Genomic DNA, 72089 nt, shown 5'->3' on the forward strand with positions numbered 1-72089 from the left:
TGACATACAGGGGAGAGAGCGACACAAAATATCCATTGTAAAAAGTTACCTAACCTGCCTGAGCTACCGCTTTCGCCCTCATAAATAAGTGGCTTGATGCTATATTCATGTTTGTGTTTACTATGTGTTGAGCTATTATATGCTGGGTATTAATCGAACTGTGGATATAAGGTTTACTTTAAGTACAGTCTCTGCTTTCACATGATTACATAAATACATATTTAAACAGAGAACTGTAATAACAGTTTAATGCCAACTCTATGCACAGGGTCACATAATATCACACCAAGAAAAGGCGGGGGTTATCTAAATAATTCTGGGAAGAATGGAAAGAGTTTCTAAAGGAAGTGATACCTACTTGAGTCTTCAACCATGGGGAGATTTAGCCAGGCAATTGGTAGTACAAGATTGGGGGTGGAGAGAATTCATAATTTCGGGAAGAAATAAAAGCTAGTACAAGAGAGCAGATACAGCATAGAGAAGAATACCAGCAGTTTTAAATCCTGGAGAATAAAACTCAAGGAAAGAAATGAGACAAGAGAGAGAGGCAGAGGCCAGAGCAACAAAGGCATCCTTTAGCCTGTTAAAAAGTTTAGACATCAGCCTCCTAGAAGAGGACATACTTAAGAGCCTGAAGTCCAGCTGCGGTGTGATCAAATTCGTGTTATGTCGAGTGGCTTTGAGAGGAGGGTAAAATACGAGCACAGAGGCCAGTTAGGAAACGTTCAATAGCTCTGGAATGAGACAGGGAAAAGCTAAATTAGGACCAATGCAAAAAAAAGGGAGTCAATCAGACACACTCTATTCCAGGCACTAAAACACCACCAGACCTGTAACTATGATTGAGCATCTTATATTTTCCAATCTACTTTTGGGAGTAGAAGTATATGCATTTAGAAGGAATTCTTTGATAAGACGACTGGAGTGGGAAAGAAAACTGTCCAACTCCCAAGGGGTCATACCTCATATAAAGAGTGTTGGTTCAGACAAGTATAGGGCTTTTATTTTGCTGGGGTGGACACAAAGCTTGGAGCAGGGCTGGATTCCTCTGGACAACAGAGGAGAGACTGATCCTACAGCCACCAGGAGTCCTGATCTCTGGCTAGATTAGTGAGAGCAGGAATAGAGGCAAAGAGATAGATTCTAGAAATAATGATAACATTGTCAGGATCTGATAGCAGGTTAATGTAGAAGGTGCCAAAAGCCAGAAATCAGAAGGAGTTATTAAAGTACATAGGCATAATCCTTTATCTGAAACCCATGTGGCCAGAAGGGCTAAAGGATATGGAAAGTTCCAATTTAATAAAAATAATATGGTGTCTATATCATGTTTTCCAGAACAAAAGCAGGAAGGTGTACACCAGTGCCACACTCCAACATGTTAATATTTTTTCAGTGAAGTATATGAATATTCATAACAAGTGAGACAAATTAAAAAATTGAAGTAACTTCATTTCAGTTCAGTCAGCTTTTAACTCAGATGAATTGAGGTAAGGTCAAGTTTCATTACCAAGTGGATAATGAAAACCTCTCTGTTTTCAGAGCTATTCCAATTTCAGCACCATGAAACCCACAATTGGCTGGGACAGAGATGAGAGTGCTGGGTTCTGGTGATTTAGGCAGGTTAACCCTCCATTGGCTTCTGTCTCCAAAGGTGGGGACCTTCTTTTCTATCACGAACTGAGGTGGGATTATGGATCGGGATTATGGGGCCCCAAGGGGCTCAATAGCTCTGTGAGAAAACACTTGACCTCAGCCATATTACCAGACCTTATGGATTTTGTTATGATTTGGGTGTGTCATCTAGGAGTCATTTTAGAGACTGAGAGAATGAAGTCTCTGAGAGACTATTACCGTGAGATAGTAAGAAATGCATGCAAATATGCCAGACTGAGTATACTGGGTACCTTGACTCAGAGACTGACACCAGGTAAAGAGTGAGTCTCTGCCTGACCATCTCACCAGCCAGACTCCCTCTCTTCCACCACCAGACAACTCCAACAACCATTAGGAATACCTCTCTCAATGAGGTGGTCATCCTGGCCAGAAAAGGAGAAGAACACAGGGGGTGAGTTGTTAGGGTGAGGTGGGGGGTTAGTAGCGATTCAGGGAGTGGTCCATGGAGATTAGAGATCTGAAGGAGGCCAAGGGTACAGAAGAGAAGTAGAAAAGGTTTAGGGATGAACAGCAGAATGTGAGGAATCCAGGGAGCAAAAGAGGGCTAAAGTGAGAGACAAGAGACCATGGGGTCTGCAGAGCTGTCAAGGAAGGACTGATCACAACACCCACCCCTTAGTAACTGAAAGGGAATCATGGCAAAAGCAGAGAACTAGGATAAATGACTTTCTTACTTAAGAAAATGGGGATAGTTTATACTTGGAGAATTACTATGCATCTCACTATATATTTGTACTCACTAGCAAGAGTCATGTGGAACACACTGTTTATAAATGACTCGAAGGTCTACAGCTAGGATAACTAATTGGATATTGGTGCTACCAAAGAAAATCTTTAAACAAAAAACCAAAATTTTGGAGGAAATAGGGTTACTCCAACTTAACATAATAAATGGGGTCACATTAAGCCAAGGTGCTCACGTATCATCAGGCAGGTGGAGCTATCTAGTAAGCTACTGGATGTATAATTCTCAAGTTGGTAGGAAACATCTGTGCTGGAGATAATGATTTTAAAGTGTAGTGTAAAATAAAACCACAAGAATGTTGAAATGACTCAAGGGGAAAAATCGGTGAGAATATACTCGTTGGTTGATGATGGAATCCTGAAGAATGACAACATTTAAAGAACAAGTAGTGGGGCAGAAACCAACAGAAGAAAAAAAACAAAACAGAGAAAGAGTAGTAAAAAACTAACAAGAAGAACTGCTTAGTACAAAGTCAGGGGAGAATGAAGATTGATAAGGATGTAATGGCTGTCAGGTGAGAGAAAGAGTAAAATGTATCCTTGGAATTTAGAAATGAGAAGGGCATGGAGATATAAAGGCAATAATTTCAATGCACTGGTCCAGGCTGACACCAGGTTGTAGTAAATGGGTGAGGAGTTAAGTGAAGACAGTAAGTACAGAATATTCTTTCAAGGACTGACAGAGATTAAATGAGGTAATTTTTTAGTAGAGTGTTTGGCAATTAATGGGGCTTCAAATCACATAGAGGCATAAAGCGTGATGTCAGGTCCTTTCCTGGGAATGGATTTGCCTAAATGAGAGGAGAAGATGGTTGTTGATGCCCTGTTTTACTCTCACTACCTCTCTGTGGGCATGCCCAACCCTCCAGGCACCTGGAAGGGGGAGCGGAACAGCCTGAACAGCGGGCTTAGTGCAGGTAAGATGCTGGCGGCGTAGGGACCAGAATGGTGGGGCCCCAAACTGCTTTAGAAACTTCACTTTGGTTCCCCACCCTACAAGAAAAGAGATGCACTATATTTACTTTGAAACCGTGCATTCATTGTCAAAACCCTAGACTTGTAACCAGCCCAGTGTATCACCTTGAAAGCATTTTCTTATGATATGATAGCTGACTTCAAAGTCAACCCAAGTACCATGCTTATTTGTCTAAAATCCCTGGTAATTATGCAGTTGGAGTATTATATTTTAATCTCCATATCTCAGAGATTCTTCCCATTTTCTCCTGAGGGCAGAGGACCTTGCAATATGCCAAGCGATTTTCCTGTCACTCTAGCCTATTAATCCTCTCCGACTTCCCTCACTACTCTAATCAAGGATGGGGGTGGTGGCTCAGAAACATGGCTGGCCAAAATTATTTCTCAGAGATTATGATCTTCAGGTAGGAAAATACCTTCCAGAACAGGTGGTTTTCACCCTCCCCACAGCACGCAGTTAATCATGTTGAAGTAGATGACTAAGCAGGTAGGTACGGGGTGACCATGACTTACTGACAGGGAGATCAAGCTCTCAAGTTTCACAGTCTCCATGTCCTCACAATCATTTCTCCTTTGGGGAATAGAAAAAAGCAGCAGAAGCCCTTCCTTTTTTCTAGATTCTTTGTGGAAATATCTAGCTCCCACTTCGAAGGAGATCGCTATAGATATCTTGCTTTTGCTTTCAGAGTGGGTGTGGAAGACAACTCTCAGCAATGATTTACTGGAGTTCTCCATCATTCTGTTTATCTGTCCATGGCCCAAATCTGCAGAGACTCCTTTATCCCCATCCCTGGGCACTGATTCCAAACCAATTTATTCCGGTCGTCAGAAAATTAGCTTTCACCTGTCTAAAGTTCTTTCCAGAGAGCAATGCTGGTGGGCACGCCACTATAGGACTTACGATTTAATTGTTTATGATTAAAACAGCGCAGACAAAGCAGGTCTGCAATAACTCAAAAGTGATCTCAGGTAAGCAGGCTTAAGTTAATCCTTTTGTCCCTATACAAATTATTCAGCTCATGAACCACCCCCAAACTCTTCCCTAGACCATTTCCAAAGGTGGAGCTATTTAGACCACATGTTGCTTTGTCTCTAATTACAATATATTTAATGAGCATGTAGGATTTTTTTCCCATTAGGCTGTCATTATCGTAAGGTTGGGAACCCTATTGACAGGGCAACCTGGATGGGAATATATACAAGTCAACCTCTATTAAAATCCTAACTCAGCTCGAATATAACTGTGTTCTGGGCTCCCCTGTCTAGAAAGTCAAAAGAATGCTAATTTTTCCAACTTGTCAGTCTCTCCAAAAACATACCAGTGACTTCTATATATGTTTCCTTGAATTTACTGACCTCAGTGTTTCCGCTCACCAGCCTTAATACACTTGCTTCCTCCCAGACCATCAATATTCCTATTGGATTTTCATTCTGGTCAATCCTGCCCCCTGAGAAAAGGGAGCACTACAAAAGTAGCAAAGGGGACAGAAAAGGAGTCTGTTCCACCCACTAGTACTTTAAATTCTAACTATATTTAAGGCTCAGCTCAAGTTATGTTCCCTCCATGAATTCCTCTTTAAGCCTCTCAGACCTTTGCCCCTTCGGAACCTCTAACCTTCTCATTCTATGAAACTCACTGGGCATTAGCCTGTATAATCGGAACTGTTAATTTAATACTTTGCATACTTTGACTTGCTCCACAATTAAATCATAATTTCTTTCTAACATAAATCCCTTTGACCACCATTAACTAAGCAATAACTGTGTTCTACACACTGAACTATGTGGTAAACTTGCAAAAGTAAGAAAAGAAAAACTTGTCTTCAAGAAGTGCAGTTAAAGAAGCACTGATTTGCATACGGCATTGTCTCCCCAGGACACAAATGTTAAACTATGAAAAGGATAATCACATCAATAGGATAAATAATAACTAAATTTGTCAAGTGGCAAAAGAATCCGGGAGAGGAACCAAGATGGCAGAGTAGGAGGACGTGCTCTCACTCCCTCTTGCGAGAACACCAGAATCACAACTAGCTGCTGGACAATCATCTACAGGAAGACACTGGAACTCACAAAAAATGATAACCCACATCCAAAGACAAAGGAGAAGCCACAATGAGATGGTAGGAGGGGCACAATCACAGTAAAATCAAATCCCATAACTGCTCGGTGGGTGACTCACAGACTGGAGAACACTTATACCACAGAAGTCCACCCACTGGAGTCAAGGTTCTGAGCCCCCCATCAGGCTTCCTAACCTGGGGGTCCAGCAACAGGAGGAGGAATTCCTAGAGAATCAGATTTGAAGCCTAGTGGTATTTGATTGCAGGACTTCGACAGGACTGGGGGAAACAGAGACTCCACTCTTGGAGGGTACACACAAAGTAGTGTGAGCATCAGGACCCAGGGGGAGGAGCTGTGATCCCAGGGGAGACTGAACCAGACCAACCTTCTAGTGTTGGAGGAGAAGAGGCTGATCCTACAGCCACCAGGAGTCCTGATCTCTGGCTAGATTAGTGAGAGCAGGAATAGAGGCAGAGAGAGAGATTCTAGAAATATTGATAAAATTGTCAGGATCTGATAGCTGGTTAATGTGGAAAGTGCCAAAAGCACTCCACCACTGCAGAGGCGGGGTAGGGGGGTGGCTGTGGCTCACCATGGGGACAAGGACACTGGTAGCAGAACTTCTGGGAAGTACTCCTTGGCCTGAGCCCTCCCAGAGTCTGTCATTAGCCCCACCAAAGAGCCCAGGTAGGCTCCAGTGTTGGGCTGCCTCAGGCCAAACAACCAACAGGGAGGGAACCCAGCCCCACCCATCAATAGTCAAGCATATTAACATTTTACTGAGCTCTGCCCACCAGAGCAAGAGTCAGCTCTACTTATGACCAGTTCCTCCCATCAGGAAACTTACACAAGCCTCTTAGATAGCCTCTTTCACCAGAGGGCAGAGAGCAGAAGCAAGAAGAACTGCAATCCTGCAGCCTGTGGAACAAAAACTACATTCACAGAAAGATAGACAAGATGAAAGGACAGAGGGCTATGTACCAGATGAAGGAACAAGATAAAACCCCAGAAAAACAACTAAATGGAGATAGGAAACCTTCCAGAAAAAGAATTCAGAATAATGATAGTGAAGATGATCCAGGACCTCAGAAAAAGAATGGAGGCAGAGATCGAGAAGATGCAAGAAATGTTTAACAAAAACCTAGAAGAATTAAAGAACAAACAAACAGAGATGAACAACACAATAACTGAAATGAAAACTACACTAGAAGGAAGCAACAGCAGAATAACTGAGGCAGAAGAGCGGATAAGTGACCTAGAAGACAGAATGGTAGAATTCACTGCTGCGGAACAGAAAAAAGAAAAAGGAATGAAAAGAAATGAAGACATCCTAAGAGACCTCTGGGACAACATTAAACACAACAACATTTGCATTATAGGGGTCCCAGAAGGAGAAGAGAGAGAGAAAGGACCTGAGAAAATATCTGAAGAGATTATAGTTGAAAACTTCCCTAACATGGGAAAGGAAATAGCCACCCAAGTCCAGGAAGCGCAGTGAGTTCCATACAGGATAAACCCAGGAGAAACATACCAAGACACTTAGTAATCAAATTGGCAAAAATTAAAGACAAAGAAAAATTATTGAAAGCAGCAAGGGAAAAATGACAAATAACATACAAGGGAACTCCCATAAGGTTAACGGCTGATTTATCAGCAGAAACTCTACAAGCCAGAAGGGAGTGGCATGATATACTTAAAGTGATGAAAGGGAAGAACCTACAACCAAGATTACCCTACCTGGCAAGGATCTCATTCAGATTCGATGGAGAAATCAAAAGCTTTACAGACAAGCAAAAGCTAAGGGAATTCAGCACCACCAAACCAGCTCAACAAATGCTAAACGAACTTCCCTAAGTGGGAAACACAAGAGAAGTAAAGGACCTACAAAAACAAACCGAAAACAATTAAGAAAATGGTCATAGTAACATACATATTGATAATTACCTTAAACGTGAATGGATTAAATGCTCCAACCAAAAGACACAGGCTTGCTGAATGGATACACGAACAACACCCATATATATGCTGTCTAGAAGAGACCCATTTCAGACCTAGGGACACATACAGACTGAAAGTAAGGGGATGGAAAACGATATTCCGTGCAAATGGAAATCAAAAGAAAGCTGGAGTAGCAATACTCATATCACATAAAATAGACTTTAAAATAAAGAATGTTACAAGAGAAAAGGAAGGACACTACATAATGATCAAGGGATCAATCCAACAAGAAGATACAACAGCTATAAATATATATGCACCCAACATAGGAGCACCTCAATACATAAGGCAAGTGCTAACAGCTATAAAAGAGAAAATCAACAGTAAAACAATAATAATGGGAGACTTCAACACCTCACTTACACCAATGGACAGATAATCCAAAATGAAAATAAATAAGGAAACAGAAGCTTTAAATGATACAATACACCAGATAAATTTAATTGATATTTATAGGACATTCCATCCAGAAACAGTAGATTACATTTTCTTCTCAAATGCACACGGAACATTCTCCAGGATAGATCACATCTTGGGTCACAAATCAAGCCTCAGTAAATTTAAGAAAATTTAAATCATATCAAGCATCTTTTCTGACCACAATGCTATGAGATTAGAAATGAATTACAGGGGAAAAAAACTTAAACAACACAAACACATGGAGGCTGAATAGTACGTTACTAAATAACCAAGAGATCACTGAAGAGATCAAAGAGGAAATCAAAAAATACCTACAGACAAATGACAATGAAAACACAATGATCCAAAACATATGGGATGCAGCAAAAGCAGTTCTAAGAGGGAGGTTTATAGCTATACAAGCCTACCTCAAAAAATAAGAAATATCTCAAATAAAAACTCTCACCTTACACCTAAAGGAACTGGAGAAAGAAGAACAAACAAAACCCAAAGTTAGCTGAAGGAAAGAAATCATAAAGATCAGAACAGAAATAAATGAAATAGAGACAAAGAAAACAATAGCAAAGATCAATAATACTAAAAGCTGGTTCTTTGAGAAGATAACCAAAGTTGATAAGCCATTAGCCAGACTCATCAGGAAAAAGAGGGAGAGGACTTGAATCAACAAAATTAGAAATGAAAAAGGAGAAGTTACAACAGACACCACATAAATACAAAGCATCCTAACAGACTACTACAACCAACTCTATGCCAATAAAATGGACAACCTGGAAGAAATGGACAAATTCTTAGAAAGGCAAAACCATCCAAGACTGAACCAGGAAGAAATAGAAAATATGAACAGACCAATCACAAGTAATGAAATTGAAACTGGGATTAAAAATCTTCCAACAAACAAAAGTCCAGGACCAGATGGCTTCAAAGGTGAATTCTATCAAACATTTAGAGAAGAGCTAACACCCATCCTTCTCAAACTCTTCCAAAAATTGCAGAGGAACAAACACTCCCAAACTCATTCTATGAGGACACCATCACCCTGATACCAAAACCTGACAAAGATACTACAAAAAAAGAAAATTACAGAACAATATCACTGATGAATATAGATGCAAAAATTCTCAACAAAATACTAGCAAACAGAATCCAAAAACACATTAAAAGGATCATACACCATGATCAAGTGGGGTTTATTCCAGGAATGCAAAGATTCTTCAATATACGCAAATCAATCAATATGATACACCTTATTAACAAACTGAAAAATAAAAACTATATGATCATCTCAATAGATGCAGAAAAAGCTTTTGACAACATTCAACACCCATTAATGATAAAAACTCTCCAGAAAGTGGGCATAGAGGGAACCTACCTCAACATAATAAAGGCCATATATGACAAACCCACAGCAAACATCATTCTTTTTTTTTTTTTTTTTTTTTTTTGGTGGTTCACGGGCCTCTCACTGTTGTGGCCTCTCCGGTTGCGGAGTACAGGCTTCGGACGCGCAGGCTCAGTGGCCATGGCTCACGGGCCCACCTGCTCCGCGGCATGTGGGATCTTCTTGGACTGGGGCACGAACCCATGTCCCCTGCATCAGCAGTGGACTCTCAACCACTGCGCCACCAGGGAAGCCCCAAACATCATTCTTAATGGTGAAAAACTGAAATCATTTCCTCTAAGATCAGGAAAAAAACAAGGATGTCCACTCTCACCACTATTATTCAACATAGTCTTGGAAGTTCTAGCCCCGGCAATCAGAGAAGAAAAAGATATAAAAGAAATACAAATTGGAAAAGAGGAAGTAAAACTGTCACTGTTTGCAGATGACATGATACTATACACAGAGAATCCTAAAAATGCCACCAGAAAACTACTAGAGCTAATCAATGAATTTGGTAAAGTTGCAGGATACAAAATTAATGCACAGAAATCTCTTGCATTGCTATACACTAATGATGAAAAATCTGAAAGAGAAATTAAGGAAACACTCCCATTTACCACTGCAACAAAAAGAATAAAATACCTCAGAAGAAACCTACCTAGGGAGACAGAAGACCTGTATACAGAAAACTATAAGCCACTGATGAAAGAAATTAAAGATGATACCAACAGATGGAGAGATATACCATGTTCTTGGATTGAAAGAATCAATATTGTGAAAATGACTATACTACCCAAAGCAATCTACAGAGTCAATGCAATCCCTATCAAATTACCAATGGCATTTTTTAAAGAACTAGAACAAATAATCTTAAAATTTGTATGGAGACACAAAGGAACCTGAATACCCAAAGCAGTCTTGAGGGCAAAAAACGGAGCTGGAGGCATCAGACTCCCTGAATTCAGACTATACTACAAAGCTACAGTAATCAAGACAACATGGTACTGACACAAAAACAGAAACATAGATCAATGGAACAAGATAGAAAGCCCAGAGGTAAACCCATGCACCTACAGTCAACTAATCTATGACAAAGGAGGCAAAGATATACAATGGAGAAAAGACAGTCTCTTCAAGAAGTGGTGCTCGGAAAACTGCAATGCTACATGTAAAAGAATGAAATTAGAACACTCCCTAACACCATACACAAAAAGAAACTCAAAATGGATTAGAGACCTCAATGTAAGACCGGACACTATAAAACTCATAGAGGAAAACATAGGAAGAACACTCTTTGACATAAATCACAGCAAGATCTTTTTTGATCCACCTCCTGGAGTACTGGAAATAAAAACAAAACTAAACAAATGGGACCTAATGAAACGTCAAAGCTTTTGCACAACAAAGGAAATGATAAACAAGACGAAAATACAACCCTCAGAATGGGAGAAAATATTTGCAAACCAATGAACGGACAAAGGATTACTCTCCAATATATATAAACAGCTCATGCAGCTCAATATTAAAGAAACAAACAACCCAATCCAAAAATGGGCAGAAGACCTAAATAGACATTTCTCCAAAGAAGACATACAGATGGCCAAGTAGCACATGAAGAGCTGCTCAACATCACTAATTATTAGAGACATGCAAATCAAAACTACAATGAGGTATCACCTGACACCAGTTAGAATGGGCATCATCCTAAAATCTACAAACAACAAATGCTGCAAAGGGTGTGGAGAAAAGGGAACCCTCTTGCACTGTTGGTGGGAAAGTAAATGGATACAGCCACTATGGAGAACAGTATGGAGGTTCTTTAAAAAACTAAAAATAGAATTACCATATGACCCAGCAATCCCACTACTGGCATATACCCAGAGAAAACCATAAATCAAAAAGACATATGCAACCCAATGTTCACTGCAGCACTATTTACAATAGCCAGGTCATGGAAGCAACCTAAATGCCCATCGACAGATGAATGGATAAAGAAGATGTGGTACATATATACAATGGAATATTAGTCAGCCATAAAAAGGAATGACATTGAGTCATTTGTTGAGACATGGATGGATCTAGAGACTGTCATACAGAGTGAAGTAAGTCAGAAAGAGAAAAACAAATATCGTATATTAACGCATGTATGTGGAACCTAGAAAAATGGTACAGATGAACTGGTTTGCAGGGCAGAAGTTGAGACACAGATGTAGAGAAGAAACATGGACACCAAGGGGGGAAAACTCCGGGAGCGTGGGGATGGTGGTGTGCTGAATTGGGTGATTGGGATTGACATGTATACACTAATGTGTATAAAATTGATGACTAATAAGAACCTGCTGTATAAAACAATTTTTTTTAATTTAAAAAAAGACTCCCATAATTCTTCATAAAATTGTCAGTCCGTTATTACCAACTTCCCTGAAAAATTCAAAGCAATGACTTCGAAGTCCTCTTCTTAAGATTCTGGAGGTCTCTTTTTGCCTTGGTATGCTGGGCAACCTCACTCATCTCTGCAAAACTGTCTTCACAAAGAAATAACTTGGTTTTTCCCTGTAGAAGCTCAGGAAAAGAAATACCTTCCATTCCCCTTCAACGTCCTTCACATCATTCTGAGAGTAATTTCCAGCCTCCTTGATGTCAGTGAGGCAGTTAAATGATGACCCTAGAAAACCTGATCAATTCTAGCTACTTCCTGAAGGGCTGATTCAATAAAGAATTAACAAAACACCCCTCCATGATCCAAGACATGTATCATAAAATATTGCTAGGTTCAGACAAATAGAGCTGATGATGCCAGGCAAGTCCTGTTTATTTGTGATTAGTAAACAGAGTAACAATTATGGGGATAATTTGGTTATTTACTCAAGACTCAAAAGAGTATTTGTGTACAAGCAGATTTTAACCATTGTTCCAAGTACCATGAAGCAAGAAGGACCCTGTGGCAAACTGTTATGATCCTTTTGGGATCATGAAAGCACTACTTCTGATATCCATAGACACTCCATCAAGACATTTGAGAGAAATTCATATAACTTTCCTATTCTTTACTGCACAAATCACAGAGGTATTCTGAACTTAAGTTCTGCCTGATTCTGAACAGTAAACGATTAACGAGTAACACTGAACTACTCCTACAAGGAGATGTTTAGTATCAGAAGAAGTGTCACTACCTCATTCGTTCTGCTCGGTGTGGTGTCAATATTATCCCTGTATTGCTATTAAAAAGACACTCTTTTCTCCAAATGGTGGGAAGGGTAAAACGTTGCTCCAATACAAACATCGCCAAGAATGATGTACTTAAAGGAGAAGAATGCACCACACATAATAGCATAGGTCAACCCTCTAGTTATTGCTATTAGTAGATATCTAGAAATATTACATCACCTAAATATTGCTGGGAACTCAATACTCTGGAAACCAAAAGAGGAAAAAGCATGCTATTAGTGATGCTCAGAACATCCTGTTACCTGAGACCATTTCTGTCTGTCTCACGCATATTCAGCCCTACCTGCATAGAGTGGAACAATGGTGAGAGTGCGAAAGATACACGTGACCTGGTGTCACTTTCTGTGACTTACAGCCTCGCTCATCACTGTCCCATGGAGGCATCTAGAAAATCTCGATTCTACTTTGTGTTTGCTAGAACTGCTTCTAGTAGAAACTGCTCCCATAATTCCACTTCTGTTTCATTTTAACCACTTTGGAAGCCCTGCTTATGTTTCTTATATCGGCCCCATACTCTTTCTCCTATACCTCTGAAAATCTGTTTTCTGACCGAGCAAAATTGGAGGATATCTTTGCATGATCCTTCCCCAGGATACCTGAGTCAACAACAGCTGAAGTGAAATTTCCACCGGCAGCCAGCAGGTGGGGGGGCCTTACAGAAAGACAACTAAATCAGGGCTCTCCTCAGATGGCTGTGAAATCACACCGTGTAGACAATGGCCAAACCCGCTTGTGAATGACTGGCCTGAAGTTAGGAATAGGATTCTAGGAAAATTATAGCTCCAACTGGCCCTGTTCCTTCCACTGTATTGGTACTCATTAAACGTTTCACAGCTTGGACACCCTAAAATCTCAACATTGTTTAAAGACTGAAGATGTTAGGAAATCAGGAATCCCTGCTAGCTAAAAGAGAGACAGAGGTTGCCAAATAGTTATATAAAAAAAACAGCTGAGCCTGAGCTCTGTCTGCTTAAAGGTCAAATTAAGCACATCCATACTGCTTCTGATTAACGGGACAAGGAAATACAAACCCTTGACTAAAGGAGATTTCACCAATACAAGCAGAGTGTCATTTATTCGGCTGCTTTCAGACAAATCTGCTCCAATTTACCTAATTACAGGATGCTCTCTGCCCAGAAGCTTCTTCAGCACAGCCCAGTGAAAAGAAGCATCAGTAATTGGTCAAAATGTGTCAGGTACACAGTCTTTCAAGTAGAGAAGTCTCTGCAAAGGCCATTTCACACAACAATGAATTTGTTGCTAAAAGTTCTTGATAGAAAACCAAGGAAATGTGATGCCAAGGGTTATCAAAGGAAACAATACGCTCTGCTCGATGCACGTATCCTTTCATTCAATCAGTGAGCATTTACGGGATTTACAATGAGGTTCCTGAAGCCAAAATGAGATTTTAGTGCTCCTACCAAAGGCACAAATATACAGAGACAGAAAAAGACAACTTTAGTGATGGGAACAGAGAGAGGGCTCAAATAAATCCTCAGCCATCTACACCTGCCCCTCTGATTTTCCCCTCTCACTCTGCGTGATGGTTTATGAACCTAAGTAATGATACACAAACCTAGACGCGACATGATTTGGAAGGTGGCAGAACCCGGCTAAAAGAACTTCATAGCCAACAGGAAGAGATAATACAGGAGAGATAGAAGGTACAGGAGAAGCACTCAGGGAACTGTAAAACAAGAATACACCATAAGAATGTAAACTGATACAGCCACTATGGAGAACAGTATAGAGACTCCTTAAAAAACTAAAAATAATGAGACCTTCAAGATGGCAGAGGAGTAAGACGTGGAGATCACCTTCCTCCCCACAAATACATCAGAAATACATCTACACGTGGAACAGCTCTTACAGAACACCTACTGAACGCTGGCAGAAGACCTCAGACTTCCCAAAAGGCAAGAAACTTCCCACGTACCTGGATAGGGCAAAGGAATAAGAAAAAACAGAGACAGAAGAATGGGGATAGGACCTGCACCTTGGGGAAGAAGCTGTGAAGGAGGAAAAGTTTCCACACACAAAGAAGGCCCTTCACTGGTGGAGATGGGGAGGGGGGAGGATGGCGGTGGGGGAAGCTTCGGAGGCGTGGAGGAGAGCGCAGCAACAGGGGTGCAGAGGGCAAAGCGGAGAGATTCCCGTACAGAGGATCAGTGCCGACCAGCACTCAGCAGCCTGCGAGGCTTGTCTGCTCACCCGCTGGGGCTGGCGGTGGCTGGGAGGTGAGGCTCCAGCTTTGGTCAGATCCCAGGGAGAGGACTGGGGTTAGCGGCGTGAACACAGCCTGAAGGGGTTAGTGCACCACGGCTAGCCGGGAGGGAGTCCAGGGAAAAGTCTGGACCTGCCGAAGAGGCAAGAGACTTTTTCTTCCCTCTTTGTTTCCTGGTGCGAGAGGAGAGGGGGTTAAGAACGCTGCTTAAAGGAGCTCCAGAGACGGGCGCGAGCCGCGGCTAAAAGCACGGACCCCAGAGACGGGCATGAGACGCTAAGGCTGCTGCTGCCGCCACCAAGAAGCCTGTGTGCGAGCACAGGTCACCATGCACACCTCCCTCCCGTGAGCCTGTGCAGCCCGCCACTGCCAGGGTCCCGGGATCCAGGGACAACTTCCCCGGGAGAACGCACGGCACGCCTCAGGCTGGTGCAACGTCACGCCGGCCTCTGCCCCACAGGCTCGCCCTCCTCCCTCCTCCCGGTCTGAGTGAGCCAGAGTCCCCGAATCAGCGGCTCCTTTAACACCGTCCTGTCTGAGCAAAGAACAGACGCCCTCCGGCGACCTACATGCAGAGGCGGGGCCACATCCAAAGCTGAACCCCGGGAGCTGTGCGAACAAAGAAGAGAAAGGGAAATCTCTCCCAGCAGCCTCAGGAGCAGCGGATTAAATCTCCACAATCAACCTGATGTACCCTGCATCTGTGGAATAGCTGAATAGACAACGAATCACCTCAAATTGAGGAGATGGACTTTAAGAGCAAGATTTATTATTCTTTCCCCTTTTCCTCTTTTTGTGAGTGTGTATGTGTATGCTTCTGTGTGAGATTTTGTCTGTATAGCTTCGCTTTCAGCATTTGTCCTAGGGTTCTAACCGTCTTTTTTTGTTTTTTTTTTTTAACTTTTTTAAAAAATTGTTTTCCTAATAATTATTTTAATAATTTTATTTTATCTTACTTTATTTTCTTTTCTTTTATCCTTTCTCCCTCCCTCCCTTCCTTCCTTCCTTCCTTTCTACTTTTTCTCCCTTTTATTCTGAGCCGTGTGGATGAAAGGCTCTTGGTGCTGCAGCGAGGAGTCAGTGCTGTGCCTCTGAGGTGGGAGAGCCAACTTCAGGACACTGGTCCACAAGAGACCTCCCAGCTCCACGTAATATCAAATGGCAAAAACCTCCGAGAGATCTCCATCTCAACACCAACACCCAGCTTCACTCAACAACCAGCAAGCTACAGTGCTGGACACCCCATGCCAAACAACTAGCAAGACAGGAACACAACCTCACCCAGTAGCAGAGAGGCTGCCTAAAATCATAATAAGTCCACAGACACCGCAAAACACACCACCAGACGTGGACTTGCCCACCAGATAAACAAGATCCAGCCTCATCCACCAGAACACAGGCACTAGTACCCTCCACCAGGAAGCCTAAACAACCCACTGAACCAACCTTAGCCACTGGGGACAGACACCAAAAACAACGGGACCTACGAACCTGCAGCCTGCAAAAAGGAGACCCCAAACACAGTACAATAAGCAAAATGAGAAGACAGAAAAACACACAGCAGATGAAAGAGGAAGATAAAAACCCACCAGACCTAACAAATGAAGAGGAAATAGGCAGTCTACCTGAAAAAGAATTCAGAATAATGATAGTAAAGATGATCCAAAATCTTGGAAATAGAATACAGAAAATGCAAGAAACATTTAACAAGGAGTTAGAAGAACTAAAGATGAAACAAGCAATGATGAACAATGCAATAAATGAAATTAAAAATACTCTAGAAGGGATCAATATCAGAATAAATGAGGCAGAAGAATGGATAAGTGACCTGGAAGATAAAATAATGGAAATAACTACTGCAGACCAGAATAAAGAAAAAAGAATGAAAAGAACTGAGGACCATCTCAGAGAATTCTGGGATAACATTAAACACACCAACATTCAAATTATAGGGGTCCCAGAAGAAGAAGAGAAAAAGAAAGGGACTGAGAAGATATTTGAAGAGATTATAGTTGAAAACTTCCCTAATATGGGAAAGGAAATAGTTAATCAAGTCCAGGAAGCACAGAGCATCCCATACAGAAAAAATCCAAGGAGAAACACGGCAAGACACATATAAATCAAAGTGTCAAAAATTAAATACAAAGAAAACATATTAAAAGCAGCAAGGGAAAAACAACAAAAGGCACATAAGGGAATCCACATAAGGTTAACAGCTGATGTTTCAGCAGAAATTCTGCAAGCCAGAAGGGACTGGCAGGACATAGTTAAAGGAATGAAGGAGAAAAACCTACAACCACGACTACTCTACCCAGCAAGGATCTCATTCAGATTTTATGGAGAAATTAAAACTTCAGAGACAAGCAAAAGCTGACAAAGTTCAGCACCACCAAACCATGCTAAAGGATCTTCTCTAGGCAAGAAACACAAGAGAAGGAAAAGACCTACAATAACAAACCGAAAACAATTAGAAAATGGGAACAGGAACATACATATCGATAATTACTTTAAATGTAAATGGATTAAATGCTCCCACCAAAAGACACAGACTGACTGAATGGATACAAAAACAAGACCCATATATATGCTGTCTACAAGAGACCCACTTCAGACCTAGAGACACATACAGACTGAAAGTGAGGGGATGGAAAAAGATATTCCATGCAAATGGAAACCAAAAGAAAGCTGGAGTAGCAATTCTCATATCAGACAAAATAGACTTTAAAATAAAGACTATGAGAAGAGACAAAGAAGGACACTACATAATGATCAAGGGATCGATCCAAGAAGAAGATATAACAATTGTAAATATTTATGCACCCAACATAGGAGCACCTCAATACATAAGGCAAATACTAACAGCCATAAAAATGGAAATCGACAGTAACACACCCCACTTTCACCAATGGACAGATCATCCAAAATGAAAATAAATAAGGAAACCCAAGCTTTAAATGATACATTAAACAAGATGGACTTAATTGATATTTATAGGACATTCCATCCAAAACCAAGAGAATACACATACTTCTCAAGTGCTCATGGAACATTCTCCAGGATAGATCATATCTTCGGTCACAAATCAAGCCTTGGTAAATTTAAGAAAACTGATATTGTATCAAGTACCTTTTCCGACCACAACACTATGAGACTAGATGACAATTACAGGAAAAGATCTGTAAAAAATACAAACACATGGAGGCTAAACAATACACTACTTAATAACGAAGTGATCATTGAAGAAATCAAAGAGGAAATCAAAAAATACCTAGAAACAAATGACAATGCAGACACGACGACCCAAAACCTATGGGATGCAGCAAAAGCAGTTCTAAGAGGGAAGTTTATAGCAATACAATCCTACCTTAAGAAACAGGAAATATCTCGAATAAGCAGCCTAACCTTTCACCTAAAACAATTAGAGAAAGAAGAACAAAAAAACCCCCAATGTTAGCAGAAGGAAAGAAAGCATAAAGAACAGATCAGAAATAAATGAAAAAGAAATGAAGGAAACAATAGCAAAAATCAATAAAACTAAAAGCTGGTTCTTTGACAAGATAAACGAAATTGATAACCCATTAGCCAGACTCATCAAAAAAAAAGGGAGAAGACTCAAATCAACAGAATTAGAAATGAAAAAGAAGTAACAACTGACACTGCAGAAATACAAAAGATCATGAGAGATTACTACAAGCAACTCTATGCCAATAAAATGGACTACCTGGAAGAAATGGACAAATTCTTAGAAAGGCACAACCTGCCAAAACTGATTCAGGAAGAAATAGAAAATATGAAGAGACCAATCACAAGCACTGAAATTGAAACTGTGATTAAAAATCTTCCAACAAACAAAAGCCCAGGACCAGATGGCTTCACAGGCGAATTCTATCAAACATTTAGAGAAGAGCTAACACCTATCCTTCTCAAACTCTTCCAAAATATAGCAGAGGGAGGAACACTCCCAAACTCATTCTACGAGGACACCATCACCCTGATACCAAAACCAGACAAGGATGTCACAAAGAAAGAAAACTACAGGCCAATATCACTGATGAACATAGATGCAAAAATCCTCAACAAAATACTAGCAAACAGAATCCAACAGCACATGAAAAGGATCATACACCCTGATCAAGTGGGGTTTATTCCAGAAATGCAAGGATTCTTCAGTATACACATATCAATCAATGTGATACACCATATTAACAAATTGAAGGAGAAAAACCATATGGTCATCTCAATAGATGCAGAGAAAGCTTTTCACAAAATTAAACACCGATTTATGATAAAAACCCTCCAGAAAGTAGGCATAGAGGGAACTTACCTCAACATAATAAAGGCCATATATGACAAACCCACAGCCAACATCGTCCTCAATGGTGAAAAACCGAAAGCATTTCCACTAAGATCAGAAACAAGACAAGGTTGCCCACTCTCACAACTCTTATTCAACATAGTTTTGGAAGTTTTAGCCACAGAAATCAGGGAATAAAAGGAAATAAAAGGAATCCAAATCAGAAAAGAAGAAGTAAAGCTATCACTGTTTGCAGATGACATGATACTATACATAGAGAATCCTAAAGATGCTACCAGAAAACTACTAGAGCTAAGCAATGAATTAGGTAAAGTAGCAGGATACAAAAGTAATGCACAGAAATCTCTGGCACTCCTATACACTATTGATGAAAAATTTGAAAGTGAAATCAAGAAAACACTCCCATTTACCACTGCAACAAAAAGAATAAAATATCTAGGAATAAACCTACCTAAGGAGACAAAAGACCTGTATGCAGAAAATTATAAGACACTGATGAAAGAAATTAAAGATGATACAAATAGATAGAGAGATATACCATGTTCTTGGATTGCAAGAATCAACATTGTGAAAATGACTCTACTACCCCAAGCAATCTACAGATTCAATGCAATTCCTATCTAATTACCACTGGCATTTTTCACAGAACTAGAAGAAAAAATTTCACAATTTGTATGGAAACACAAAAGACCCCGAATAGCCAAAGCAATCTTGAGAACGAAACACAGAGCTGGAGGAATCGGGCTCCCTGACTTCAGACTATACTACAAAGCTATAGTAATCAAGACAGTATGGTACTGGCACAAAAACAGAAATATAGATCAATGGAACAGGATAGAAAGCCCAGAGAGAAACCCACGCACATATGGTCACCTTATTTTTGATAAAGGAGGCAGGAATGTACAGTGGAGAAAGGACAGCCTCTTCAATAAATAGTGCTGGGAAAACTGGACAGCTACATGTAAAAGTATGAGATTAGAACACTGCCTAACACCGTACACAAAAATAAGCTCAAAATGGATTAAACACCTAAATGTAAGGACAGAAATTACCAATATCTTAGAGGAAAACATAGGCAGAACACTCTATGACATAAATCACAGCAAGATCCTTTTCGATCCACCTCCTAGAGAAATGGAAATAAAAACAAAAATAAACAAATGGGACCTAATGAAACTTCAAAGCTTTTGCACAGCAAAGGACACCATAAACAAGACCAAAAGACAATCCTCCGAATGGGAGAAAGTATTTGCAAATGAAGCAACTGACAAAGGATTAATCTCCAAAATTTACAAGCAGCTCATGCAGGTCAGTAACAAAAAAACAAACAACCCAATCCAAAAATGGACAGAAGACCTAAATAGACATTTCTCCAAAGGAGATATACAGACTGCCAGCAAACGCATGAAAGAATGCTCACCATCATTAATCATTAGAGAAATGCAAATCAAAACTACAATGAGATATCATCTCACACCGGTCAGAATGGCCATCATCAAAAAATCTAGAAACAATAAATGCTGGAGAAGGTGTGGAGAAAAGGGAACACTCTTGCACTGCTGGTGGGAATGTGAATTGGTACAGCCACTATGGAGAACAGTATGGAGGTTCCTTAAAAACCTACAAATAGAACTACCATAAGACCCAGCAATCCCACTACTGGGCATATACCCTGAGAAAACCGTAATTCAGAAAGAGTCATGTACCAAAATATTCATTGCAGCTCTATTTACAATAGCCAAGAGATGGAAACAACATAAGTGTCCATCATCGGATGAATGGATAAAGAAGATGTGACACATATACAATGGAATATTACTCAGCCATAAAAAGAAACGAAATTGAGTTATTTGTAGTGAGGTGGATGGACCTAGAGTCTGTCATACAGATTGAAGTAAGTCAAAAAGAGAAAGACAAATACCATATGCTAACACATATATATGGAATCTAAGAAAAAAAAATGTCAAGAAGAACCTAGGGGTAAGACAGGATTAAAGACACAGACCTAGTAGAGAATGAACTTGAGGATATGGGGGGGGGGAAGGGTAAGCTTTTACAAAGTGCTAGAGTAGCATGTACATACATACACTACCAAATGTAAAATAGGTAGCTAGTGGGAAGCAGCTGCATAGCACAGGGAGATCAGCTCAGTGCTTTGTGACCATCTAGAGGGGTGGGACGGGGAGGGCGGGAGGAAGGGAGACGCAAGAGGGAAGAGATATGGGAACATATGTATATGTATAACTGATTCACTTTGTTATAAAGCAGAAACTAACACACCATTGTAAAGCAATTATACTCCAATAAAGGTTTAAAAATATAAAATCTACAAACAATAAATGCTGGAGAGGGTGTGCAGAAAAGGGAACCCTCTCGCACTGTTGGTAGGAATGGAAATTGGTGCAGCCACTATGGAGAACAGTATGGAGGCTCCTTAAAAGACTAAAAATAGAACTACCATAAGACCCAGCAATCCCAGTACTGGGCATATACCCAGAGAAAACCATAATTCAAAAAGCGACATGCACCCCAATGTTCATTGCAGCACTATTTACAATAGCCAGGTCATGGAAGCAACCTGAATGCCCATGACAGATGAATGGATAAAGAAGATGTGGTACACATATACAGTGAAATCTTACTTAGCCATGAAAAGGAACAAAATTGGGTCATCTGTAGAGGTGTGGATGGACCTAGAGACTGTCATACGAAGTGAAGTAAGTCAGAAAGAGAAAAACAAATATCGTATATTAACGCATATATGTGGAATCTAGGAAAATGTTACAGATGAACCGGTTTGCAAGGCAGAAATAGAGACACAGATGTAGAGAGCAAACTATGGACACCAAGGGGAGAAACTGGGTAGGGGTGGTGGCGGGATGAATTGGGAGATTGAGATTGACATATATACACTAATATGTATAAAATACATAACTAATAAGAACCTGCTGTATAAAAAATTTTAAAAAAAGAATACACCATAACATAAAAAGAAAATTATGTCCTTTTATACCATATGTTCTTTTGCACAGTCTTCAGTTAGCCATCTGAAGCCAGGAAACAGTTTTAAATGAATTTCTCTCACTTCCAGTGATTCATGGACATAAAAGTGATACAGCACTTTTCATCTCAGGGACGGCAATATCATTAGAGGCCTTTTCATGTCATGAAGTGTGATAACAATAACTTTCAAATAAGCCCCTTAAAGCATTTAGCCACATGTCAGTAGATCGTCATTGAACACGTAGTGAGGTCCTCTACAAGCCAGATGCCCCTGCGCTAGGTGTGAGGGGGAACGTGAATGGTCAGTGAGAAGACAGATATAGTGCCGACCCCGTAGGAAATTCAGGACGAGTCAGGGTGAGGGGAGAGGGGACAGTGGAGGTAGGCCATGAACATGTGACTAAACCTGTTGGGCTAAAACTGAAAACAGAGTACTCATCTCCATCCAGGCATGGATCACTCCTACCCACCCACCATGGGTGGGTCCGAGATGTCATCTTCAAATGAAAAGGACCTCACCGACTGTGTCTCTGACTCACAGCTCCAGGGAAGCCAATTAGCTTGCAGGAAAGTTCAGACTAAAGGACTTTTATTTCTGTTTATTTTCTAATCCAAGTCAGTGCACCGATCCTTCGAATGCCTCCAGGTGACTGAATCACGAACACTCTTGTCAGTGGTACTTGACATTAACTAGACTGACTGCGCCAGAAGAGAAACCAGCTGATGATAAGCGATGGTGGCTTCCCTGAGCTGGAGAGGGTGGGGATCTTTCTGCCTTCCATCAAGACTTTCAAAGTCAGTAGGAGTAGAGGATGAAATTACTATATTTTAACGCAAAGAGACCTTATCATCCTCTTTTTCACTAGATCAACATTTAATGACTCACTTTATACCGTTTACTAAAAGCACATTCAAACTGACCAAACTGTATTTGAAATTAGATTTCATGTTTCATTACAATTATTCTTACAGAATGCATTATCACTTATATCAATTTATTATTTAAATTTTTATTCTGACAATATAAACTTACAGTATTTATTAAATATCTGCTTCACACTGAGAAACAAAGACTTAAAACATAGTATCTGATTTGAAGGATTTGAACATTTATTCAGAGACAGCAAGTAAATATGTATGAAATAATTTATAAACACGCAAGCACTATGGTATATGAAACAGTGTTAATTCATGAACAGTAAAAATGCAGTTATAAACACCTAGAGAATATGATACTAATTCATCACACTTCATAAGCTTCTAATTCTGTATGATAGAATGAAATTAAGAAGAGGATGATCAAGCAGGCTAAGATCTCATTTAAGAGAAGAAGGTTTCCTGAGAGAGATGAATTACAGAAGTTTGGATTACATATGTGCAGGCTGACTCGACGCTGTCTATAAGCAGAGACCGGGTCTCATAAATCTTGTATACCTCCTCCACCAGGGCCACCCCTAGGGTGTATGAGGCCACAGGCAAATAATTTTGTGGGGTTTCTATCTAAATGAGCAATTTGATTGAAGAGTGTCTTAAAAACGTGTGAACCTTTTTGATATGTAGTGATATACTGATGAAGATTTGGAGTAGTGGGAAGAGAAGAGGTTTAGTGCCCAATAGTAAATGAAAAGGTCCTTTATAGTTTCCAGACACCATCTCTTCTTCTTCAGATCCAGGAACTATTCCTTTGTGGGTTTTGTCAGGTGTGTCATTCTTGGCTGATTTCTCTCTCTCACCTCAATAATGAGGTAAAAAATGTTGCTATTCCTCAAAATCCTATGGCTCTTTGGAACCATTTGTATGGAAACACTATTGATCTTGCCTGGGTCAGCCCATAATAAGTTTTATATAATGCCGGTTGCATCATTACTCATGGTGCTGCATTATCTATGAATACTGGCTTCATACAACTCTCTCTCAGGTTATTACTGTGCTAGTTGATGAGAGACGCAAATTCAAGACATCCAAAATATGTAGGAAATGTGAATAATTCCTTGTCTAGTTATACTTAACTTACAGTTCAAAATTTTATAGTGTGCATGTAAAACAACCCATTTTCCACCATGTCTCTTTTTGAGCACTTTATACCATTTGCATTGCACTCTTAGAATGTAATCTCTTTCAAGTTTACTATAGCCCCAATCTTCCAAATATTGCCACTGGATCCATGAATGGAAGGAGAGAGTGGTTCCCATTCACATAGGAGTCTATTCCTGTCCAGCACAGTTTAGACTGAGCCAGGAAAGCTCGATGTTACCATATCAGTCAGAGGTAACTCTGAGAGGACATTTATCCAAAGAGCCTGTTGTTTGGGGGAAGCAATGATCTGGAAAGCCCTTGGAGAAGATAGTCCCCTGGAGGACTGCCTGACCTTGGCACAGAACTGGCAGAGGAGGTGAGTCACTGCCCTTAGTGCCAGTGCTAAGGACCCTCAGGATAAAGGATGGCTGCTGCCCCTCCCACCATCCTCAGATGCTATGGACTCAGGAGCCAAACTGCATGCACATAAACACACACACACACACACACACACACACACACAAGGCTCAAATACAAGGGTGAGTGAGAATCATCCCAAATCAGCACATCGGCACCATTCTGGTAGTCCAGTCTCATGTGATTCTATGAAAGGAATTCTGCACCGGCCAGAAGGAGCAATCATCTTGCCAAACTGTCCTCCTGCATCTGGGGCTCATGCATGGAGCCCTGGGAAGATCCCATCAAACCACGGGGTAGAGGATGGGAGTAAACCATAGAGAGGAAAAATGGAGACCAAAGGCCACATGGGTCCAGGGCCAGGCTCAGGAAAACCTACCCAGATGGTATTGCCAGTCCTGGTCAGACCCAGCCACCAGAAAGAGATTTACAAATTACTGAAGTAGGTGCTTCTGGAGACTGGAACCTATACATGACCAGGTCTGAACTTGGATCTTCCTGCCTGAATTGAAGTTCTGGCTGAAGCCCATTCCAGGTACTGGAAAGAGACTTAGCAAATTTTAAGAAAAGTTCTTCACTATGAAGGATCCCTGAGGCCCAGTGGTATGTAATTATATACATCCATTATCAAATAATTCTGGCAGAGAGAACTTCTGAATGGATGAGGTGTTGATAAGGAAACTTTTACACATCTGATGACTTCCAACTTCTTACATTTCAAGCTTTCTTTGTCTTCTACTATGCATACATTTCTAGTCGTACCATAATATGACCTCTGGTCCATCATTTTTTTGCCATGACACTGGTGGGATTGGCACAGTAGGAGAGAGTTTGTAGGAGTATTACTAGAAGCCATTCTTTCACTGGGACAGAAATAATTTAACTGGATGCGTGGAATTCTTGGCAAACTACATAAATATATCCCAGTGAATACAAACTAACTGTATTACCAGCACAAGTTCCTCTCAGCCTGATCTCAAAATACCTGTGGCCACCCAAAGCCATGTGATATAATGGTAAGTATTTATAATAAAGGGGAAGTTGGACTGGAAAGAAATCTGATCTTAATACATTGAAATTAAAATATCTTACTTTTGCAAACTTTACAAAACCATATACTCATGTAGTCACATTACTAGGTTCCTCCTTTGAGCCTTGGAATGGTCCCACAACTTTGAGGGTCTCTAGAGCTTAACTTCATGAGCTTCATGGGAAAAACCTCCTCTGCTACAGAGACAAGCAACCTTCTAGAACGACAGTGATATAAACATCTGAATTTCTAGATCCGTAAAATTCAACTGTTGTATGGGTTAAATGATTTGAATGGGATACATTTCTAACATTTATGATCATTCTTTTTTGATGACCTGCTTATTAACTTTAAATGAAAAGGGAGTAACTCATGCACCTCTGACTTGTCTTGTTGAATTTCTTTGAGAAGGTGGGCACAGATCTGGCGTGGTTTGATCTAGCCACCCTCTTGCTTTCAGCATAAATTTGACTTCAACATGGCATATTTTTTGGACTACTTCCTTTTAACATTGAAGGTAACCAAAAAACCACAGCTCTCTCTTACAGAACGTCTATTCTTCTGGAAATCCACAAATTAATTTTCCTCATGAAATCAGAAATCTGTGGGATCAAGAGAAACCAGCTTCTATTTACTCCTCCTATTCATTCAAAGCAGAATTCTAAGATTTTGCATATATAACTGCTTGCTTAATTATGTTTCTGGAAATGACACCATGATTATATATGTTTACACTGTTACTTATGTTATAATGGTCTTTCTATTCATCTGTTTGTGTTTCTGCAGTATTTTTACAGGTTTCTCAAAAGCCAACTTTGTTGGGATGGTTTTTAAAGAGTTAAATCCAACAGTGGGGACTACCTGGCTCTAAATTATCCCACGTGACTTCCAAAAACCATTCAGAGGGAAGAAGGGAAATGGAAATAATCATCATTTTCAATGGAACAAGTAGGCAGGGAAAACCCCAGACTCCAAATTATAGCAAGTGCTGCCAAAAGCAACTGACATGTTATGAGGAAGAAAGACTCCGAGAACGTGGCAACAGAAAACAGGGAGTTCAGGGTAGCTAGCTGTGGTTAGCCACAGAAATCACTAGTAAATATACAGGAGCAGAAGAAATAGAATGGGAGAGCTCAGAGAGCACCAGCACAAACATACCTCTAGAAGTGAAAGAATAACCTCAGGATGCCATATCTGTGTCCTTTGGTAGAGGGAGCCAGTAAAAGATACCAGTGAAATGGACTGGTGGTGAAAATCCTCCCAAAGTTAGGTTTGGAGAGGCCAAGAAGACATACCTAACCAACACACCATATATAAAAGAAATAGTCTATCATGGTAGCAAGAGCAGAGAGAACCTGTCATTTGAAAACTAGAAAGGCTACCCTCTCTGTCCCGTCCCTCTAGTATCACCATAGAAATCTCCTATAAACACTTGCCCAGGGAATTTCAACTCATTTGGATATGGGTAACAAAAATCTTATACACATAAACTCCATACTGAAAGAAAAATATGTGTAAATGACTATCCAACTTCTTATCGGTGATGAGAACTCACCAGAAAAAAACCAAATTGCCATGAAATAGAACAAAATTTTAATATGGTCTACCACAAACTTATTAAAAATTTAATGAAGCAACTATAGCTAAGAAGGAAGATCACATAGGACGTGACATCTAGACAACAGGAGGAAATGAAATAGGAATAAACAGACATCAGGAAAAGATAAAAGGAAAATCATTACAGATTTAAAGACAAAACTATAAAGTGAACAAGGGAGAAAACATGCTTGGAAGGCCCACTAAGAGAAATACAAGATGGAAATTAGAAAATTAACAAAATGAAACAGAAAGAATTTTAAGTGAAAATGATTAATGAGAAAATAATATAGTAGAAAATAAACAGAGTTCTAATATTGAACATATTTGGAGTTCCTGGAAGACAAAAACCAGCTGAATGCAACAGAACTCAAAGTTTTAAAGCACAAGAAAGTTTTCCTGGAATAAAAGAAGACTTTAATCTATAGATCAAAAGTGCATACCATGTATCAATGAAAACTGATGCATATCAGTCAATACAAAAATGTGCTAGTTCAAAGATGACACAAACAGATGGAGAGATATACCATGATCTTGGATTGGAATAATCAACATTGTGACAATGTCTACACTACCCAAAGCAATCTACAGATTCAATGCAATCCCTATCAAATTACCAGTGGCATTTTTTACAGAACTAGAACAAAAAATCTTAAAATTTGTACGGAGACACAAAAGACCCCGAATAGCCAAAGCAGTCTTGAGGGGAAAAAATGGAGCTGGAGGAATCAGACTCCCTGACTTCAGACTATACTACAAAGCTACAGTAATCAAGACAATATGGTACTGGCACAAAAACAGAAATATAGATCAATGGAACAGGATAGAAAGCCCAGAGATAAAACCACACAACTATGGTCAACTAATCTATGACAAAGAAGGCAAGGATATACAATGGAGAAAAGACACTCTCTTCAAGAAGTGGTGCTGGGGAAACTGGACAGCGACATGTAAAAGAATGAAATTAGAACACTCCCTAACACCATACACAAAAAGAAACTCAAAATGGATTAGAGACCTAAATGTAAGACCAGACACTATAAAACTCTTAGAGGAAAACATAGGAAGAACACTCTTTGACATAAATCACAGCAAGATCTTTTTTGACCCACCTCCTAGAGTAACGGAAATAAAAATAAAAATAAACAAATGGGACCTAATGAAACTTAAAACCTTTTGCAAAGCAAAAGAAACTACAAACAAGATGGAATGACAACCCTCAGAATGGGAGAAAATACTTGCAAACAAATGAATGGACAAAGGATTAATCTCCAAAATATATAAACAGCTCATGCAGCTCAATATTAAAAAAAAAAAAAAAAAACCCAGTCAAAAAACGGGCAGAAGACCTAAATAGACATTTCTCCAAAGAAGACATACAGATGGCCAAGAAGCACATGAAAAGCTGCTCAACATCACTAATTATTAGAGAAATGCAAATCAAAACTACAATGAGGTATCACCTCACACCAGTTAAAATGGGCATCATCAGAAAATCTACAAACAACAAATGCTGGAGAGGGTGTGGAGAAAAGGGAACCCTCTTGCACTGTTGGTGGGAATGTAAATTGATACAGCCACTATGGAGAACAGTATGGAGGTTCCTTAAAAAACTAGAAATAGAATTACCATATGACCCAGCAATCCCACTACTGGGCATATACCCAGAGAAAACCATAATTCAAAAAGACACATGCACCCCAATGTTCATTACAACACTATTTACAATAACCAGGTCATGGAAGCAACCTAAATGCCCATCGACAGATGAATGGATAAAGAAGATGTGGTACATATACACAATGGAATATTACTCAGCCATAAAAAGGAATAAAATTGGGTAATTTGTAGAGATGTGGATGGATCCAAAGATTGTCATACAGAGTGAAGTAAGTCAGAAAGAGAAAAACAAATATCGTATATTAACGCGTATATGTGGAACCTAGAAAAATGGTACAGATGAACCGGTTTGCAGGGCAGAAATAGAGACACAGATATAGAGAACAAACGTATGGACACCAAGCGGGGAACGTGGCGGGGGTGTGGGGTGGTGGTGGGATGAATTGGGAGATTGGGATTGACATATACACAGTAATATGTATAAAATAGATAACTAATAACCTGGGGTATAAAAAAATAAATAAAATAATTTTTTTTAAAAAACGTGCTAGTAAACATACTATCATAATAAAGGACTTCAACTATAAAGAAAACTTCTTTCATCAGTCATGCAAAGTGTTCAAGTTGCATGTATAAGAAAAAGAAAATTAAGCTGGCATCAGGCTTCTACCCAGAAAATTCAATACCACAAATCAAGGGAGGAAAACCTACAAGATACATGAGACAAGACAGCATGAGTAAAGGAATTTATATACAGCCAAGGGTTTTATATCCCTCAAAGTATGAGACAGTATTTCTCACTTCTAATTCATGAAGCATAAAGGCTGCTGAGAGTTTTGAACATGTAATGAAACAGGGACTACTGTTTCCTTGAATCCTTCTTGAGAAAACTACCACTAGAGAGAAAACCCCAGCCAGCCAAAATGGTGGGCAAAACTCTGGCAAAAGGCTTGGCACTTAAACTGAATATATTTAAGTGCAAAACTAAGACAAAAACAAAGGTGGGAAAGGGGGTCATAAATAATCTGACAAGGTAGGAATGTATGACTTCAAAAAAAAAAAAGAAAGAAAGGGGAAAGAGGAGAAGTAAAATAAGCTCACTGCTTGCCTCTTCTCCACCTAATGGCAGTCAGAGTATACCAGGCAAAAGTAAGAAATCAAGAATATGCATATTTCAAAATACAAAGATAAATGCTCAGCTTAGACCATCCTCTTGACTAAAACTGGGTAATATAGAAGAGAGTATGGCCAAAGAAAATTATGTAAGCCAGTAAAATCACTGCTCATAGTAGTGAACTTACTGAAACTGTTTAAAGAAAGAAGGAACTAAAGCCACTATGTTAAGGTATATTTATAAACAAATATGCATTTATATCTAGAACAAAAGAAAAATCTTAAACATCAGAAAAATTACAAGTTTCAAAAGCAAATAAAACAGACTACATAGTGTAAGACCTTTACATTATCTAAAAATAATAAGCACATATAATTCACACTGAATATATCTGCCGTATCAACAAATGTAATAAGCATAACTCATCTTTTAAGGGAAATAATTTTCAAATTAGATCACATTTGATAATTCAATTCTGTGCTGTATACAAGAGACACACCCAAAACAAGTCATTCAAAATGAAAAAGAAAAGATGGGGAAAAAGTGTTCCAGAAAATGTAAACAGAAAGAATCAGGAGTTACAATATTAATTCCATGCAAAATGAAATTCAGGTAAAACAAGCACAAAGATGCATGTTTTATAAGGATAATGGGTATAACCCACAATGACACTCACACAGTTCTGGATACACATACACAAAATTATATATAAGCAACTTCCCAAAACAAATTACAGGAGCTATAACAAGAAACAACAACTGGTAATTGGGAATTCTAATTCAGTGCTCTCAATCTGCAACAGATCATTATGTCCATTTCCCCTAAGTTAATTAATGAATTTAACACCATTCCTATATATATACACCATAAATTGTTTTCTGGAATTACATAAGCTGATGGATTATGAAATTCTTATAGAAAAATAAACAAAGAAGGATAGCCAAGGAAATTCTGCAAGAAGAAGAACAATGATGTGAGACTTGCCCCATCATATACTAAAATATGTAATGAAGTCCCCATAATTAAAATAGCGCAGTTCTGGTATATGACTAGACAAATCAGTGGCATAGATTAGAAAGTCCAGAAATAGTTACAAAAACATAAAGAATTAGTAAATATTAAGGTGGAACCTCAAATCAGTGGTGTTAATGTAGATTATTTAATTGAGGGTGTTGGGACAATGAAGTTGCCTTGGGAGAAGAATTAGGGGGACTGAGGAGGTACAAAGATAAACTGTAATAGATCAAAGATTTAAACGTAATCAGTAAAATCATAAAGACACTAGACAAAAAGCTGGGGCAATTTTATTTATAACACTGGAATAGAGGAGGCCTTTTAATCATGATTCAAAAACCTAGAAGCCACAAAAAATTTGATAAATGTAATGCTAAAAATAAAAATAACTCTCTATATTTTTTTAAAAAGCCAAGTGAAAGAAAGAAAGAAAAAAACCTGGGATAAAATATCATTAACTAACACACCCAGGACTAATATCCCTAATGGATAAAAAAACATCTCAAATCAAAAAGAAAATGACAACCCAACAGAAAAACAGGCAAATCACATAAACAGTTCACAGGAAGAGAAATACTTAAACCTACAAAAAGATGCTGAATTTCATTCAGAATAAGAGAAACGCCAAAAAAAATTATCTTGAGATTACATAATTTACCCATCATTTTGGCAAATATACCAAAGTTCAACAACACTCTGTGAGGCCACTCATTACTTTGTTATTAGCAGTGCAAAGTGGTACAATCACTATGGGGGAGAATGTGGCAATATCTCCCAAAATGACAGACTCCACAATCATATTGTGAAACTGTATCCTTCAGAGATTGCTGCATTTATGCAAAATGATGTGTGTACATGGTTTTCTATTGAAGCGTTCCAAGAGACTGGCAAAATCCTAAGTGTTTCTGATGAGGACAGCCTAAATAAATTATGGCAAATTCATAAAAATGGAATACTCTGCATCTGTTTAAAAAAAATGAGAAATTTCCCTACACCTTGATACGGAAAGATCTATAAGATATAAGAAATGGAAAGAAGGTTCAGAACAGTACCTATAGAATGCATCTGGTTGTTCTCCCTCTATCCCTAACCATCTGTTTGTTCTCCCTCTATCCCTAACTAGGTATAAATTCATACTCCATGCTTCTCAGCCTTGTTCTGGGCCTTGAAAGCCTGACGCCTGAGAACTGCATCAACAGGGCCCCTTTACTGTCTCATTTTGGGTGGGTTTGACCAGTGGAGTCACAGGGGTGAGAGAAGACCAAGAGTTCCTCCCCACTTCCTCTTCACTTGCCTACCAAATGTCTGTCAGCTCACCATGACTGTGACTCCTGCCTGGAAAGCAAGCCTCTGAGCTCCAGCTCTCCCTTGCTGGAGAGCTGGTAATCCTTTATCCCCTTGCTCCATCAGGTCTACGGCCAATAAATATTTCCCACTAGTCTCCAGGGGCATCAGCCTCCATTTTTACCCGTTAACACTATCAACATCTGTAAAAATTTGTCTGGTTAAATCTATTCAGTTGAACTATCTTAGTGGAACTTTGTTTCCTGCTAGGATTCTGATTTACATGGTATACGATCTTTTACTTAAGAATGAAAAAAAAGGGCTTCCCTGGTGGCACAGTGGTTGAGAGTCCGCCTGCCGATGCAGGGGACGCGGGTTCGTGCCCCGGTCCGGGAAGATCCCACATGCCGCGGAGCGGCTGGGCCCGTGAGCCACAGCTGCTGAGCCTGCGCGTCCGGAGCCTGTGCTCCGCAACGGGAGAGGCCACAACAGTGAGAGGCCCGAGTACCACAAAAACAAACAAATAAAAAGAATGAAAAAATAGTTGATTAGTGGTTGCTTGAATTTACATAAAGAAATATTGGAAGGATACACAAGAAAGCAATCTAAATGTGGACCTTCAAGAGGTGATGGAGAACAGAAGTAGGAGCAAGATTAATCACTAAAAACCTTTTGGTGGTCTCTTGCTAACCATGAGAATGTATTATCTTCTTCAAGAACAATTTAAAAGAAACAAAATGAGAAATATACAGAGGATTATATAGGATGATGAAATAAATCAAGCTGGGATGATTTTTTTTTTAATGACGCTACCTCTATATATTTATACAAAATAATCTCCCAAGATATAGTAAGGGGAAAAAAAAGGGTAGAAAATGTGTATTAAATGCTTCTGTTTGTGCGGCAGGAAGAAAGGAAGGGAGGGAGGAAGGAAACAGGGGTGAGCAAAAGAGGGAAGGAAGGGAGAAAAGGACTGAATATAAATGTATGTGTGCACAGAATACCTTGGATGGTACACAGAAGACTTGTAATGTGAATCAGGAGTCTGGTGGATAGGCGTGTGAGGAAGAATTATTTTTTACCTTATGTTCTTTTGTACCTTTTGATATTTTTTACCAAAAGTGCATAAGTAGCGTTTATTTGAGAAAAAGGAGAAAATATAGATAAATAAAATCACCAATATTCCTCACAATTTTTATTTTCCCTTTTTGCTCACCAAAATTTTTCCTTCTTTTGTAACGATAGTGAACAGGTTATGAATACAACCTTTGACAAGGCAATTTCACCTTTAGTAATTTATTGTAAGAAAAGAATTAAGGATGTGGGCAAAGACTTGTTTAAAAGATGTTCACAGCAGTATTTTTTATAATAGTGAAAAATTGATTTTAAAAAACCTACATGTCAAAACTAGGGTATTAGTTTTGATGAATTATGATTCATCCCAACAAAGGTATAGCCTAGCACTATTAAAAATAATGTTGCAGAAGATTAATGATAGCCCTGGAAATATGTCCATGCTCTACTATTTAATATAAAAGCAGGTTCACAAAATACAATCCAAGAATATTTGTTCATAAATTTTAAAAACTTAATTGAGTGTCTATTATTTGTTAGGCATCCTATCAGGTATTAGGGACACAACAGTCAATAATAAGACACAGTTTTTTTGCCCCTCCTGGGGCTTTAATTCTAGTCAAGGATGCAGGCAAGTAAATATTCAATAACTATATAGTGTGAGACTTGTTGAGGGGGCAGTAGAGATGTCAAGAAGTAAAACAAAACTAACTAAACCCATATTACACGGGACAGAGGGGACAGGGATTTAGAGGCTAGGGGGATGGGGACCGACACTTAAAGATGCTTCCCTTGAAGAAAGTGATTATATCAGTCACCTCTTGCTGTCTAATAAGCCATTACAAAATTCTGTGGCCTAAAATAACTGTGATTTATTATCCTCTGAGTTGGCAATCCTGTCAGTCTTTCTGCTGCTCTATCCTGGAATCACACACATGACTATGGTAATCCAACCTCCCTACTAGAATATCCAAGATGGCCTCACTGATGTGTCTGGAAAATTCTGTTGGCTATTGGCTGGGGTGGCCCAGTTCTGCACTTGGCCTCTCATCCTCCAGTAACTTAGACCAGGCTTCACAGCAAGGTAGCATCAGTATTCCAAGAAGTTGAAAGCAGAAGTTACAAAGCCTCCAACTCTTACGCTCTGGAGTTCACATAACGTCACTACCTGCCAGATTCTCCTGGTCAAAGCAAGCCATAGACCAGCCAAGATTCACAGGGTTGGAATTATGGATGCCACCTCTTGATGGGAGAAATTGCAGCATTCCACTGCAGAGGAGTATGGACACAGGCTTGATTCACCATTACTGTAATAATCTTCCATAGCAATGTCCATGATGAGAAATGAAAGGTAGGAGGAAAGAGTTCTAGGCAGAGAGACCAGCCATCAAAGGTGAGAGAAAGCACAACACATTCAAGGAACAATCAGTTCAGTGGGGATTAAGCCTAGAACTGATGAGAGGAAAGGAAATCAGAAAGAAAAAATTATAAAGGAAGTTATTTCAAAAATGAGACAAGTAGGATGAATACCAGTTATCTTGCTTAAAACAAATAGTTTTTTTAATTTGTTTAAATTTAAAAAAGAAGAGTTTGTTGTCAGTGACAATGAGAGGGACAACTCTGAAATTCAGAAGGAATCAGGAGAGGAATGGGGCATAGCGGTCAAGAATGTGTCACACTGTATCACACACTGCTGGGTGACCGAGATCAGGATAAGAATCCAAGGAGATGGTCTTTGGCTTCATCTATCAGATGGCCAGCTCAATAACCTGAACTATGTCTGACTTATATAACAAGAGTGGAAACCTCTGAGTAGTAGAATTATGGACTTTTTATCTTCGCAATTTACTTTCTTGTATTTTTAACTTTTTTCTACCTTTGAACAATCACTCGTAATATTGTCACTGATAGATAATCACTATTAAAAAGAAAGTCAGAGGGCTTCCCTGGTGGTGCAGTGGTTGAGAGTCCGCCTGCCGATGCAGGGGACACGGGTTCGTGCCCCGGTCCAGGAAGATCCCACTTGCTGCGGAGCGGCTAGGCCCATGAGCCATGGCTGCTGAGCCTGCGCGTCCTGAGCCTGTGCTCCACAACAGGAGAGGCCACAACAGTGAGAGGCCCGCGTACCGCAAAAAAAAAAGAAAGTCAGAAATATGTATATACATATTTTCATCATTAAGATTCTATAAAAATTTTATGTCATTGTAACTTAATTAGTGCTTAATCTTAGTGTTCAGGAGTAGCCTGGCTCTATCAAAGAGCATGCAAACCTTACTTTCAGAAAAGTTCAGCCAATTTATACTCTTACATACCTATTGTTCCTGTACTCCTTCAATACCGAAGCCTTAAAAAAAAGTCTTGGTTAACTTAATAGGCTAAAAATACATTACATTGTTTTAACATTTCTATGTTTTGACCCTAATGAAGTTGAAGTTTTTCCATGTTTTTTGGCCATCTGTATTGCTTTTTTGGAAAAATCCCTATTTGTAACTTTTGCCCATTTCACTTTAAAACAGTAGTGATATAAAGTAATAGTTTATATATTAGCCCTATTTCATGGGAATAATGTGGTTGTTGAAACAGAAATCTCTTCAATCTATTTCAGGAAGCAGGGAACTGATAGCTAGAGAAAAGGATAATCTCATAGAAGCCACAACCAGAAAGTAGAACAAGATCTCCCAAGAACTGGAAAGCTATCAGGCAGCTAGATATTCTCCCTCTCTCTGGGACTACTAGCCTCTTCTACTTCTCTCTACACAGCTCTTCCTTTCTGCTTTTCATAGACTAGTTCTCTTGATACGACTTCATTTATATATTCATGGGGTTATATATTCATGAGCCTTGAGGTTGTACAGCACCAACTCTGAGCCCTATTCTCCAAGGAATTAAAGCATGAATGTTCCCTTGAGTGTATTATAACCAGCTACATACCTGTGTCTCCACATTCAAATATGTGAGTCTGAGAACCTTACTCCTGGATTATCTTGCTTTGAGCTAGACGCACACTTCTTGTGAATTTAGACATGGCTGCGGAGTTTGGGGTGGGGGAGGGATGAAGGGCAGAAGAAGCTCAAATGGCCTGTGCTGATTTATTTCATTTTCAGAGAAGGAAATAGGGGCAGCCACACAAACAAACTGATAAACACCCTGTACACCCTATGGTTCTCCAACATGTTGCAAATATTTTTCCTAGTTCATTTGAATTCACATTCCAGTATTTTTGACAGTGGAAAACTTTAAGTTTTGATGTGGTCATGCCTACCAATCTTTTCTTTAGCAATCAAAATTCATTATTTTCACATATTTGGCTAGTTATACCATAACATTTGCGGGAAAATCCATCTGCTTCTCACTGATTTGAAGTGACAATTTTTTCATATGCAAATATTTGTATATATTTGCATCTTTATTCCATTTCATTTATTGATGCGACACTTCTATATTGAGCCATGCAAGTATTCCCAACTTATTATTCTTTGTCAATATTTTCTTAACTCTTCTCAACCATCTATTTTTCCAGATGAATTTCACATCACCACTACGAGCAAGATAACTGTTTCATCTGGAAGTAACAACTGTTTTGACCCTGAAGAAAAATCTGACCATAGCCTACATAAGCCATGGTTCCACTACTCGAAAAGTATGTGACTTTAAACTCTAGAATCCTAGTTATCAGGGAAGATGTTCATGCTTTAATAGGATTATAGTAAGTAAAACTGAGCAAAGAAACAACAGGCTCTGTCTCTCAACTTCAACTCACAGTGTGGATGAGAGAGAGAGCAGTATTCTACTCTTTATTCTCTCCCACTTTGCTGAGCACATAGAGCTGAATTCACATAACTTAAATACTTGTTTAATAAGACTCCTCTGTGTTGGTTATTCTTTCACCTCGCCTTATGGCACTTGCTAAAATTTTCAGAAAAACATTAAAGAACAGCACCTCTAGTGGGCATCCTTATAATATCGGTGGAGTATATATGTCCATGCCACTCTCCCACTTTGTCACAGTGGCATGGACATATATACACTACCAAACATAAAACAGATAGCTAGTGGGAAGCAGTCGCATGGCACAGGGAGATCAGCTCGGTGCTTTGTGACCACCTAGAGGGGTGGGATAGGGAGGGTGGGAGGGAGGGAGACGCAAGAGGGAAGAGATATGGGAACATATGTATAACTGATTCACTTTGTTATAAAGCAGAAACTAACACACCATTGTAAAGCAATTATACTCCAATAAAGATGTTAAATATATATATATCTGCAGAGACAACTTTGATGTGAATGAAATTATTTCTACATTTGCAAAGTGAACCGTAGAAGAGCAATAGAGAGAAACAGTGAACTTAGAAAGCCAAATTGGATTCAGGTCCTAATGTGTCACTAACAGTGTGATGTTTGGAAAGTCATTTTAACACTATGGATACTAGCCTCCATCGTGTCCCCCACCTGGGATGCTCTTCCCACCCACCAGTCTTTCTCATCACTGAAGACTTAACTGGGGAGTCCTCTCCTCCAGGAAGTCAACCTGGTCCCAACCGTATCAGGAGCTCCTCTCTTTGGTGCTCTACTGGCCTTCAAGGGTCAGTGACCTCAGCTCATGATTCTTTGTAGCCTAGAACCCAGCATATTACACTACTTTTTAAATATCATTTACTAATGCATTCATTTAACAAGAGAATTGTCCTTGATAACTTTTAAAGTCCCTTATGGTTCCCAAATTCCAAATCACAATATCATAGCAATAATTTAGGTTTTTGAACCAAAAATAGCCTGTCAAAACTTAGTGGTTTATTTTTGCTTTAAATACTCAGATAATTTCCTCAGTTTTGCACATAATCTTTTATTTAGGGATATTCCTTAATCATATGACGTGAGAGAGAGAGGATATTAGCCTGATCAAAAGACAAGGGTTCTGATCCAAATTCCACTATTTCCCAGCTATATGACATTGGACGAATCACTTAACTCACCCTGATCCTCAATTTCTGCATCTTTCAGTTAAGTATGATCCTGGTCCTTCCTGCCCTACGGGCTTGTTGTGAGTGACAATTGAGAGAATACAGTGAAAGAACTTTCGTAAGACTATAAAGTGCTCTTCAAATATAATGCAGTAAGCTTCAATTAAACTGTTACATTAGGGCTTCCCTGGTGGCGCAGTGGTTGAGAGTCCGCCTGCCGATGCAGGGGACGCGGGCTCCGCCCCGGTCCGGGAGGATCCCACATGCCGCGGAGTGGCTGGGCCCATGAGCCACGGCCACTGAGCCTGCGCGTCCGGAGCCTGTGCTCCGCAATGGGAGAGGCCACAACAGTGAGAGGCCCGCATAAAGCAAATAAATAAATAAAATGTTACATTAATTATTATTGTTATGTCTATTTCTCATAAATGTGCTACTATATAGAAATAAAATATAACATCATTTATACTATTGTATTATAGCTACTTATTTACATATTTAGTATGTATAAGTAGTGAGTAGAAAGTCACCTGCCCATGCTAAATCTCAGTTTCAACAAAGTTCTGACAGTCACTTTAATATGACGTTGGCCAAGAAATAGCCTTTGTAAATTACTTTGAAAGAGAAATCAATTAGAATGCCGTTTCTCATATTTATTCTACAGTAGCATTTTACCCTCAAAATACAAGATATTACTTTTCACTTGATGAGTTGTTTCTTTTTGAAACCTGAACAATATAATTAAGTCTTAGTTATACACTTGAACAGAAAGAGCCAGAAAGAACAAATTCCCAAATCCTTTCTTTCTGTTTTTGCTTCAGACAACCAGCTTGGTTGCGTGAAAGAAACAGGTGACCAGTTTATTGAGCAAGACGGATATGACAGGGCAGAAAAGAAAAAACACTTTCTTCTTTCTCACCATTGCCCTTCAGACAGGCTATGCCAGGTCACCTTCCCAGCTCAAATTTATTGTGTTAGGATGAGGGGAGGCAGCAATCGGCTGAGCCTCTCTTTTTCCTTGTGTAGTTACCTCGCTTTTCTTTCGAACTCAGCTTCTGACCCCTCCAGATCATAAAGCCATAGAAGTAAATTTCCTTCTTGAAAAATTCAGTCTTCAGGGCTTCCCTGGTGGCACAGTGGTTAGGAGTCCGCCTGCCGATGCAGGGGACACGGGTTCATGCCCCAGTCCGGGAAGATCCCACATGCCACGGAGCGGCTGGGCCCGTGAGCCATGGCTGCTGAGCCTGCGCGTCCGGAGCCTGTGCTCCGCAATGGGAGAGGCCGCAACAGTGAGAGGCCCGCGTACCGCAAAAATAAAAAATAATAAAAAAATAATAATACAGTCTTCAGCTAGCATTGTGCTCTCTTAGCCTGGCAGATGTCGAAATCTGACTTTTTCTGATGGCCAAAGTTACCAGATAAAACACAGGACACCCAGTTAAAACTGAACTTCAGAAAACCATTCACTGTTTATCCGCACAGTTATCAAATTGAACTGCACATTCTGTATCTATTTAGGTATTTTCATTTGTTATTAACACTATCTATTGACACTACAGTGGTAGGCCCCTCCTAGGGGTTCCTCTAAGGCACTCTCCTTGCCTCAGTTGCTGGAAGTTTCTCACCCAGCAATTACTGGGTGGTTGCATCTGTATTCCTGCTAGTCTCTTACTCTTCCCAGAGACCTTCCAAATCTGTTCTGCTGTGGTCTGCTCGCCCCACCCAACAGGAGGCTCTCGTGGGTAAGACCTAGGCCATCTCTCTGCACCTGTGGCCCCATCTGGCCCAGCGAGGCCCGTACGCAGGGGGTCCACTCCCAGGGCAGTACTTGTTCCTTGTCCTGCTGCCATAACAGTCAACCCCTTTTGGTCCAAGGTCAGTGGGACACATATAAAGTTCTCCAAGTGATCTCCTGGAAGCCCATTTTCCTGACACCTTCCACCTCATATTCTAAGGCAATCACTTCAACACGCACACAAATAGCATACCCACCACACAGACACACACACACACACTGATACATCTTCAACCCTGGTTCAGAAAAATAGAAATGATGACTAAACTAACCCATTAAAAACTCACACATACCCACTTGTGAATAATCTAAACTTAAATAATCCGTGTTTGCAAAGCTACATTTTTCTTCAAGTGGTTATGCAGAAACACAGAATGGAAGAACTGACAGGCCAGGTTTTTATTCCAATTTATTTAATGAGCTAAAAAAAAAAAACTCCGAATGTAAATTAGCAAATTAACAAGATGTCTGATTAAACTGGACCAGTGACAGCATCTAGCTGGCATGTGGGTCCACCCAGCCTGCTTAGATGCATTTCCTTGGCAGGAGCTTTGGGAGAGTTTGGGATGTTGACAGAATTTGTGTACTGCAAAATGTCTGTGCATCTATTCTGAACAGTCACACTTTTGTCGCTGCAGAGAAGTGAGGCTGTGAGATATGGCTATCTTTAATTCCAGCCTACATGCTTCATTAAAGGCAACTCTATACAAAGAACTGGAAAGCAGAGTCACAAAGTTGAAATCTAATCAGAAAGAGAAAATTCAAAACATTATTTCTGCTTCAAGCCTATATAGGGTGCAGTGCGGAAGGTCAGTGTTTCCTTTATTTTTTTCCCCATTTTAATAACAATGTCCAGACATGCTTTAAAGTAACAGAAGTGCTTATGGAAATCTTTGTGCCTGTTGCCAAGAAACTAGAATGTCAGCCTACCGGGTTGTAAAATATCACACAGGTTGGCCTATCGAATCCCAAGGCATCATGCCCTCTTCATCCTCAGCCTATTTTCCTTCCTGGTGCCCACATCTGCCCTTTGGATGGCAGCATCCCACCCACCCACCCTCCACACCCCTTCTAAGTACCCAGGGCTTGGGAACCCAGGAACTCTTAGCCTGCATCACCAAGCCTCCCCAAACCTAACAAAACTTACACCTTCAATGTCTCATTAATCCAAGAATGCCTAGCTCTTCTAATAAGCTAAACTCAACCAAGGTGAATGACCAGTCATATCTTGTTTTACTCTCACTAAATCCTTCTTGTCCAAGGTAGCTATTTTATTTTCATAAATCCTTCAAGCCCTTCATATCTTTAAAACTTTGGGGCAGGGGGATTCACTTTTACCTCTTAAGTCACTCATGACTACTGACCAGCACCTCTGTTCACACTCATGGCCAAGTGTTTCTAGAGCCGCATCTCAGGGACCACCCATGGTATGGTGTATGCCCACATTCATCCATTCGTTAATTTAAAAGAAAACCAGGTTTAGTTTTGTTGAAAGATAAACTGTGGCACATTGAAATTCTCCAGAGATCCTTCACACATACGTTGATTTAAATCAGACAGCGTCCATCTAAAAGTGCTTAGGTACTCTCCACAGACAGGAGCTGGGGAGAGGGGTTTTATAGAGGAGATGCAGAAGCAAAGCAAGTAAACTATTTGATTGGCTATGGCTTAAGCAGTTGCCTTATTTTGCAAAGGCTGGTTGGTTGTTTGTGGCTGGTTGTCCTTAAGTTTCATTTTCTTGGATACGCGTGCACTGACTGACCTCAGGCTTTGGTTTGCTCACACAGACAACCAAGGCATTGGAGCCACCTCAGTCTAAGGGCCTCCTTGTTTAATTACATTAACAGTTTCATCAAATACTTTTTTCCTTTTAATAAACAATTAGTTGCAGTTAAATGAATCAAGCACTTCCTTTTTTAAAGCAAACATGAACCTAGTCTTGAGCAACAAGCTAGATTTTAGGTACAAGTATGATATGCAGCTGGAGGTGGGAGGCGATGTTCATGGCTATTACCATCCCATCATCAATATTGTCAGGTGTTTGTCCCTGACAATGGTACATCCTCGTCTGATTTGGGTTCAGTGCAGATCCTGCCCTCAGAAATGATTTTGTTCTCCCGTCATCAGAAACAGCACTGTCTGCTGAACAGATGGGAAAGACAGTAGCTGTGATGGCAAGTCATATGGTTTCGAGAACAGATAGGAGTAGTCATTCCAAACATTAGTATAGTTTCTTTCAGGTTTTCATGGAAGTGACACACATGAACGTCAATAGGCAAAAATAACAGATAACATTTTCAATCATCTCAAAATCTACTTGGCAAAAATCAAAAGTATAAATTGGTTGGCTTGCGTTCCTAAAGTACTGTGAATTTGATAGGGTAAAAAAATTAGGTTGGGCCTAATAGAAACCAGATTCTTCATTCAGTCATTCAACAAATATATACTGAGCCCTGAATTTATGCCAAACTGCTGGATTTGTGGGATAACATGGTGAACAAGTCAGTCTTTGTTCTAGAGGAGCTACTGGTCTAATGAAGGGAGATTATCTTAATAAATGAACTGAGAATTACAATGCAGTGTGGTAAGTGCCAAGATAAAGGACAGCAGGAGATGCCCTGGGAAGCTACGGAAGGAGCACTCATCCCAATCTGCGGCGGACTGTCCGGGAAGACGACAGAGAAGTGGTATCAAAGCTGAAAACTCAACATGTAGCAACTGCCCAGACAAAGAGCAAGTATGTTGGGAGGGGGTAAAGAGGAGAACGCTTCATACATGTCAAAGATGTGGAGGTGACAAGGCGCAGAGACAGTGACATTGAGTTTAAAATAGGCTGCCAGATCAGAACCTTGGATAAAAAGAATGGAATAAACTCTATAACTGGAACTTGTTAACCAAACATCTACTCATCAGAACTCAGCATTACCACAGGTCCCGGTCTAAACTGAAAAGAATGAGTCAGAACAAATCACCTCTGAATTACATATCACATTCTATGAATCTATTTGCAGCACAAAAACACAACTTGAGATCCTTAAAGTAGTTATATATTTATATATATTATACACACCATACATAGGTGCATAGAGAGACATATGGAAATGTGAACTATGAAATATATAGGGGATCATATATATATATATATATATACATATATGTGTGTGTATGTGTATATATATGGCATCTAAATTATATAACCAAAATGTCTCATACCTGAAAGCGTTTTTTTAATCCTGCAGAACACTGAAAATTGTTGCTTTCCAAAGAAAATACCTCTGAGAGGAACTGAGCACACACCAGCAGTCAAGCTGTGAATCTGACTGAGTGATTTCAGGATCACTTTTTCAAAGATAGTGAATGAAAGGTGAAGACAGTATAAAGGCAGAAAATATGCAGTCCTACTAAAACTGTGCAAACATCCTTGGAGAATGTTATCTATGCACTTGTAAATTTCACAGACACCTTGCAAACTCCTAGCTGATATTTTCCTAGTATGAGCCCCTAACAGAGCTACAGCAGGTTTATCATAACTTAGAACGCGCCAGCTTTCATTCCAAGGGAATTGTGAGATTCAGGTGGTTCGGGTAAAGTAAGTACAATCAAAATCTTGTTCTAACCACTTGTGGCTGAACAGAAAATAATAATTTTTTGTTTTTAATGAGCATTTGAGGCAAAGCCAGTAGCTGAGAATATGGCTGAAATGGGTTTCATCTAATATGCTTTAATTGATTATTTTTATAAAGCATCCCTGAGTTACTGAAGATGGTACAGGTATAGAAATTTAATGAAACCAAAATTAAGCACTCTAGAAGCAAGATAAAACGTTTCATGCTGTCTGTAAGAAGCCTGCCCAGTGCTTTTTCTCTTTACTGCATCAAAGCACAGCAGCATTTCCCGTGTCCTCCCCCCTGGGCTGTTGTCAGCTAAGTACTGATGATGAAACGAAAGGATAATAGTGTGTACACACACACACACACACACACACACACACACACACACACACATTGTTGAGAAAGAGGAAAGGAGTAAAGTCTATTCATAAATCCAAGTTTGAGAACACCTACTAAAAATTCAGAGGTAAATAAAGTAGTGAATTGTTTTACTATATTCTAAATATTTTTCATACAAATGATGAGCACAAAGGGGAGAGCAGAGCTGGGGACTAACAATCTATCAGTGTGGTAGATTTCATACTGTCTATAATTATTCACTTCCTCTCCCTATAGGAATATACCCAGTGTGGGTTTTCCCTTAAATTTATTCTGACTTAAATAAAAAGATCAGGCCACAATTAAAAGGAGCCACTTGGAAATCAACTTGGAAGTCAAGATCATTTTAGAAAAACAACTGAAATTGCAAAGAGATACAAATGTCTTTTCTCCAAGAAGACAAATAGAGAAAGAAAACCCATCACTTGATATCCTAAATTCTGGAGCAAGTGACCCAGAGCAAAGGAGCTTAGGAGCTGAAAGACATCTACAGTCTAGAGGAGAGTGGTTATGCATAGTGTATTGGCTACAGTTGGCCTCTACAATAACAAAGTGTTTACTTAGAGATTACATTCACCATAAAACATATTAATACCACCATCCCTCCATTCCAGAACAGATATAACTAGTTCCTTTTTTTTCTTTGATGAGCCTGGACATAGCCTCCTGTTGCCAATCTTAGTCTAGCAGAATTAGTACTAAAAATGAACCTTATTTGTCATCCCTACTCTAAAACTTAAAGAGGAGATTTTAATTTATGTCTTTTATGTCTAGTTGTTGTATTGCTTCAATTTTGCTTGAAAGAGAATAACTTTTGTAGCTACTGATGAAAATTTTAAAATATGGATAATGAATGCTTAGCACATATATATTTACTCTTTTAATGGAGTTCCTCTTTTCCAGAAAAGCAACATAAGAATTGGATTGTTCTTTTTTTGTTCTGTTTTTAATAAACTTCATTTTTTAGAGCTGTTTTAGATTCTCAGCAAAGTTGAGCTGAAAGTATAGAAAGTTTTCATATACCCTCATGCACATACACACAACCTCCTCTACCATGGACATCCCACATGTCCCGCATGGACATCCCACAGGAGTACATTTGTTAAAAATGATGAATATACATTGACACATCACTATCAAAGTCCACAGTTTAGATTAGGGTTCACTCCTGGCGTTGTACATCCTATGGGTTTTGACAAATGTATAACAAGGTATCATTACAGTAACATACACAGTAGTTTCATTGTCTTAAAAAATCTCTGTGCTAAGTCTATTCATCCTTCCCTCTCCCCTAACTTCTGTCAACTACTAGTCTTTTCACTATCTCCATAATTTTTTTAAATGTCATACAGATGAAATCATAGAGTATGTAGCCTTTTCAGTTGGCTTCTTTCACTTAATAATATTCATTTAAGTCTCCCCCATGTTTTTCATGGCTTGATAGCTCATTTACTTCTAGTGCTGGATAATATTCCATTTCTGGATGTACCAGATTATTTATCCATTTACCTACCGAAGGACATCTTGCTTCCAAGTTGTGGCAATTGTGAATAAAGTTACAATAAGCATCCAAGTGCAGTTGTTTATGTAAACAGAAGTTTTCAATTCAGTTGAGTAAATATCAACGAGCATAATTGCTGGATCATATGGTAAGAGGATGTTTAGGTTTGTAAGAAAGTGCTCAACTGTCTTCCAGAGTGGCTGTACCATTTTATATTCTCACCAACAATGAATTAGAGTTCCTGTTGCTCCTGTCCTCACAAACATTTGGTGCTGTCAGTGTTTTGGATTTTGTCCATTCTAACTGGTGCATTGTGGTCTCTCACTGTTGTTTTTGTTTGCATTTCCATATGACGTATGATGTGGAACAGCTTTTCATATGCTTAATTGCCGTCTATTTATTTTCTTCAGTAAGGTTTCTGTTCAGAGTGTTTGCCCATTTTTAAATCAGATTGTTTGTTTTCTTATTTTTGCATGTTAAGAGTTCTTTGTATATTTTGGGTAACAGTCCATTATCAGACATGTCTTTTGCAATATTTTCTTCCAGTCTGCGGCTGGTCTTCTCAGTCTTCTAACTTTGTCTTTCACAGTGCAGAAGCTTTTAATTTTAATAAAGTTAAGCTTACAAATTATTCCTTTCATGAATCGTGCCTTTGGTGTTGTACTTAAAAAGTCATCACCATACCCAAGGTCAGCTACATTTTCTCTTATGTTATCTTCCAGGAAATTTATAGTTCTGCATTTTACATTTAGGTCTATGATCCATTTTGAGTTCATTTTAGTGAAGGGTGTAAAGATTATCTAGATCATTTGTTTTCATGTGCATGACCAGTTGTTCCAGTACCATTTGTTGAAAGGACTATCTTTGCTCCACTGCCCTGCTTTTGTTCCTTTGTCAAAGATCAGTTGACTATATTTATGTGGGTCTATTTCTGGACTCTCTGTTCTGTTCCATTGATCTACTTGTCTGTTCTTTCACCAACACCACACTGTCTTAATTAATGTAGCTTTATAGTAAGTCTTGACATGGGTAGTGTCAGTCCTCTGACACCATAAGGACCTAATAAAGCTCCTGGAGGTGAAACTCACAGAAGCGTGGACCCCCCCATTACTGAGTCCCCCTGGAATTTTTAACTCTTGAAAGTGCCCACACTGAGCCCCCTGTTATTTGTCAATTACATTTCAGGTTTTCCTACCCCAGCACTGGTTCCTGCAGAGATTTCTATTCTGGTAAGTTGTGACTCTCTGTATTCACCTGTCAGTCTCTCCAATTTGGGAAGCAGCAGTTTAGCCCATGATGTCAGTTCTCTCACAGATCTGAGAAGAGCTGTTGAATTTTCAAGTTTGTTCAGCTTTTTCCTTGTCGTTAGGACAGAGTGACAACTTCTAAGCTTTTTACATGTCAGAGCAGAAACTGGAAGTCTGCTGTTATATTTAATCTCAATTCTTAGTGATCTAAGCCAGGGATTGTGGAATTAAAGAGGCGAAACTGCTTGGAGCAGATCCTAATAGGCAGCTACCATAAATACAAAATTATAACTGACAAAAAGTAACCAATTTCTAGAAGTTGCCTTAAAATTCGAAACCTATTTCAGTGGCAACAAACTTTACAGTAAACTTTTCCTGTTTGTGGATCCTTCTCTGCCCAACTCCTGCTTTCTCTGTCACAACTACTTTGCTGGATACTTTTCCCTGAATCACCCTTTTTCTCATAGCCCTGACATCACAGTGAACAATGCTGTCAGAAGTGATGTGTAGTTTATTTACAAAGTAAACAAATATCCAAGTACTACTGGGTTCTAGAAGTGTGGATCCCTTTATGACTGCTGAGACTGAGTCCAAATCCCAGCTCCACACTTACCAGCAACTGGGCCAAATTCTTTAGTCTCTTTACATCTCAGCTACTTGGGAATGATAATGATATTACATGTGCCGTAGGCCTTGTGGAAATTACATGAGTTAAGATATATACAGCTCCTAGAACAGTGCCTGGCACATAGAAGTACATAGTGTTAACTCTGGTGAGACCTTTCTAATAACCCACACCACAGTCATGGGACTCTAGAACAGAGAAAAAGTTGCAGTAATGCCTGAGATATTGATCCCTTACCCTTAGGGTGGCCAGAAGAGGCCCAGACCAATCACCTCTGGCCAGATATGCCATTCAAATAATTCTAAATTTCTCTGTATGTCAGGATGTGAAAGGGGATTGGGAAGCACTACATTTTTCTGTTTCCCATAAGAATAGCGCACATTATTATAGACCCATAATATCTTTTCCATTCTATTTCATTTTACTGAAAAGAAAATACCCTGGAATCTAAAAAAAAAAAAAAATGGTCATGAAGAAACTAGGGGCAAGACAGGAATAAAGACGCAGACCTACTAGAGAATAGACTTAAGGACACGGGGAGGGGGAAGGGTAAGCTGGGACAAAGTGAGAGAGTGGCATGGACATATATACACTACCAAATGTAAAACAGATAGCTAGTGGGAAGCAGTCGCACAGCACAGGGAGATCAGCTCTGTGCTTTGTGCCCGCCTAGAGGGGTGTGATAGGGAGGGTGGGAGGGAGGGAGACGCAAGAGGGAAGAGATATGGGGATATATGTATATATATAACTGATTCACTTTGTTATAAAGCAGAAACTAACACACCATTGTAAAGCAATTATACTTCAATTAAAATGTTAAAAAAAGGGCTTCCCTGGTGGCACAGTGGTTGAGAGTCCGCCCGCCGATGCAGGGGACATGGGTTCGTGCCCCAGTCCGGGAAGATCCCACATGCCGCGGAGTGGCTGGGCCCGTGAGCCATGGCCGCTGAGCCTGCGCATCCGGAGCCTGTGCTCCGCAACGGGAAAGGCCACAACAGTGAGAGGCCCGCGGACCGCAAAAAAAAAAAAAAAAGTTAAAAAAAAGAAAATATCCCGGGAAATAGCCTCTGACTTTTTTCATTTTAACACACCATTACAAGATAGCCTGTGCTGATTACCCAACCATGGCTTTAAAAAGCTGAATAATTTTACACTGAACTATTTATGTTACTTCCTTAGGGCTTGGATTTCTGCATGGGAATTATGGATTATTCTGACCAGACTCTGAAGCATTTATATTTATTCCAAAACATTATTCTTCTGTCTGCCCCCTAAAGTGGCATGTACCTGGCAAATGCTGCTATGAATCAATTGGGTAGAATGAGCACAGACTCGTCCAAGAACCAGGGGATACACACTTTGGATGTTTCAGGTTGAAAGCTGACTTCCTAGGCCCTGTGTAAAGTTCAAAAGCCCTGGTTAACTGTCCTGCTCTGGTGGAATTGCCCATCATCTCCCCTCAGAATAACCATAGCACCCCATTAATGACAGCATAGATGCACCATGCTGCTTTCATGTTGCTTAGCAGTTTTCCTTAACGTTACAGTTTTATAAATACACAGGGGGACCCTAGCAGGTTGAAGTTTTTGAGTAATTCAGCCCCAATATCTCTGAGAAGGAAACAAAGTTTAATCTTTTTCCAACTTGGGGTTGTTTTTATCACAGATGTAAATATTACACACACCTGTGGCCATACACAGTATCACTGGGACTTTGTAGTTCTATAAATTATTTTTATTCAGATTGTTTTCTAGTTTATGAGCAACTACACCAGATTGTAATGAAATCTTTTCTACTTGTAAATAGCCTGATAATTGCTCAATACTGTCATGTTGTTTAATAATCGTTACTGTCATTTTGAAAAAGTGAAGGAAAGAAGACATTCCATGAAGGGGAACAATGGAGAGAAAGGAATGTGTCAGGAAGAAATTTTCCTCTACCCTTCTAGGTTCTTCTGGCTGGTCTAAGAATTAAATTGACATGAGACAGATTAATAGAAGAAAATGAAACAAAAGTTTAATAACATGTACACATAGGAGAGACCCAGTAAAACTGAATAACTCACCAAAATGGCCAAAACCCTCACCTTAAATACCATCTTCTGCTAACGACAGAAGGGGATGTTGAGGATAGTAGCCTGGGACTTCAAAGAAGAGGAAGGCAATTTAGAAGGGGATGGAAAAGCAGATGGTTGATAAACAAAGGTTTGCTGGGCCAGGCAGAGACAATGGGACACAGAAAGGAATTTTAACAAACAGACTTTGCTAGGTTCCTCCCCGTCTACACACCTAGTTCATAACTATAGTTATCTCTGATGATAACTCCCTTCCTGGAACAGTCCCTCTATCTACACTCTTTTAGGCAGCTAGGGGAAAGGTCAAAGTTTCTTCCTGAGTCTTTTGGGCCTTGATTCTTTTCAGCTTGAAAGAATCTACATACCAAAGAGACATATTGGGGTGGCAAATTTTGCTCCCCTACAAGTGATTTCTAAATTTTGTTGTTGCTATTGTTATAGGGAGAATGCACTGAAAAGTTGCAGAGCGACTTGGTAAACACAAAACACATTCCAGATTTTTAAAATAGAAAGTATTATATAAGGTAGATAATTCAAAGCCAGTTCAACCTAACTCCACTTTAAATACTTTTAGCCCTGCTTTGGTACCAATTTTTTGCCCTCTTTCGGGATCTCCATTTCCTCATCTGTAACATCAGGACATGCATTGAATGGGATTTACATTACATCTAGAAAGATAAGAATAAAGTCTTCCTGATTTTAAGATGTTTGTGTCTAAACACATTAGGAGGTTGACTAACATATCCATCACAAAGGGAAACTTCTAGGAAACACTTTCGTCTCCTTTTAAGACTTTGTCTACATAATGATCCCAAAGTAGATCAAAACCTTTTAAAGGATAAAGTCTATTTTGGAGTTGTATTAGAAGTGGAAATATTTTACCTCAGGCTTGGCCTGGTCCACAAACTTCAATATTTTGTAATCATGTTAGCAGAATGTTTTGTTCACAGGTTATGTTCCCTTTGGCTTGTAGCTTATACAGTGTTTGTTGAGTGTCTAAGACCAACACATAGAGCCAGCAAGTGAAAACTATCAGCTAACTTCCCGTGCACTTTTTACTAAGGAGAATTAGTGAGCACATAAAACCTAAATTCCTTCATAAAGTTTTTTTCTTCATCTTTTCCTTCATGAAGTTTGTTTTCTGGTCTTCAAAATAAAGACCTTAAATTAGATAAAGCCTGGAGTCCTTTATTCCTTAAATTATCTGCTGATTGTAAGATTCTAGATCTTTAGAAGACATTTGAAAACAATTCACAAGTACTCTTGCTCTTTCAGAAGCCAACTGAACCAACAACGTTCTCATCTTAGAAACTTGTGTATGTCATACAGAAATACATCAAATCTATAATGGCTTCCAGTAATGACTGACCAGGTGATTAGGACCAACTATCCCACTGACATAGGAAAACAAAGAAACAAAAGCCCCTGTGCATTATTGGTGCAGCTAAATATGGAAAACAGTGGGTAGTTCCTCAAAGTATTAAACATGGAATTACTATATATCCAGCAATTCTACTTCTGGGCATATTCAAGAGAATTGGAAGCAGGGTCTTGAAGAGACAGTTGGACACCTGTGATATAATAGGAAATACATATTTACTCTTTGTTTCTGGTTTCTGGCACAGAGCTTCTAAAACCCTGGGGAATTTCGTAAGCCATGAAGTCTCTTTTGTATACTAATGAGATGACCTAAGTCAGAAGGCCCCTAAGTAGTTTCAAGATGGGGACCAGAAAGACCAAGCCCTGATTAGAAGGTGGCTCTATCCTCTCCCCACCTCCAGGGAGGGGGAAGGGGCTGGATATTGAGTTCAATCACCAATGACCAATGATTTAACCAACCATGCCTACATAATGAAACATCCATAAAAACCCTTAAACACAGGGGCTCGGGGAGTTTCCAAACACACTGAGATACTGGGATCGTGGCATGGAAGCTCTGCTCCACTCCCCCTGGACCCTTATACCTTGCCCTATTCACCTCTTCTATTTGGCTGTTCCTGAGTTGTATCCTTTATAATATACTGGTAAATGTAAGTAAAGTGATTTTCTGGGTTCTATAAGTCATTCTAGCAAAGTATGGAACCTGAGGAGGGGGTTATGGGAAACCCTGAGCTTGTTTTTGGACAAGCAAAATGTGGGTAGCCCGGGCACCCTGCTTAGGCTGGCATGTGAAGTGGGAACGTTCTTGTGAAACTGAACTGCTTAACTCATGGAATCTGCACTAATTCTGAGTAGTTAGTGTCAGAACTGAATTAAATTGTTGGATTCCCAATTGGTGTCAGAGAATCAGACAGAGAATTGGTGTTGGAAAGACACCATGCATTTGATGTCAGGGAAATAAAGCCAACAGCCATGTTTAGAGCAACACTATTCACAAAAGCCAAAAGGTAGAAACAACCCACATGTCCATCAACAGATGAGTGGATGAACAAAATGTGGTATATACATACAGTGGAATATTATTCAATTGTAAAAAGAAAGGAAATTCTGACTTACGCTGTACGTGGATGAACCTTGAGGACATTTTGCTAAGTCAAAGAAAACAGTCACAAAGAGACAAATAGTACATGATTCCACTTATATGAGGTACCTAGAGTAGTCAAATTCATAGGGACAGAATGCAGAATGGTGGTTAACAGGGAAAGGGGAAATGGGAGTTCTAGTTTAACCATTACAGAGTTTCAGTTTTGCAAGGTGAAAAGAGTTCTGGAGACTGGCTGCACAACAATGTGAATGTATTTACACTATTGAACTGCACCCTTAAAAATGATTGAAGGCTTCCCTGGTGGCGCAGTGGTTGAGAGTCCGCCTGCCGATGTAGGAAACTCAGGTTTGTGCCCCGGTCCGGGAGGATTCCACGTGCCGTGGAAAGGCTGGGCCCGTGAGCCATGGCCGCTGAGCCTGCAACAGTGAGAGACTCGCATATCGCAAAAAAAAAAAAAAAAAAAAAAGATTGAGACGATAAATGTAAGCTGGTTGACTGACCCTAAGGATGAATGAGGAGGTCAGAATTTAACTCTGCCAATGTATAAATCCTAACACAAAATCCCTCAAAGGCTCCACTGTGAAATGGAGTTATGGATTTAGAAAATTCCAGGGATCATCTAGGTGACCCAGAGGAACCCAAGCCTTGTTCATAGGACATGAGCACCCTCAGATTCCTGTAAGAAGTGATGAAAATTCCTCTCTTGAGAAAGCCGGTATCACTCTTGGTATCACATTATTTATATTTGTAACTTCTCAAATATATGTCCAGGAAATAATCAAAGAACTCGTCCCCTCTGGACAAAACAACATAAGCCATAATCAACAGAAAAAAGAGACAAAAGAAATTGTCCACCGGGAATCCAGTGCACAATTAGAATCATTAGATTTAAACTGTAAACAACACGGTACTAGTTATGCTCATAACTAACAAAAGCAAAACATTAAAATGCCAACAAGGAATTGGAAGCTATACAAGTTAACATTTCAGAGCTACAGAAGAGTTGGTCTGAATTTACAAAATAGAAAGAACCAATAGACAAAATTAACAATTCACTGGATGGGCTTAGCATCAAATTAAACACAAGAAAAGAGAAAACTAGTGAACTTTAAGATAGGTCAAAGGAGACTATCCATTCCGTTATTTCAGAAAAACAATAAACAAAAAACAGTAAAATCATAATGCAAGGTAGAAACATTGTCAATATGAGAAGATATATCAATGTTTAATTGGAGTCCTAGAAGGAGAGGCAAGAAGGGGGCAACATTTGAAGAATTAATGCCTGAGAATTCCCCAAACCGATAAACTATATCAATCCAGTGATTCAAGAAGCCCAACAAACCTCCTGCCTATGCAGTGAAACTACAGAAAAATCAAAGACAAAAATAAAATATTAAGGCAGCCAGAGAATAAAAGGCAGATTACCCTACTGGAACAAGAGTTAGAGAACTAGCTGAATTCTTAAAAGCAACAATGGAAGCTAGAAAACAATGTGAAATACCTGTAAGGTGCTAACAGAACTAATTGTCAATTTAGAATTTGCTGTTGAAAGAAAATTTTGATCCAGGATGGAGATAAATCAAAGACATTTCAGACATAAAATCTCAGATAATTTACTACATGCAGAATTATCTAAAACCAATGCTTAATGGTAGTTCTTAATGGCTTAATTTCTTCGGGCTGGGGAAAAAAAAAAAACAGAGCCTCAGGGATTCAGCAAGAATAGAAATCAATGAACCTGGTAAATATATGGGTGGATCAAATGAAATTTGGATTATGAAATAATAACAACAACAGAATATGAAATAAAATTATTTTTTAAATTCTCCTGGCCTCATAATTATGGTCGTATACCTAATAAGCGAAGGCTTTCTAAGTTGTAATCAACTAGTAAATGTTTCTTTCAAATCCTTAGCACATGCTCAGTGGAGAATGGAATGAATGGAAGAATTAACATTATGAAAAGCTCCACTGACTCATCTACAAGACACAAGTGATTGAGCTCTTGAATCATCCATGAGATCAGTGTTCTAGGAAATCCATTTCATCTAGAGTTCTAGTGGAGATTCCTTTGGGAAGAAAATGTTCCTTGTCCTCAATACTTTTCTAAATAGAATGAAACATATAACTGCAGATGCAAGTTCTTCCATATGGCAACTTTAGTTACATGTCACTTTTACACATCGCTTTTTCGCTGATTTACAGTATTATACTAGTTTCAGGTGTACAGCACAGTAATTCGATATTTTTGTAGATTATAATCCATTATAAATTATTACAATATAATGGCTATGATTCCCTGAACCATACAACATTTTCTTGTTGCTTATCTATTTTATACATAGTAGTTTGTATCTCTTGATCCCATACCCCTAATTTGTCCCTCCCCCAATCCCTTTCCCCTTTGGTAACCACCAGTTTGTTTTCTATATCTGTGAGTCTTTTTCCGTTTTGGATATTCATTCATTTGTATTATTTTTTAGATTCCACATATAAGTGATATCATACAGTAAATGTCTTTCTCTGTGTGACTTATTTCACTAAACATAATATTCTCTAAGTCCATCCACATTGCTGTAAACAGCAGAATTTCATTCTTTTTTATGGCTGAATAATATTCCATTTATAAATATATCTCACATCTTCTTTATCCATTTGTCTGTTGAGGGGCACTTTGGGCTGCTTCATGTCTTGGCTATTGGAAATAGTGCTGCTATGAACACTGGGGTGCATGTATCTTTTCAAATTAGTGTTTTCATTTTTTCCAGATATATACTCAGGAGTGGAATTGCTGGATCATATGGTAGTTCTATTTTTAGTTTTTCTGAGGACCTTCCATAATGTTTTCCATAGAGGATGCACCAATTCACATTCTCACCAACAGTGTACAAGGATTCCCTTTCTCCACATCTTCACCAACATTTGCTATTTGTAGACTTTTTGATAATAACCATTCTGACAGGTGGGAGCTGATATCTCATTATTGTTTTGATTTGTGTTTCTTCAATAATTAGCAATGTTGAGCATCTTTTCATGTGCCTATTAGCCATCTGTATGTCTTCTTTTGAAAAACGTTCAGGTCTTCTGCCCATTTATTGATTGGGTTTTTTTTTTTCATATTGAGTTGTATGAGCTGTTTATATGTTTTGGACATTAACCCCTTGTCAGTCACATCATTTGAAAATAGTTTCTTCCATTCTGTAGGTTGTCTTTTCATTTTGTTCACTGTTTCCTTTGCTGTGTAAAAGCTTTTAAGTTTAATTAGATCTCCTTTGTTTATTTTTGCTTTTATTTCTTTTGCCTAAGGAGACTGATCCAAAGAACTACTGCTATAATTTATGTCAAAGAGTGTTCTGTACATGTTCTCTTCTAGGAGTTTTATGATTTCAGGTCTTACATTTAGGTCTTTAAACCATTCTGAATTTATTTTGGTATATGGTGTGAAGGAATGTTCTAATCTCACTGTTTTACATGTAACTGCCCAGATTTCCCAAGAGACTCTCCTTTCTTCATTCTTGCCTCCTTTGTCATAGATTAATTGACCATAGGCACAAGGGTTTATTCTGGGCTTGCTATTCTGTTCCATTGATCTATGTGTCTGTTTTTGTGCCCAGTACCATGCTGTTTTGATAACTGTAGCTTTGTAGTATAGCCTGACATCAAGGAGCATGATCTTCCAGTTTTGTTCTTTCTTCTCAAGATGGATTTGGCAATTCAAGGTCTTTTGTGGTTCCATATGAATTTTAGGACTATTTTCTCTAGTTCTGTGAAAAACATCATGGATATTTTGATAGGGATTGTATTAATCCCTATCAAAATACAGTCAATCCCTATCAAAATCCCTATCAAAATACAAAATCCCTATCTGTAGATACAGTCTTTGAGGTCCTAAGTACAGAGTGCCTCTTATTTCATACTAGATTCTAGTTTTGTAAGAAAAAGGTTAGAGCTTATTTTGCTTGACCTAACATTTTTAAGACGTGTAAAAAAAATAGACATAATGAAATAAGCAAAAGAAAAAATTATTTTCTTCTTGAAACTGACGTTTCCAATATTCTGATGGTTGTATGCAAAGAGAATAAAATTTGGTGACAGAAGAAAAGTCTTTTGTTTCATTAATGGCTCTTGTTGTGATATGGAATGGGAGGTACTTTCCAAAAGAATTAAGGTGGACGGGTACATGTCACTCTTTCTGAACATTTTCCTGAACATTATGTCATCTTCCAGCATCTGACCCACTTTCTATGTTTGGAAAGTTCTACACCTACTGAGTCTTGGTGGAAGCCAAAGCCCCCTCCCTTTTCAGGAGCTGAAGCAGCAAGATATCACTTTCCCAGACTCCTCTGCAGCTAGGGCATGACCATATGACCTACTCTCCACCAACGACAGCACTTGTTCCAGACCATTATTTAGGGACAAATGACCGTGCAGAATCTTTTATGACAATAGGTAGAGGCAATGTTGGCAACCACACCCAGATATCAGGGCCTACAGTGGCTACATCCAGTGTCAAAAGTATGACATTAGGAGAGTAAACTGTGGGGAACTCAGAAGTGATGTTAGACTGTCACTAAACCAGCGATCTGAAGTACTGCCTCTGGCTATGTAGCCCCAAGTCTGGTTCTTCAGCTATCCCAGCAATTCTATCTGTTCCCCCATCTTTTAACAATTCCTTTACTACTTAAATCAGCCATAGTAGATTCTTGTAACTTGTGTCCAGAACCCCAAGAAAATGTTCTTGAGAGATCTGTGCTTTGAAAGCACCTGAAAATATATCAGTGTATCACGCAGGGAAAGAAAAATTTCCTTCTGCAGTTGAACTGCGTTTTCCTTCAAAAGATAAAATAGAAAATGTAAGAATATTAAGTGATGAAGGAAAGCTGATTTAAAAATCATATGTATTACGCTTAAATACACTTTACTGTATATTTACTCAATCAGATTATGGTACATATATTGGGGTAACCTCATTTGCATTCCCAGCAATTCCTTACCCAAGTATGACTGTAGTCAACCAACACTACTGAGGAAATGAATGATAAGAGAAAAACAAAAGGAGATATGACATGCGACAGCTGGCAGCTGATCTACTGAGAGAGAGCATGATTAGTACCTAAATAATTGTGAGCTCTGTTTCACCTTACTCAAAGTTCCATACACTTAAAATTTCAAGAAAAGACATTAAAGACTAACTAATTAAAGATTATCTAATTTCCGTATTTTACACCTAGGAAACCAAGGCCTACAGAGGGCAAGTTAAAAGTAAGTTTGCACAGCATGTTTCAGAAGCCCAAGAGCACATAGAAGATGCTCCCTGGGTAGAAACCATCTTCACTTAATTTAGTCCTCAATTCTTCTGATGGGCTACTGAATTTCTAAATTAAATTTTGTTTGTGTGTTTAGTATCCCATATGTGAAATTTCATCATCAGCCATATGGGTGATCTGCCACATTGGCTTCCCTGGTAAACAAGCCCTATTTATCTTGTGGTCACATTGAATACCTACAAGACCACACATTTTCTAACATACGAAATCCGTAGCGAGAAAGAAATTCTATTTATTTGCTTTATTCATCATCGCAACCTTTGAAGGGAATTATAGTTAAACAAGAAAAAAATATAGCCTAGTATAATCCTGCTGTATAACTGGATTAAGCCGTAACTGGAAGTACGCATCCATCTCTCTGAGGAAAAATGTGGTGGGGATAGTTCTGGATTTGGTCACCCTTATCTCTTCTGGCTCCAAGAAACTGTTGTTGAGTTTTTGTCTCAAAGGACAGGAGTTATTCGTCTATTTTTGGTTTGACCATCTACCAAGGGAGATCAGAATGCAGAGGATTTATTCAGGCAAAAGGTATCTCTTTTATTAGATGCTTTTATTATTGTTATTATTAACACACCTACTAGGTGAGTCTTAGTGTTTCCACACTACAGGTAAGAATCTGAGGTGCAGAGAGTTAATGTATCCAGGACTGGACAGTTGATAAGGTGGAGAGGAAGGATTTGAACTCCTTCTCTCTAACCACAAAGTCCAGGTGCCTTCCACTACACTTGGCTACCTGCTTGCTCCTGAGACTACAATATATTAGACAGCAGCCTCTGAAAAATGACACGGTCCACAAGACAGCTCTAGGCAGAATTTGGGGCACCAGGATGCTTTTCTCTCTCTATGTCTCTCTCTCTCTTCTTCTTGGTACACAGGAAGTAGGGACCAGCCTAAACATGCAAAGTACTTCTCACAATGAGGCAGTAATTACCGGTTTGAAACACCAAAGTTAGATCAGACTAGAACACTGGGAGAACAGGCAGGGTATTGAGCTAGGAAGTCAACATGGAATGACTGTAATCCCACAAGTCTGAGACCACACTGAGCAGCCACTTGCAAAATAACTTGTACCAAAGGAGAACGCTGGTGATTCTGGGCTGAGTCTTGGTGAGCTTGCTGGGCTAGAGCCAACAACAGCTGTAGAGTTTTCTGGTCCCTTGGCACTGCTGCCAATTTGTGGATTAAATTTCCCATTATAATCAGCCAGTCAAATGTTGATACTGCTGTGATGATCCTATCTCAGATGCTGATACTGCTGTGATGATTCTATCTCGAACCTCATGTAAACTCTCCCCATCAAGGTTACCATGCTATAATAGTCAATTGCCTTATTCAAGGGCTTCCAAGCAAGTTTAAGAATTTTAAGATTTTCCAAATCCTTCCCCAGATGCATTCATTGAGCCTCTTCGGCTGGATCATGCCCAGATAAAGGTATGGCTTAATTTCTGAGCAAATGAGAATTGACTAAAAACAAGAAGTTGAAAGTCATTCACACCAGATTATCCAGGCTTATCCCGTTGCTGGGCTGTCACAGATGTTGATGCCTAAACACATGCCTTCTGCACTCAACATTCTATGTATACTGGATGCAGGCTTCCATGTGCATTCTTTTTTTACTTTACCTTTATTGGAGTATAGTTGATTTACAATGCTGTGTTAGCTTCAGGTGTACAGCAGAGTGATTCAGTTATACATATACATATATTCATTCTTTTTCAGATTCTTTACCCATATAGTTTATTACAGAATACTGAGTAGAGTTCCCTGTGCTATACAGTAGGTCCTCGTTGGTTATCTATTTTATATATAGTAGTGTATGTATGTTAATCACAAGCTCTTAATTTATCCCTCCCCTCCGTCCCACATGTCCCCTTTGGTAATCTTATCTTCAAAATCTGTGAGTCTGTTTCTGTTACTTAAATAAGTTCATTTGTATCATTTTTTAAAATTAGATTCCACATATGGGTGACATCATATGGTATTTGTCTTTCTCTTTCTGACTTACTTAGCTTAGTATGACAATCTCTACGTCCATCCATGTTGCTGCAAATAGTATTATTTCATTCTTTTTTATGGCTGTGTAATATTTCATTGTATATAAGTACCACTTCTTCTTTACGCATTCCTCTGTCAATGGACATTTAGGTTGCTTCCATGTCACGGCTACTGTAAATAGTGCTGTGATGAACACTGGGGTGCATGTATCTTTTTGAATTATGGTTTTCTCCGGATATATGCCCAGGAGTGGGATTGCTGGATCATATGGTAGTTCTACTTTTAGTTTTTTAGGAACCTCCATCCACATACATTCTTGAATTGATCAAGGCAGACCAGGAGTTCCAGGGAGTTAATATCCTTTGGAGTAACCCTCAGTCAGTGATAGATGGGCATTAGTACAGTAGTGCATGTAATGCCTGTTACCTATGCAGGACTATTAATAGTGCTTCCTTTCATTATCAGCAATTCATGGGCGACTTTACAAAAGGCAGTTTCAGGATAGTGGTAGAGGTGGAAACTAAACTGGAGTGTGAATAGGAGATGAGAAAACTAAGCTTATGTAGACAGGTGTTTTGAGACATTTGACTAAAAGGGAACAGAATGGTGAGGCAGCTAGAGGACATTGGTGACAAGGAAGGCTTTTTCTGTATGTTTCAAGTATATAAAAATGAGAATTAACCTCTAGTGAGAACAAGATTGATGATAAAAGAGAGAAAGAGGAAAACTGTAGAACCAAAGTTCTTGGGAAAAAAGAATTCAATCTAGGGAAGCAACTGCCATTAGATAGAACTCTTTTGTCTGATAAAGTAGGTGCAAAAGAACCATGATTTTGAGTTATAAATAATGTATACATTTTCTACCTTGTTTTTAACATCCTTTTTGATAGTTCTCAACACTGGTTGACCATTTAATGCTCAGGACAATTGTTTTAATTAACATATAATAATGGCTCCTAAGAATGACTGTCATCCGGTTACAGTAACTTAGGTCAGCATTACCAAAACTGTCAGCTACAGATTGCTAGCATCTCATGAATTGTTAGAAGTGCTCAGAGGCAAAAGAGATTCATGATCAAATAAACTTGGGAAACACTACATACTCTGTCTATTCTTAGATATCCACAAGGCTCTACAATATAGACCTTGGTTTAATTTTGTTTAACAAAGGATTTCCTCAGAATGAGAAGTGAGAGTTTACTCCAAAACATATTCCCTTATAAGTATCCACACATACTCATCCGTTAATTTTCACAGTATTCATGTAGCCTCAAAATACCCAAACCAACTTGGAATCTGGAAGATCAATGTATTGCCTTCAAAGCTCACCCACTTACTTTAGAGATCATTACCTCTAATTTACCCTAGAATTGATTTCTATGAATTCACTTTTCCTCCCAGAAAAATGCCCCTTTATTACTTTCTTTCTATACTTTAAACTGATTGCTGTTATTGACAAAATAATACAGGCAATGCTATAGTGACTCAACTTTTAATAAGTATTTTATGCAAATATTGTTCAAAGGCTTTAGAAAGTCTAAATATATTCTATTCGTATGTTCCCTTTTATCTAGATCCATATTTATTCTCTTGTAGAACTCTAGAAGATCAAAAAGCAGTCCCAATTTGAGGGGAAAAAAATTGCAATTCTGAAGAAAGAGCCAGAGGCTGTTCCTCCGAAGAGCTAGAAATAGTGGAATAAAATTAAATAGAAAATTTCTTCTCATGGCATATTCCCAACAACTTTGGACATGTTTTTGCAACTTGAGCCAGAAATGTGTTTGAACACGTTAAACATGAAAAAAAAGTGGTGGGAAAGAGAAAGAGAGAAAGGGGGGGGGGGAGGGAGGGAGGGAGAGAGGGAGGGAGGGAGGGAGAGAGGGAGGGAGGGAGGGAGAGAGAAGAGCGGGACTTACTCTGGTGTGGATGATTTTATTGTATAAATATGAAACGTTTCATGTCTCACCTTCCAAAATGTTTTCAGAGAAACTTAACTTTTATCAAATTTATATTACATACAACTTCTATCCAAAGTGCAAATAAGAGTTGATTTTTTAATACTGAGGTGAAAGTTTAGATTATAATAGAAAATTAGTTATGAAGTATTTCAGGAAAATGAGTCCAAACCTTAAATGTTAGCAGAACAATAATCATTTCTAGGTAGCTGAGATTGTTACAGAACATTACATGACTTCCAACTCCTGGGTCCTTTTTGGAGCCAAAATATCCCATGGCAAACATACTGAGCTTTAAAATAAAAGAGGATCAATACACTTGAGTAAAATTCACCTTTGGGCAAGAAGCATCAGGGCAAAATTTAAATCTCAGAGCCTCTTTATCGAGTTAAACGTAGTCTGGAGGATATGGAGTTCACCTCCATTAATATCTATGTAAAATCAAAATGCCTTTTTATTAAGAGCCAAGTCTAATTACCTATAATGCTTTTGCAATACCTTTGACTGAGTATGTCCAAGGACATGAAATTGAACAACTCACATGCCATGTTTATTAAACTGCTCCAGGATGATGTTAACAGAGGAGGATTGTCTATTCCCAAAAGATCACCTGAGAGGTCAAAAGACTACATCACAGCCTTTCATAATCAATCCCCATCACCATGTTTGCATATTGTCTAGGTTCATTTTGATAATCACTTACTGTTTCAAGTAAAGATGAGACAACAGAAGTCAATTGCATTGGTTCACACCTATCAGTAAGTGTGAAGTGATTACCTACTAACATGACAAAAAAAAGCAATACATAAAAATTATGTCCTTGAAATATAACTGATACCCATGAACACCAGCTGGCAATAGCTCTTGCACACAGCAGGTACTCAAAATGTATTGATTTGAATGTGAAAAAATAGCAAATAATTTAATATGATACAAAATTTCATGTTAAAATACTTGGTACACACCAGTGGTTCTCAAAGGATGATCCCCAGACCAGCATTATCAGCACTGCTTGGGAACTTACTAGAAATGCAAATTCTCAGACCCCACTCCATAGCAAGTGGAATCTGAAACTCTGGGCTGGGGCCCAGCAACTTGTGTTACAGTAAGCCCTTCAGGTGACTCTGATGCACATGAAGGTTTGAGAACCTCTGGTGTGGACGACAAATGCTAGTTGTTCTAGAGAGTCAGGGGATTGCTGAAGATGGAGCGACAAGGCAACGCGTCATCAAGGAAGCAGCAGGGTCAGACTTCCTACTCTCCCAGTGCAATCAAGATGATAAAAGAAAATTAATCACTGCTTGTTATAAGCAGTATGATTAAACACTGTGTTCATTTTGACCTCATCCAAATCAGAAGAAGGAGGGCCAATCGACCTAGATAAAGAAAACAACACAAGTCAAAGAACTCTTTGGGGGGCTGGGGGGGACTGTTAAAGTATGGCCATGTTTGTGACGTAGAGTGCAAAATGGAACACGGAAGGGATGACCTTCTGGCAGAATTTGGCTAACGCTAGCTAAATGCTTACTAATAACAGGAAGATCACACTTCCAAGCCCTCCTTATGGTTAAATTGGGACCTTATGACTGGGATCTGGCCAACTAATTGGAGGTTGCAGGGATATTTGCCATATCCAAGCTTGAAAACAAAAACCCTGGTCCTCTCTCATCCCTTCCTGCGGTGATAGTGGAAAGACTGAGAGTGGCATCACCACACTATGGTCAAAGCCTGGATCCCCACATCACTACTTGAAGGAATGCTGTCCAGGAGAGCTACCTAGGCAGATGTGGACCAGAAGTAGTGGTGAAAAACCGTAAGCTCCTGAGATGGTGGACTTGTTACCACAACACAGCCCAACCTACCCTGACTAACACACTCTAAAAGTCACCAAGGGATGGCAATGGCATGTTCATGACATTCAAGGGCAAAATTCAACAAAGCCAAAAAGACTCAAGAAAAACTGCACTTTTCAAAGCAGTTGGACCAAGCAAATTCCCAGAGCCAGAGCACAGTCTTTCTAATTGGTGATTTGAACCAATGGCCCACTCTCCCCTTCATTTACAACTAGAATTCAATAGATATACACAATGAGTTCTTCCCATCCAGACAAGCAACACTCAAGAATCCTACCTCCCTCTAAAGAGACTCAGCCTTCTCGTGAGCCGCGGCTATCAGCGCAGACCACAGAGACGGGCATGGGACGCTAAGGCTGCTGCTGCCGCCAACAAGAAGCCTGTGTGCAAGCACAGGTCACTCTCCACATCCCCCTTCCGGGGAGCCTGTGCAGCCCGCCACTGCCGGGGTCCCATGATCCACGGACAACTTCCCCGGGAGAACGCACGGCGCGCCTCAGGCTGCTGCAACGTCACGCCGGCCTCTGCCACCGCAGACTCGCCCCGCGTCCATACCCCTCCCTCCCCCTGGCCTGAGTGAGCCAGAGCCCCCAGATCAGCGGTTCCTTTAACCCCGTCCTGTCTGAGCGACGAACAGACATCCTCAGGCGACCTACACGCAGAGGCGGGGCCAAACCCAAAGCTGAACCCCGGGAGATGTGCGAACAAACAAGAGAAAGGGAAATCCCTCCCAGCAGCCTCAGGAGCAGCAGATTAAATCTCCACCATCAACTTGATGTACCTGCATCTGTGGAATACCTGAATAGACAACGAATCATCCCAAATTGAGGAAGTGGACTTTGGGAGCAACGATGTATATTTTTCCCCCTTTTTCTTTTTGCGAGTGAGTATGTGTATGCTTCTCTGTGTAATTTTATCTGTATCGTTTTGCTTTTACCATTTGCCCTAGGGTTCTGTCCCTTTTTTTTTCACTTATTACTTTAAAAATATTCTTTTTCTTAATACTTATTTTTTATTTTAATAACTGTATTTTATTTTATCTTCTTCTTTCTTTCTTTCTTTTTTTTCTCCCTTTTATTCTGAGCCGTGTGGATGACAGGCTCTTGGTTGTCCAGCCAGGCATCAGGGTTGTGCCTCTGAGATGGGAGAGCCAAGCTCAGGACATTGGTCCACCAGAGACCTCCCAGCTCCATGTGATATCAAACAGCGAAAATCTCCCAGAGATCTCCATCTCAACGCCAAGACCCAGCTCCACTCAATGACCAGCAAGCAACAGTGCAGGATACCCTATGCCAAACTAGCAAGACAGGAACACAACCCCATCCATTAGCACAGAGGCTGCCTAAAATCATAATAAGGCCACAGACACCCGAAAACACACCACCAGATGTGGACCTGCCCACCAGAAAGACAAGATCCAGCCTCATCCACCAGAATACAGGCACTAGTCCCTCCACCAGGAAGCCTACACAACCCACTGAACCAATCTTAGCCACCGTAGACAGACACCAAAAACAATAGAAACTACAAACCTGCAGGCTGTGAAAAGGAGAACCCAAACAAAGTAAGTTAAGCAGAATGATAACACAGAAAAACACACAGCAGATGAAGGAGCAAGCAAAAACCCACCAGATCTAACAAATGAAGAGGAAATAGGCAGTGTACCTGCAAAAGAATTCACAATAATCATAGCAAAGATGATCCAAAATCTTGGAAATAGAATAGAGAAAACACAAGAAACATTTAACAAGGACCTAGAAGAACTAAAGAGCAAACAAACAGTGATGAACAACACAATAAATGAAATTAAAAGTTCTCTAGAAGGGATCAATAGCTGAAAAACTGAGGCAGAAGAATGGATAAGTGACCTGGAAGATAAAATAGTGGAAATAACTACTGCAGAGCAGAAAAAGAAAAAAGAATGAAAAGAACTGAGGACCGTCTCAGAGACCTCTGGGACAACAATAAATGCACCAACATTTGAATTATAGGGGTCCCAGAAGAAGAAGAGAAAAAGAAAGGGACTGAGAAAATATTTAAAGAGATTATAGTTGAAAACTTCCCTAATATGAGAAAGGAAATACTTAATCAAGTCCAATAAGGACAGAGAGTCCCATACAGGATAAATTCAAAGAGAAACATGCCAAGACACATATTAATCAAACTTTCAAAAATTAAATACAAAGAAAAAATATTAAGAGCAGCAAGGGAAAAACAACAAGTAACATATAAAGGAATCCCCATAAGGTTAACAGCTGATTTTTCAGCAGAAACTCTGCAAGCCAGAAGAGAGTAGCAGGACATATTTAAAGGAATGGAAGAGAAAAACCTACAACCACGATTAATCTACCCAGCAAGGATCTCATTCAGATTTGATGGAGAAATTAAAACCTTTACAAACAAGCAAAAGCTAAGAGCATTCAGTGCCACCAAACCACCTTCACAACAAATGCTAAAGGAACTTCTCTAGGCAGGAAACACAAGAGAAGGAAAACACCTACAATAATAACCCTAAAACAATTAAGAAGATGGTAATAGGAACATACATATCAATAAGTACCTTAAATGTAAATGGATTAAATACTCCAACCAAAAGATACAGACTGGCTGAATGTATACAAAAACAAGACCTGTATATATGCTGTCTAGAAGAGACCCACTTCAGCCCTAGGGACACATACAGACTGAAAGTGAAAGGGATGGAAAAAGATATTCCATGCAAATGCAAATCAAAAGCAAGCTGGAGTAGCAATTCTCATATCACACAAAATAGACTTTAAAACAAAGACTACTACAAGACACAAAGAAGGACACTACCTAATGATGAAGGGATCAATCCAAGAAGAAGATATAACAATTGTAAATCTTTATGCACCCAACATAGGAGCACCTCAATACATAAGGCATATATTAAGAGCCATAAAAGGGGAAATCGACAGTAACACAGAGTATGGGACTTTAACACCCCACTTTCACCAATGAACAGATCATCCAAAATGAAAATAAATAAGGAAAAACAGGCTTTAAATGATACATTAAACAAGATGGAATTAATTGATGTTTATAGGACATTCCATCCAAAAACAACAGAATACACTTTCTTCTCAAGTGCTCATGGAATATTCTCCAGGAGAGATCATATCTTGGGTCACAAATCAAGCCTTGGTAAAATTAAGAAAATTGAAATCGTATGAAGTATCTTTTCTGACCACAATACTATGAGACTAGATATCAATTACAGGAAAAAATCTGTACAACATACAAATACATGGAGGCTAAACAACACACTACTTAATAACCAAGAGATCACTGAAGAAATCAAAGAAGAAATCAAAAAATACCTAGAAACAAATGACAATGAAAACACAACGACCCAAAAACTATGGGATGCAGCAAAAGCAGTTCTAAGAGGGAAGTTTATAGCTATACAAGCCTACATTAAGAAACAAGAAACATCTCAAATAAACAACCTAACCTTACACCTAAAGCAATTAAAGAAAGAAGAACAAAAAAATCCCCAAAGTTAGCAGAAGGAAAGAAATCAGAAAGATCAGATCAGAAATAAATGAAAAAGAAATGAAGAAAATGAGAGCAAAGATCAATAAAACTAAAAGCTGGTTCTTTGACAAGATAAACAAAATTGATAAACCATTAGCCAGACTTACCAAGAAAAGAAGGGAGAAGACTCAAATCAATAGAATTAGAAATGAAAAAGAAGAAGTTACAACTGACACTGCAGAAATACAAAGGATCATGAGGGATTACTACAAGCAACTCTATGCCAATAAAATGAACAACCTGGAAGAAATGGAAAAATTCTTAGAAATGCACAACCTGCCAAGACTGAACCAGGAAGAAATAGAAAATATAAACAGACCAATCACAAGCACTGAAATTGAAACTGTGATTACAGATCTTCCAAGAAACAAAAGCCCAGGACGAGATGGCTTCACAGGCGAATTCTATCAAATATTTAGAAAAGAGCTAACACCTATCCCTTTCAAACTCTTCCAAAATATAGCAGAGGGAGGAACACTCCCTAACTCATTCTATGAGGCCACCATCACCCTGATACCGAAACCAGACAAAGATGTCACAAAGAAAGAAAACTATAGGCCAATATCACTGATGAACATAGATGCAAAAATCCTCAACAAAAACTAGCAAACAGATTCCAACAGCACATTAAAAGGATCATACATTATGATCAAGTGGGGTTTATCCCAGGAATGATAGGATTCTTCAATATAGGCAAATCAATCAACATGATACACCATATTAACAAATTGAAGGAGAAAAACCGTATGATCATCTCAACAGACGCAGAGAAAGCTTTCGACAAAATTCAACACCCATTTATGATAAAAATCCTCCAGAAAGTAGGCATAGAGGGAACTTACCTCAACATAATAAAAGCCATACATGACAAAACCACAGCCAACATTGTTCTCAATGGTGAAAAACTGAAACCATTTCCACTAAGATCAGGAACAAGACAAGGTTGCCCACTCTCACCACTATTATTCAACAAAGTTTTGGAAGTTTTAGCCACAGCCATTGGAGAAGAAAAAGAAATAAAAGGAATCCAAATTGGAAAAGAAGAAGTAAAGCTGTCACTGTCTGCAGATGACATGATACTATACGTAGAGAATCCTAAAGATGCTACTAGAAAACTACTAGAGCTAAGCAATGAATTTGGTAAAGTTCCAGGATACAAAATTAATGCACAGAAATCACTTGCATTCCTATACACTAATGATGAAAAATCTGAAAGTGAAATTAAGAAAACACTCCCATTTACCATTGCAACAATAAGAATAAAATATCCATGAATAAACCTACCTAAGGAGACAAAAGACCTGTATGCAGAAAATTATAAGACACTGATGAAAGAAATTAAAGATGATACAAACAGATTCAGAGCTATACCATGTTCCTTGATTGGAAGAATCAACATTTTGAAAATGAGTCTACTACCCAAAGCAATCTACAGATTCAGTGCAATCCCTTCAACCTACCAGTGGCATTTTTCACAGAACTAGAACAAAAAGTTTCACAATTTGTATGGAAACACAAAAGACCCTGAGCAGCCAAAGCAATCTTGAGAAAGAAAAACGGAGCTGGAGGAATCGGGCTCCCTGACTTCAGACTATACTACAAAGCTACAGTAATCAAGATAGTATGGTACTGGCACAAAAACAGAAATACAGATCAATGGAACAGGATAGAAAGCACAGAGATAAACCCATGCACATATGGTCACCCTATCTTTTATAAAGGAGGCAAGAACATACAGTGGCAAAATGACTGCCTGTTCAATAAGTGGTGCTGGGAAAACTGGACAGCTACATGTAAAAGAATGAAATTAGAACACTCCGTAACACCATACACAAAAATAAACCCCAAATGGATTAAAGACCTAAATGTAAGGCCAGACACTATCAAACTCTTAGAGGAAAACATAGGCAGAACACTCTATGACATAAATCACAGCAAGATCCTTTTTGACCCACCTCCTAGAGAAATGGAAATAAAAACAATAATAAACAAATGGGGCCTAATGAAACTTAAAAGCTTTTGCACAGCAAAGGAAACCATAAACAAGACAAAAAGACAACCCTCAGAATGGGAGAAAATATTTGCAAATGAAGCAACTGACAAAAGATTAATCTCCAAAACATACAGGCAACTCATGCAGCTCAATATCAGAAAAACAAACAACCCAATCCAAAAATGGGCAGAAGACCTAAATAGACATTTCTCCAAAGAAGATATATAGATTGCCAACAAACACATGAAAGAATTCTCAACATCATTAATCTTAGAGAAATGCAAATCAAAACTACAATGATATATCATCTCACACTGGTCAGAATGGCCATCACCAAAAAAGCTACAAACAATGAATGCTGGAGAGGGTGTGGAGAAAAGGGAACCCTCTTGCACTGTTGGTGGGAATGTAAATTGATACAGCCACTGTGGAGAACAGTATGGAGGTTCCTTAAAAAGCTACAAATAGAACTACCATATGACCCAGCAATCCCACTACTGGGCATATACCCTGAGAAAACTATAATTCAAAAAGAGTCATGTACCAGAATATTCATTGCAGCTCTATTTACAATAGCCAGGACATGGAAGCAACCTAAGTGTCCATCAGCAGATGAATCGATAAAGAAGATGTGGCACATATATACAATGGAATATTACTCAGCCATAAAAAGAAACGAAATTGAGTTATTTGTAATGAGGTGGTTGGATGTAGAGTCTGTCATACAGAGTGAAGTAATTCAGAAAGAGAAAAACAAATACCATATGCTAACACATATATATGGAATCTAAAAAAAAAAAAAATGGTCAGAAGAACCTAGAGGCAAGATGGGAATAATGATGCAGAGCTACTAGAGAATGGACTTGAGGATACGGGGAGGGGGAAGGGTAAGCTGGGACAAAGTGAGAGAGTGGCATGGACATATATACACTACCAAACATAAAATAGCTAGCTAGTGGGAAGCAGCCGCATAGCACCGGGAGATCAGCTCAGTGCTTTGTGACCACCTAGAGGGGTGGGATAGGGAGGGTGGGAGGGAAGGAGACGCAAGAGGGAAGAGATATGAGGACATATGTTTATGTATAACTGATTCACTTTGTTATAAAGCAGAAACTGACACCATTGTAAAGCAATTATACTCTAATAAAGATGTTAAAAATAAAGAAGAAAGAAAAATAGACTTAGCCTTCTGAGTGTACAATGGAACCGATCATTTCCCTTTGAGCTCTCTTAGAGTGGACTGGATTTGATAAATACTTTCACTCTAGCAGGAGGAGAGACAGTAGTAGTTTCCCAGTTTTCATAGTTGAAGGGTGATCATTTTGACCATCACTGCATGATCTTTCTTGATCCTTCTCCATACCACGATACGAGAGAAAATTATTCAGTCAGGGTTCTTTCAGACAAACAGAAGCCACCCTAGATATCTCAGTGAAGAAGAGATTAAATACAGGAAATTGGAGGCTTGCATAGACATTGGGAGGGCTGTAGGAGTGATGGTCAGGAGGGCTGCTGGCTCTCAGGAAATCAGAAAAGTCAAGAATCAGAGGGTGTCTGCTGCCAATGATTTCAGCTGCCTATAGCTCCAACAGGTAGTCCTTGGGAAGATGCCTAGAAGCAGCTCAAAGCTGCTGCCAATCATGTCGGTTACCTGCAGTAAGGAAGTCACTTTCAGGAAGACCCCAGAAACTACCCACAAACCCCCACATCTGCCATCTTCTGACACCTACACACCTTTCCACAGCGGATGCTGGAGAAGAATGGCTGTCCCTTCGATGTGCCTTCCAGGCCTCACCAAAGTGACTCTTATTTGCAGAATCTAACGGAACCCTTTTGGTTAGGAATTTGAGAAATTTAATTTCCAGGATTTTAGCCCCTGGAATACAAAAGAAAAGGAAGAAGAGCAGGGACAGTGCTGAGATCAACAGACCAAGTCTGACACAAATAATGAGTTAAGTAAATGAAAACCAGAGGGGACATGAGGCCAGTTAAACAATCTTTGTAAACAACTCCGTGGGACTGTATTCAAGTCTTGGACAGCTGGCAAAGCAGAGCACTGGCTGTGGTAGTTTAGGTGGTTGTCTCCAAATATATTACTTTCCTAAAGTATTGGTTAGGATTTTATTGGTAGTAACTAAGCAGAACCAACTCTGGTTAACCTGAGGAAACCTGTAGAAAGCCTTCTGTACTCCTTGGCCATTTGCTGCTTCTTGTGCTAATCAGTTCATAATATCAATAGAAACACAGCTCAGATCACCTTAAACAAAAAGGATGGTTCATAGACATTTGGTCCTGTCCAACACATCCGTAAGACATTTGGTCCATGCCAAGTGGTTTTGGACAAAACCAAATGTCAAAGACCTTATGGTATAGACCAAATAAATGTCTTATCGATGTGTTAGACAGGACCAAATGTCATGCAAGAAAAAGGACATTTCTTGGATCCTGTATCTGGGGAATTCAGGTGGTGAACAGGCTTTAGTCATGGTCGGAGATCCAGGAATTCAGACAGTGATGTCATGGTGTCAGAACTATTTCTCTTTTTCCAACTCATAGCTCTATTTTTAAATCTTGACTTTACATTCCAGAGCAACCTCCTATGTGCCAGGCAAAATTGCCATTACAGACTTTTACCTGTCCCAGTTTTAACCACCTAAAAAAACCCCAAAACAAACAAACAAACAAAAAAACACCTTATCTCTTCTCTTTCTACAGTCACTCCCAGGGAAGACTTGACAGCTCTGCTTGGGTCAAAATGATCATACATCCACTCTGAGCCAAAATCTCTGGCCAGGGGGATGTGTAAGTCTAATGGATCAGCCTGGGACAGGAGGTTCCAATGATTTACAGCCCTCCAACACTACAAGGAGTGCAGAAGGTGCCCTTCCACCAAAGGACAGACAAAAAAGACTAGGAAGCCATACTGAGAGAACAGTCTGCTTCAGTTGGGCTGACTGGTGATAATGGACAGACCTGGCAAACTAGAGAAGCCAAGAGAGGTCAGATATATGTATATAATAAGAGATGAGGAGGTCATCTAGAAGGAAATAGATGGGAGGGGAAAGGGGACTGCAAAGGAGGGCAGAAGAAGAAGGAGGGAGAGCAGGAAAACACAACAGAAGCTCAGACCTCTTTTTCCTTTTCTACTTGCCTCCCTTCCTTCTCCTCCTTTCTCCATCATTCATCTCCTCAGTCAACTTTTCCCTGTGGGACCTCAGGGGTGGAAGTTCCTAGACCTTCCCGAGAACTATAAAGATGACTCATCTGTTAATCTAATAGAGGATTATTGTTATGAACTTTAGTTTCCAAGAGAAAGATTCATATTTCCTTACCTTTGGCCAGATATCCAGTTCAGAACAATCAATCAACCACATTCTGCTGGGCAAGGTAAGGGCTAATAGAGACCAAACCCCATGTTTTAAGAGACACAATCCTGGGATGCTAATACACCCTAGTAAGTTGCAGCCTGACCAATTACATGGGCCAGGTCTATGTTGCCACTGTTCTCTGGAGCTTTCCATATCAGAAAATGGAGTACAAA

This window comes from Globicephala melas, chromosome 13 (assembly GCF_963455315.2).
Source record: "Globicephala melas chromosome 13, mGloMel1.2, whole genome shotgun sequence".
In the NCBI taxonomy this organism is placed as follows: Eukaryota; Metazoa; Chordata; class Mammalia; order Artiodactyla; family Delphinidae; genus Globicephala; species Globicephala melas.